Source organism: Harpia harpyja, chromosome 3 (assembly GCF_026419915.1).
Source record: "Harpia harpyja isolate bHarHar1 chromosome 3, bHarHar1 primary haplotype, whole genome shotgun sequence".
Taxonomy (NCBI): domain Eukaryota; kingdom Metazoa; phylum Chordata; class Aves; order Accipitriformes; family Accipitridae; genus Harpia; species Harpia harpyja.
Genome location: NC_068942.1, coordinates 20,767,625 through 20,839,713, shown reverse-complemented (window position 1 = coordinate 20,839,713; position 72,089 = coordinate 20,767,625). Strand labels below are relative to the sequence as shown.

At 44.4% G+C, this 72,089-nt stretch overlaps 1 protein-coding gene and 1 long non-coding RNA gene across 2 annotated transcripts; both read left to right on the top strand.

Moving 5' to 3' along the window:
• Positions 1–26,680: 26,680 nt before the first annotated feature.
• Positions 26,681–46,557, top strand: LOC128139344 (uncharacterized). Its single transcript, XR_008234332.1, has 4 exons — positions 26,681–26,784; positions 43,849–43,974; positions 44,068–44,145; positions 44,267–46,557. It is a non-coding gene; the product is annotated as an uncharacterized LOC128139344 (long non-coding RNA).
• A 17,457-nt stretch (positions 46,558–64,014) lies between these two features.
• On the top strand, positions 64,015–65,973 carry HTR1E (5-hydroxytryptamine receptor 1E). The gene has a single exon (XM_052781567.1). The coding sequence runs from the start codon at positions 64,030–64,032 to the stop codon at positions 65,122–65,124; it is 1,095 nt and encodes a 364-aa protein (XP_052637527.1). The 5' UTR covers positions 64,015–64,029; the 3' UTR covers positions 65,125–65,973.
• Positions 65,974–72,089: the final 6,116 nt, after the last annotated feature.

Below are 72,089 nucleotides of genomic sequence, written 5' to 3'. Positions count from 1 at the left end.
CAGAGCATTTGGCCTCCACCTCTGAAGCAGAGGCACATTTTTAGAAGGATGCAGAAGCATTGTTCTCATTTCCTCAACCTTGTGTTGTTGCTAAAGGACTCAGGCCTTTCTTCTGTCATCTCTGGTCACTCAGGGAATAAATGGACATGCAGAACAGAAAATTTGTTATTAAAATGGGTGTGTCACACATCCTTGTATCAATTTAATTGGGACCTAACAAATTGCATGCTAGTTAGAGCCAGGATCAGGGCAAATATTTTTCTTCAGTTACTGCATTTGTGATCCGGATGTTGTTACTAAACCAGAAATTGGGTCAATGAAATATGAGAATTAGCCAATGGAATAATTTAATGTACTGGGAAATATATGTAAATAAAGATACAAATTAAATGGTTTGTGCAGAAAATGGCATGTTTAAGAAATGAATATTTGAATTTTGCTCAAGGTTAACATCTTCTATGTTGTCTGGTTTTCTTCTCCCAGTCCAAGAAGGCGCTGAATACAAAGAGGATAAGAAACCATTTGCAAGGTTTAGCTTCCAAAGAGTTCCTTTTCCATGTGAGCGAAAAAAACATTCAAACCCTGTCCCTCAGTTTCTGCTCTGGTGAGCCTGGGACATGCTATCCTCTTAACAACAATTAGTCAAATCCAGCAAAAGTAACAATTAAGCTTTATCTAGTCTCAATCCAGTCTCCCAGTCAATGCTGGAAAGAACTAGCTCCTGACAACACAAAGTCCCTCCCAGGTTTCCATGCCCAGCACAGAGCCTGAAGCTAGCATGAAGCAGAGCAACCCAGCCAAGTAACCAGCGTATATCCCAGGAGCTCTATTAAACACAAATTGGCAAACCATTTCTCTGCCTCTATTCTGGTCACTGTTGCTCACTTCCCGAAGCACCCGAAGGTGCTGTTTGTGCGGCAGATGTCCTCTCAGCGCCTTTCCTCTGCGGAGGTGTGTGCACACATGCAGGTGCTTTACAACGAGCAAAGGACTCTGCAAGTGAAGAAGCACTGGCAATGGTGCTTAAAAATGTTAGCGGTGCTGGCTGGAAGCTCATTTTCTTCTGATAACTGGGAAGGTGCATTTAAATGTGGTTCAGAGTCAGCAGGACAAAAACCCATAATCCAAACTAGGGGGAGAAATAGCATGATGCAGGGGAGATGATGAAAGACTCCGGCATATGCAGATGAAAACCCAGAGAGGCAAAGTGCATCCAAAACACACAGTCCTGCCCTGCCCTGCCTCTCCCCCATGGGGAACGGTTTGGATGTACTCCTTCCTTTGGGCTGAAAAACATAGATATAGTAAGGAGTGCAGAGCATTTCCATCCTCGCTGCATCCCACTGTTTCTGCTGTCACATCTATTCCTCTATCATCTCTCTGAAACCGATACCACACTGAATTCACTGCAGTAATCACAACTGTTACCTTACTCTGAAAGCTGCATTCATCATGAGTCCAGAAGTTTCAGAGACAAACATTCCCATGCAGCAGCAATCAGCTTGGCAGAGGCAAATAAACCATTTGGTCTGTTTCCATGCTTTTAGATTAAAGCTCCTGCTAACGAGAATGCAGAAGCATCACTGTAATTTTCTCAATGTTGTTTCATTGCTAAAGGAGTTGGCCCTTTCTTCTGTTGTCTCTGCTCACTCGCTTCCCAGAGGGAAGAGGAAGACAAAGGCAAAGATTCCACATACTCCCTACAGTATGGGGGCCCTCCAAATAGAGAGCTGGAGGGGTCGGTGGCAGCATTTTCCAGATACTGTGGCCCACACACAGCTGGACTGTTTCCCATAGAGCTTTTTGTACTCACACCATCTAATCTGTAAGATAAAAACACAGAGTGAAAATGGTCCTGAAGATTATCACCTGTCCTCACTGGTGCACCATGAACCAGAGCTTGAAAACCACCATCTAAAGGATAAAACAAAAAAGCCTGAAGGGCTGGTGACCACATGTCTAAGCACAGCTTCTCCATTATTTGATACAAGGACTTCAGCAAACAAATCAAGCCTTTTATTTTTCATTTCTCAGGGCTTAAGCAGACTTGTACATGGGATGTCAAGCATATAGGCCAGGGTGAGAGCCAGATATCTAGTTGAGAAGGTGGAAGGTAGAAGACGGTGGTACGTGGACACATAGAGAATGAGCAACTATCAGGAAGATCAGGAATCATTCACTGATTCCTATAAGGAGAGGATACAGGAACAGATGTGATGACGGAGACAGCTGGATGCTTCCCTGTGTTTTCCATCTGTTTATGCTAGAGTCCTTCTTCCTTTCCACCACATCATTCTGTTTCTCCCAGTGGTCTGAAGTATGTGTTTCTACTCAGTATTATTATTTTCTGGCACTTTTCTCATCTGCCATTTTCTCTGTCCTACATGGCACAGCTTTCCTTTGTTTCAGCAGCTCTTCTCGTTTTTTTTTTCCCCAGCTTTGTTCCCTGTCTGTTCCTGCATTAATTTATCCTGTTGGCTGGCCATTATGTAAAATATTGTGAGAACAGGATGTTCCTTTGATACATAATTAAGGATAGAGTGCAAATGGCTGATCTGCCATTTTCACCAGGAAAAAAAAGGGAAAAAAAGATCTTCCATTGCATGTCTATTTTAGATGAAAATTGCACTGGACAGAAGCCAGGTGGTACAGTGACCCCAAGTATCCCCCAAAACCTTCATTCTTCTCAGGCTAGGATGTGGAGCATTCTCAAAGTCAGCTTCACACACTGGTATTTTCGTGGTTCCCTCAAAATTAAGACATGTAAATAAAAGGAATGAGTGAGGACAGAAATCAGTCTGGTCTTTCAGTGAAAAAGGACATGCAGTGGTGTGTCCACTGCAGAGACCTGGCTTCTTGTGGGGTTTCAGCTCCTTCTCCAACCAAACCCATAGCCTCCTGGGGTGCCTATGGTGTGGAGAGGGGAAGGTGTACGTGCACAGAAAATTTCCTATGAGCAGGACTTCGAGAAAGATGTGTGGATGGTAGTGACCAACCAGCTGAACATGAGCTCTCAGGACTAGGCAAAAACAAATGTGCGACCTTTGGATCTATAAATGGAAGAGAAGGATGAAAAATTGGACCAGGCGCACAATGAAGTATGCACACTAGCAGTTTGGAAAACGTCAAGACACTCTGGGAGTTCTCAGGTTATTAAACAGAAGTTAAGCACTAACTTCATCACAAGTTTATGTTACCTACCCGGAGAAGGGACACTGAAAATAAACAACTATTTTTAGCCTAATTACAGTCAGATAGAAAATAAAGATGTACAAATTTACTGCAAAGAGGAGCTAAGCACTGTGACGTGTTACTAGTGGTGATGGCAGCTGCTCTAGGACCAGAATTTTTAAAGAAGAAATTAAGTGCCTTTCTCAGTGCTGCCAAAAACTTCAAACAGTGATTCATCTAGGATTTTCCTCCAGCCTGTGCTGAGCAGCTCGACAGGTGAGATGATCACAGCGATCCTTTTAGGTCTTGTACCCTACCACACATGCTTAATAAAAGTCTATTATAAGGCTGCCTGGCATCAGGCTGTGTATGGTGGATGTGTCCTTACAGTGTACACAAGACGTGTGTGCTTTTCAGTGGGTGGGATCTGAATCAGAAACGATCTGAATCAGAAACAATCTGCCTCGAACTTCGTACAGCTGAGGAACAGCCTGAAAGCCCACACAGGTGTGACCATGGAAAACACAGGGAAAGGCAGGAGGCACAAGGGCTGCAGACTGAAACACACTCCTCAGATGCTTCCTCCTCCGGCACAGTAGCCGGCCCGGCATCTTGGATCCTTGCAGATTGAAGCCACGCTGCAGGTCACCGCCACTGCTTTGCACAAACATCATGTGAGCAACCTGCTCAGCTGAACACGTGTCAAAAAGCAATCAGTAAAGGCGGAGAGGTAAACCAGGCTTTCTTCTTTATCAGAGCATTCACACTCTTTGCAGTGTTTCCTCTGATTTATTAAATGTTTCATACACTATATGTTAAACAGGGATATTAGGAACCAGAAATCCTTCCGGCTATCTTTACAGAAAATGTACTAATCATGAGGGACACAAGCAATTGTCATAATCCGCTCTACTCTTGGAAGTTCACCCGTTGTGAAAATGTCAGGGTAGGCTAATTTTATGCTGCATAATGTATTTGACCTACCCCTTTCACTCAGATGCACTTGAAACTATTCAACTGATCCTAAGTAAATCTTGCAATGAGCACTAAATACCCAATGTTACTGATTTATGCTTTTATCGCCCTATATATGATTATAACTGTAGAACACTGTTCAATAGGTCAAGAACTCTCTTTGCTTAATTAATTAATTTGCCACAGCCAGTAACCTGAAAGCATCTTGGTGAAAAAACCCTAGAAATATGCAGCCTGTAAGCTTTGTGGAACTAAGAAGGTATTTACACTTCCTCTACATCCTGCATTAATCTTCCATCATATCCTGAGACACATACAGTGAGTGTTTTACTTTGGATCGGTTGGGGAAATGCACAGAATTTGAATGTTACCAAAAACTCTCTGCTTCTGTGTCACCTACAAATAACTGGATGCTTAGTCGTAAATACACGCATGCCACATGGTGTCATCCCCCCAGTGCAACCCTTCGTCCTTCACCTTCAGGTAGCTCTGTTTTGCCTGCCTGTGACACCAGTTGGTCATGCTGTGTCTAGCTATGTGCAGGCTTCCAAAACTGCAGCATCAGGCTTTAGTTTCAGGGAGGAATAGTCAAGGGATTTTGCCCTATAGCTAAATACACACCCTTTAACTTAATTTTCACAAATATTGTGGCTTTGGCCCTGCAGACAACAGATAACAGTGCTGTGCTTCACTGCCAGGGGGCCCCAGCACCACAAGAAGTGGTCCCATTCCTGAAGCACGGCATCTCTGGCAGGTTTCAGTAGGTGTCGATGTCTGTAACAGGTCCAGTGAGTCACCTAATGCACGGTAAGATGTTTCACCAAAACAGCAATACCTGCTTTGGGCAGGTCTGAGCGCGTGGGTTATGCATAGACACCTATTTTGGTGTGCTGGAGGATTTATTACCATCCTGCTGTGGTCCAGCCAGGCTGCCCCTGTGCCAATAAAGCCGCTCCATGCTCACACAGACTGGGCTCCGTCAGCAGGGAGAGCCGATCCGTGCCAACCCCCTTACACCAAACAGTAGCGTGCTGCCTGCCTCTCAGTGGGGGCAGGACAATTCACACGGTAGCCCCTGAACAGGCAGGTTAATTGTGAACTTAGAGGTCTCTGATCTTCCAGGAGACTCTCAAACACAATTTTTAGATTTTTTTGTTCTTCAAGGCTGCGGTGTTTTGGCATATGTTCAATTTCTCCATCAGTGGAAGTTGTAATAGCATCTTTCTTACACCGTGCAGCAGAACATACCTTGCCTGCTTCCTTTTATTTATTTTCATGAACAAATTCATAGTGTTTTCTATCCCTCAGGCACTATTCCTGGCAACCTTTAACTTTTCATCCACCACATTTCCAGTCACCCAGCAAATCCCACTGCTTTCTTTTCTCATTTATTCTTGTTTAGTTGTCCCTTGAATGAATGCTTTGTGGTTGGCCCTTAGGGGAATATCTGTTTTCTCACTTTCTTCCAGGAAGGGGATGGGAACTGAACAGCATGGGAGGAAGGAGAAAGGCCGAGATGTTCCTTTTTGCAGGCAGGGAGGTCGTTGTGACATTATGATTTGCCTGTTGTTTTACACCCTAGTTGGACAGATGTTTCTTGCAAATCCATAAATCTTCACCAGGTGATGTCTTTTCCTGCATTCTCCCCGGGTTGTTTCAAGCAGATACCATGGCATCGTCATAAAAAAGATATTGGTGACTTTAAACTACAGGCATCTGACTGGAGATGCAGTTTCTGCAAGTCCCTCTAACCTGGGCTGCTGTGCCTTTTCTCTCTGCCTGCCATAGCCTGTACACAGTGCTGTAGCTAGAGCTGTATTTCTCTCCCCCTTCCAGCCCTCCATGGCTTTTTTCATTTTTTGATGCATCAATACCAAATTCATATCCCGCTGCCCCTCCTTGCCCTGTCCTAGGGTATTCTGTCTCTAGTCAGAATTCTAAGCATCTTGTAATAGATTACTCCCCTAAAATGCCCAATCCTCCCAATTTTCCACTATCTCAAGTTGTGAATCTTTTTTTTCTTCCCACCTGTGCCTGGGGCATTTCTTCACTCCTGTAGGATCATCTCCTTTCTTCTCCCTTGCCCTTCTTCAGCTTGGTTCTGGTGGTCACAGTAGTAAACCCCTAGCTGGTCCTTTGCCTTTCCAGTTGTTCTGCATCTTTTCATCCTACTCAGGTGGCATCTCTGCATTTTGAATGCATGGCCCTCCACAGCTTGATTTCCAATAGATCCTAGTCTTTAGTCAGTCAACACTTTTCTATAAATGCTCAGTGCTACTTCTGAACAGGTCTCTTTACATCAACTTCATTCTGACAAATTTCTTAAGAGGATTTCCTTTAAGCAAATATTTAAAGCTTTGGGTTGTATCGTGTCTGCTCCTGGACGATTGCTGAGACAATTTACCTTCAGTGAAGTTGCTGGACTTCAGGAGATTGCATTTCTCAGCAGGCCATCAGGCTTTCTTTCCCCTTCATATTTCTACTGAATTGATATTGTTGACTGTGCTAACCCAAAAAGGACATTAATAAAACCTCCTGGGGTAACTCGTCTGCGACAAGATCCTTCTTGCCATGAGAGCAGTTTGTTGTAACCCCAGCATCTCTCTGCTCTGCTGCAAAGTGCCTGCATTACAAGGGTCCTCTAATGAACACAAGTAATTTTTTTTAACTTCATACCAAGCACTTCTTTCTTCTGCAGTTCTTGTTCTTTGTTCCTGTGAGTGACCGTGAGCCTTCATCTACCACTAACTGCGATGAGCATGTTGTGAAAATACATCTGCATGTCCCTAATAAGGCTGGAAGCAGGAGGTGGTATTTATCCCTGTACTTTCTAACAAGCCCAGAAGTCTAGCTACAAAACCAACATCACATCAGGGGAAAAAAAATAGCTCTCCTACCTGCATTGCTGGTTAAAACTTTTCAGCAAAAGGTGCAGCTGTGAACAGCCAGATAGAGAATTTTGTAAAACTGATGAAAACAAACTTTCTGAAAGTCAAATTAAAAACTGCATGAAATATCACTAATTTTTTAAGAGTTTGGAGTCAGTACTACTTGCCACGATATGTTTACTTTCAGAAAGAGAAAGGATATTAGCACCAAGGATAATAAAGTTGTTTAATATATTGTTTAACAGAATGGACAATAAGTTACAGAGAAAACACATTAGACTCAGGAAAACATTCAGAGAGAGCACAATTTTTTTCCTATGGCAGCAAAGCATATACAGGAAGTCGGCAGAGCCTGACCGAAGCGGGTATCTTAGGTTTTAGTTTACTAAATGCAGGGGTAAAGCAAGTGGAAAATGATGATTCTTAGGAAATAAATCATATTATGAGAAAGAAAAAAAAAAAAGAACTCTATTACTTGAAGTGCTTTGGACTGCCACATTATTTTACTCTGGATTTCTGTTGTCCTGAGTATTAGGAGAAAGGGGCTTGTTGCAGTGAGGTTGGATTCCTGTGCAAGCACCACTTGTGGAGAAAAAGATAGAGATCAGGCAAAACTCTCAAGCCGGGCCATGAAGAACATGAGTGGCTGGTCCATGGAGCCCATTAGCCTGCCTGAGTGCTGTCAAGAATAGATGCAAACAGAGCAGGGGAGGGGTACGGTGAAACCTAAGCCCGAGTCTGCAACTCGGGGATTTTCTGATGTTATAGTTTTGTGTTGGTGCATTGAATAAGGTAAAATTATGTATGCAAAAAATGAGAATGATTTTAATGAGTAACTCCCCAATGAATCTAGAGGCACAATTAAATCTCATATACAATATCAAAAATAAGGCATTAATCCAGTTCTGCACTAGTTAGTGGCTCCTTTCCTATTGAAACCTACATAATCCCTCTCTGTGCTGCACATACTGTGGAGCTGTTATTCTAGTAATGTCCTGTGGCCCCATAAAGAATCAGGGTCCTGGCCTTTCCACAAACACAATCAAAAGATAATACTTTCCACCTATTAATCTACACAATAGCTCTTTCACTGAAGGGAAACAGTCCAATTTTCTGGGTGGTGATTTGCTGGGAGGCCTTGTCTGATAGCAGGAATGACAAAGAATCTTTCCTTGAGTCGCAATCAAGGCTTTTCAATGCAGGCAAACAAAACTGTTGCTGAGAACAACAACCTGCTGGCCGCAGGGGAGGCCAAACCTTGGCCACTTTGTATTAAGCCTTTGAAAGTCTGATCCCACTTTCCTGAATCAGCTTTATTTTACCCTGAAGGTACTGCAGCTCCTGACAGGCTGGAACACCACCCGCAAAATGTTGCCAGTCCCCTTGATCATGGCTCCAGGCAGATTTAAGGGGATGATCACTAGAAGTAGGGCTTCAGGAGCCCAACTGGGACATGTCCCGTTGGAGAAGGATGTCCAGGAGTGATCTCCAGGAGCTGGGCTGCCCTGCACCGTGGTGCTGCTCAGCCACCCAGCACCACGCAGGGTGGTCTCCATGCAGGTGATGGCAGGTACCACCACGGCTATTTGCAGCACTGGGACGATGGAGGATTGCAATGCCTGTGAGCCTGTGGAAATCAGACATCCCTTTGAGCAAGATTAATGCAGACAACACAGCTCCACCAAAGGCTCTCGGTCATTAACATCTAATTACTGCTGTGATATGCTTGCACAGAAGCATATGCCATCTTCTGTAGTCCACTGTTAAAATCTTAAGAGTTTATTTATTGATGAATTAAAGACGTTTTAATCCTTCACCCCCTTTAAAAAAGACTTGTAATGCACAAGCAGACTGGTTTTCTCTTGGAGCACCTGGAAACACCAGCTGCCGCGTGTCCCAGATGGCAAGTGATGCTCTACCTTTGCTTCCTATCAGTATTAGTGGCGGAGAAAGGATGGCATTTGCTGGCATGGGAATTCTACAAAAAATCAACAGAATATTAAACATAGTAAGAGGAAGGGCTATGAGGATTGCCATTTTTTTACTGTTCTGTGGGGCTTATCCAGAAATATCACAGAAACCACCGAGTGAAGACGGGAACTGGTACCCCATGGCAAATCCATGGGAAGTCCATACCTTCCCTCCACTGACAGGAAAGGGGACCAGGGTGGCTAGCACAAACCCAGCAGTGGCAGCAGGCAGGGAAGCAGGGAGAAAGCCTTGGCCCCAGGTTTCCTGTAGTTCTCGCATTTGATTTTTTCCTCTCTGTTACCCTTCAGCTGGCCTCCTATTTGCTCTTCAGTTAGACCTGGGGTGGCCTGTCATTTCCAGGCTGTAATGACAAAAAAATGTACTCTACTTAATCACACTTCTAAAAGCACCTCATCGCTTTGTTGAATTGAGTACACTCAGGATGTCTCGCCATTGTAGCTAACCCCTTGCACAGCACAAACAGCTCAGGCCAGCTGGTTGGTTCTCATAACTACCGAACATTTATTCCATCTAATTCCCAAAGTGAAAACAACTTTGCAGCTAGTGCAGATCTCTACCAATTCGTTTGTAGCAGAATAGCTCATCTAAGTGCTAATAGACGTCTGTGATTACCAGTATATTAATGGAGATTTAGTCTCCAATTGAAGTAATTAATTCCTTGTCCACTATAGACAAAATGAAATGGTGCTAGAGATTGGAAATGCATGGAAGAATATTTTCATTAAAAACTGAATATAACCATTTACGAATTTTAATTAGAGTGACATCATTTGCATTGCTATAGTTAAAGGCCTATCGGTATTTCTGGTATAAATAGGCTGCTGTTTATCACAACTTCTCAGTATGCGTTTGCGCTGAGATAGAACATGACAGGATGTATTAGCCTGTTTTTAAAATGTTTTTTAAAATGTTAATTTAATACATTTTCAGTGTAGGTACAAATTTAAACCCAGCCTGAGAGGAATTAACTGTCCCTACTGTAGAGCTGTGTTGTATTAGGAAATCCTTTTAGCATTAACCAAATGAGTTTCCTGCCCTGAAAAACATTTTCTGAGTTTTCAGGTTTTTTCCTACTCTCTATATTAGGTTGAGGCCAAGACCCCGCCAAAGTTATTAACAACAACAAATACCAGCAGAAAAATAAGTCTTGCCTTAAACTACCTTGGGAATGCCAGCATTTGATGCCCATCTTTTGATAAATTCAGGCAAAAACTTATCTCTGATCTTCTACACCCGCAATGCATGGCTCACTAAGGTATTTGGGGCTCACTTCTCACAGCTTCTTGCGCTGGTGCGTCCCTTCGTTACCCTTGATGACTTCTCTAACAATCCTCCTGGGGTCTCGTCTCTAGAGTTGCACAGAAATTTTGCCTGTGAACTGAGAAATTTTCCTGGTCCGTCACCGTTTGCCACCAGCTGTAGTCCCAGCTCCTCTCTGCTTCATCACGCTCCTCTGTACAGCCCTGCAGGTGCTCATGTACACTTTTTTGGGAAACACCTCTCTCCAAGTGACCTTCCAAAGGCATAAAAAAATACTATGGTGCTGTCACTTCTGCTCCTTTTCGTCCACTCACACATACTATCTAGGCATCTATTTTAATTTGTACAAGCAGTAACAAGAAGCCATAACTATTTATGAGCCCTGTTATGCCAGATCCTGTAGGAAAGCGTCCCAGCCCTCAGTGTGCTCGTGAGCAGAGGCTATACAGCTTCCCTTATGAATTAAACACTTAGATTTTGCATAAGCATGATGTTGGGCATCCCCATCCCTGCTGCACAAAAGTACTGGCTGCCAAGGTGTAGTCAGCTGCAAGTGAAGAGTAGAGAACTGGCCTCCTTGCAGCAAAACTGCACATGCCATGTCTCTGCCTGGCTTTGAGCAGAAAAAGAGGACAAGAGCTGACAGAGTAACTGTCCCAGCGTAGAAACACTTTTGAGCTGAGGAAGGTGAAGTCCAAGGAGATGCAGCAGAGAGAGGTTGAGGAAAGACAGGCTGGTCAGGAAAAGTATCTTCTTCCTTTCACACACGTTGGCAAACAGGGTCTTTTGAGTTTTCATTTAAAGGACATCTTGTTTGAGATTTTTAAAAATATATTTATTAGGAAAAAAAAAAGACCTTAGGAATTTTGACAAAAGCTCTTATTTTATCAGGCAGCACAGAGTAAATGAAACCATTTTGTTCTGCTCTCCCTGTTTCCTTTCTTTGCAAGTAGCAATGAAGTGACTTTCCCAGGCTCACACAGGACGCCTATGCCCAACCCAGGATCTGAACCAATTCCTGAGATTTCACCTAGGGTTTTATCCAGATCCTTCCTTTTTCTTGTGGATGAGCCAAAAGGGGATTAAATACAGGTTCTGTGTGCACAGAACTCCAAAGGTAAACAAAATTCAACTACTGAGCTGTGTGCATCCCTTTCAGGCATAAGGAATATAGTCCAAAGCTGATTCTGCATTTCTGAACTCTCAAATTTACTATTATATTATACACTTGTCCACTCAGACAAGCCCATTATGATTTTTCATTTCTATTCTTGCCCCATGGCTGCAAAGATTAAGCCTTGCCACTGTAAGAGGAAACTTGAGTAGCTCCTGGACAGCATTCCAGCAGAAGGAAGCAGGAGCTCACATGGCATTGCATCTCTCCCAGCAATATCAGTGTCTTTTAGAAACAGAAATAGCAAACACCTCTATTTACTAAGTGATAAACATGTAACTCAAAGTTCAGGGCTTCTTCTACCAGCTTGCTAGAAGCTGCGAGTTATTTTTCTCACTCCAGATACAGCTGTAACACACTGCCAATGCAGAGCAGCTTTCTCTCATCCATACTGATTGTCATATAAACACCAAGCCTTCATTACCCACATCCACGCTACGCTTACCAATTCCAGCACCAGGTGCTGGGAGACGACTGGGATACATCTTGGATTCCCTAAGCTATACTGCACAGGTGACTCTAGGAAGTGCCCAACAGATCATTTTGGGACAACTTCTCTTCCATTACCGACTTCAAGTATGTAAGTTATTTTTGCCTGACACTGCTCCCAGCCTTGTCAGCCCTGGACACTGGTCTGCTCAGCTGGTGTGCTCTTGCGGTGGCAGCTGAGTCAGCACAATTTTAGGGAGCTACTGTTGATTACTGAGGATGTCAACCAGTCACACACATATCCAAATGCCTCCCAAGAACACAGCATCATGAAAGACGGCTGCATAACAAGATCCTCAAGTAGTGGCTTTGCTGAACCTCTAACTCCCTTGTGAATGAGAAAAAAATAGTGCTAGAATTTGGGTATTCCTGCTCAAGTAGGCAAAATCCTGGGGCTTGTCCTATTCAAGTTATATACCAACAATGAAGGTCATGTTCTGGCCAAGTTTCTGATCTCAAGAAGCTCATCTTGAGCTTGGCAGAGGAAAGCTTGGTTGGCAGCATGGAGCTGAAAGGGCTGCACTGGCAATTGACAGTGATTTGTAAGCAAAATGAAGGGTGAAATGCAAGAAATCCCATTATTAAGTGGATCTGCCTTCCGAACAGAAGGAGATTGTCATGAACACACAGAAAATGGGAATCTTGTTCAGGTCCTGTAAAAGTGATAGCACCAGAAAACAGCAAATTGTAGTTGAGCAAACAAGTAGCAGCAGCAAGCACCTGGAAGCTACACAGCCTGCTGAAAACATACATGGAAAATTCAGGGTGGATGGCAGAGTGGCATGAAGAAGAAAGCAAGGACAGTTTGCATGACAGACAATTCCTTCCCATCCCTCCAGATTTGTGCCTCACCTATTTTATTTGAGAGGTGAGATCTAGCAGCACTTTAATAGGAAAGATGTCTGCTTTGCTTATAACTGTGACTGCTGAATGATCAACAGCACCTTTGTAGCATCACACTAAGGCAAAGGTAAGTGAGGATCCTGCTTAAATATGAACAAATAAATAACTAAATAGGTAGACAGGTAAATAAATATTAATCTCTACACACATTCTAAGAATCTTTTTTTTTTCTTCTGACTATCATGTAGGCATCTCTAAAATACTAATTGGTACAGCTTTTAAAGCAAACTCTCCCGCTAGGCGCCTAACAATGAATGCTACTAAGGTTGTTTATACCTCTAATTACTTGTTATTATTTAGGTAGGTGTGCCAGTTAATACAGAGAGATTTGTGTCATTAACTGTGCTATGTAAAAGAGTTGGTGCTGGGTGAATTTTGGAGGTCAATTAAAAAAAAGGAAATTCCTCAGGGGATATAAAGAGTAAAGTCCAATTTTGCTTACTCTGAACTCAAACAGATATTCTTTAAACATGTGGCAAAGACCCTTATGTGGCCTGTCAGCATGGAAACACAATCCCAGAGGTCTTTCTCCACGGGCAGTGCGAAGTCCAGCGTAGTGTGAGGATCCGTGCCTTGGGCTTCCCCCGAGTGAGGACACCCCCTGCCCACCAGCTTTGGCAGCTCCTCTTCCTCAGCGGGCGACCGCTTTCTGCTGTCCTCCCAGCCACGTCCCCGCACAACGCGCCTGCCTTCCTCCGAGAGACTCTCCTCGCTCTCCGCCCCTTTGCCTTCGCAGTGCTGAACTTCATCCTCAGGCGGGCATGGGGACAAAATGGGGGACCCCCACCTGCCCCAGCGTGCAGACGAGGGGGGAGCCAGCCTTGCCGGGCTTGGGTGCTGCTCACAATTTGTGACATTCCCCTTCCTTTCTGCTTCCTGAGGACTGACTTGACGCTGCAGAGGGACCAAGGTCCACTCCAAATAGCATCTTAACCCACTGCTCACCAGTCCCCCAGAAGTGCTGTACCTGTTGTTCATGAGGCAATTGCATCTAGACAAGAAACTCCTCTCTGTTGAAAAGATCCTGCCTATGTTGCCATGGATATGATGACCTGTTTCTAAACTCCTTCTTTCCCCTTGCAGTATATGATCTCTACTATGATCTCTACATTTTGATCCATACTAAACATAATTTCTAAACAAATTACTGTTCTGCTTATATCTGTGGTCACCAAACTGCCCTGCAATACAGTCACTCATGATTCACCTTCTGCCAGTCTTTCCAACAAATCATCGCTGAAAAGGCAAGGAGAAGGAAAAGCTAATTTGGCTGAGTGGGATTTTTCCTTGTTTCTTTGAGGGACATTTTGTGCCACAACAACAGAGGTGAAATGGATGTAGTGAAAGTAATTAATTTTTAACCATGTTCCCACATACAAGCTCGAGAGATTCAGAACTTGGTCAGTAATGTTAGAGAAAACTATCCACTCTAACTCTGCAACTTATTTATTCATTAGCTGTGCTTGTTTACAAGATGTATGAAAGCAGTGAATTTTGGGAATAATAAAAAACACATTCAGGTAAGAAAATGAAGCCTGAACTTCAAGTATCTAATAAGAAGTCATTGTGGGGGGGGGGATTATTTCTACTTTTTTGCTAACTGTGATGGCCATGTACCCACAGACCTCCTTCATAGACCTCTCCTTGGCCTGAAAATGTCATTCTAAGAGCACCCTTCTGCCTCCGCTACCTGTTCTTGAGAGTGTCCTTTCTCTGAACACAGCTCCTTTCGGGGTGTGCAAAATAAAACATCTGTGGGTGGATCCAAAGGCCGAGTGCACTTGCTTTGGTGTCAGAGTGACCAAAGACAACTGCAAAGTCACACTCACTTCTTCCTCTGTTCTGCAACAGTGCTCCTTGAAAAATTCTGCTTTGCTCTCACCCAAGGACTTATTCCATTTTAAGCTCTGCCTTGGAGATGCACCACAGACACAGTGGCAAACAAACACCTTTGCCCATGATATAAGAAGCAATTTGCTCACCACTTTTCTAGAAAGGAGGGTTAAGCTGGACTCCCTAGGGTGTTCCTACGTGGTGGAGCAGGGAGAGAAGGTAAACATGGGTTTGTAATACCTCTGTCACCAACAGAGGAGATGAGATGTATTTTATTTTGGAAATAATCTGTGCTTTTGTAGCCCAGCCACTGCTGTCCGTTGCCCCTGGCCTTTGACACCAAGAGGCAGCACCCCATCAAGGCAGCCTTGCTGCTCTCCAGAGGACACCCTTTGGGAAAGGGACCGCTGGGCTGGTGGGGGTCATTTGGCTCCTCACCGACACCCAGGACATGGGAAGTCTGGGCTGAGCTGTCTGTATCCTCAGGGGATTTGAACCCCAAAGTTGGTTTTAATGGGAAATACCCCAATGTGTGGCTGCGGGCAGTGCTGAGCTGAGACCTCCTCTGGGACCATCCTCCTGAGCGAAGCTGTGCCCACACAGTGTGAATGCAGGTGCTGCAGGGACAGGGGGAAAGCAAGGACGTGATGGTCTGTACCTCCAGTCCGGTGAGGCAGCCAGTCCCACCAGAAAGAGCCACCCTCAGGGCTTTTACACTTCTCACTGAAGTATCATCAAACCAAAATACATAAATAAAACTGGGAGCAGAGGGACTGAACCTGCTTGGATCCCGGCTAACGAACGCCCCCAAAATAGCAGGTGATATTAGAGGTAAGGACTGTGAATTTGGTTTAGCTATCATGCAAATCTAAGATAATTGTAAGTGGTGTTTCTATAACAAAAATCTCAACAATGTGCAGAGAACAGGGTTTTTTACTTAAAAATGCTGCTGTAACTTAAAAGGAAGTAACTGGTTACTGTGCTTTGTGCAGTGCTATTTGCGGCATCATTAAATCTCTCCTGAAATCTCACTATTGGAAACTGGATTTAGCCAGGGCCCATTATGAGCCCAGAAAACTGTACAAAATTGCCTGCTTTATTTGTACAATGATGCCTAAAATGTTTAGACTTGGGTGCCTCAAATCAGGCATCTCTCTATTTACATTCCTAAATTAGAGTCCATTTGTTATTCATGGCTTGCTTACCTGCGACGGATAGATTGCGTTGTTCATATGACCCATCCCATCCTGTCTCAGGGGAGTTTGGTATAATAAAATATTCCTCATTTTCTAGCAGCACACTGAACTTTCTATAATGTGACCCATTCCAGAGGTTTTGGCATTTCTACTCAGCTATCTCAGCCAGCACGTAAATATGAGAAAGGCACTAGCGGGAGGTAGGTTTAAAAAAATCCTCCTAAATATTTATCCAAATTTAATCAATTGCTTTTCATGTTTCTCTAAAACCTCAATATTGGAATCTGTATGTGGTGTTAGCAGAGGGTCAAGTTATGAGTTTGCTGAGGGATTACCTCACTCTGCATGCAAAGAGGACGGTAAAGGAAAATGTAAAGTACTGAAAGTATTTAAAATATATTTCAGAGATGAGGGGAGATGATTTCTCTTACTAATTTTTCCCTGTTATAGTTAGTCACCACTGCAAACTTGGTACCTACAGCAAAATTTGACCTGCTTAGGCCCCTTTGTAGGTAAAGACATTTTTGTAATTCACCAAAGAGTGAGGAAAATTTGAGATACGATTACATTCTTTTCTGAAGGGTGAACCTACTCTATCTCCCACGGTTTCCAGGGCTGCCCACCCTCCTGCAGGCCCCTGAGAGCTCAGCTGAGCTATGGTGGTAGTCATCGGGATGCCTTTCCTCTGTGCCAGCTCCCGCATTACACACAGCTAAACAACGCACACAGCCAGGGGGAATGCACCTTGGGAGCCTCGGAGGAAGGGAGTGAAGGAAGCTTTGCAGCAAGGGATAGCTCTACAGTGCTGCTTCTGGGATCTGCAAATTCCCTCCTTTATGCCTGGCTAGAATAAAATCCTTCCCAAGGCTCAGTGTTTTCTCCCTGGCCCGTGATGTCCAGCAGTGGGACACACATATGCTGGTCATAAAGTCATTGCAAGCTGCTACTGCTAGGGGGTTCCTGGCTCTCCCCTAGGCGCTTCTCTCCCTCTCTGGGTCATGTCTGCACAAGTTCTGTTTCGCAGGACTGGAGAGGACTTCCATCTCCTCCCAGATTGACAACCCTGCCCAAATTACCTCCTCCCCACCGGTCTCAGTTTTGCAACATCCATACCCAAATCTGGTCTTTCTGATACAGTTAGGTAGGCAAGCTCAGCTTTACATGCAATTACTGATGTGGTGACTGAGGTGCTGTGCGTCTTGCAAGGCTGTGCTCCCCAAAAGTCCCCAGCTCTCCCTTTCCACTTCTCTCTGAATTTTGGCCAATTCTCGCATAACTCTATCTCAATCACCTGCAAAACCCGGCCACCCCTTGGGGCACCATCTGTGACTTTTGTCAGGTACCTGCGCTGGTATCTGTCATGTCCAGTGATGTCTCATGTCGTGCCCAGCAGTGTCCCCCGTGCTGTTCCCTCAGCCCATCCTCCGGCCAGGACCGAGCTGGAGCCCTGCGGCTCCCTGCAGCCCCAGGAGAGGGGCAGAGCAGTTCTGCCCCAGAGGAGGATCCAGCCTTACTGCCAGGGCAGGGCAGCAAAGCTTGGGGTGGGAAGGGGAAAAGAGATCGTGTAATTCCAGAAAAACACCGTTGCTCCAAAAAATGAGTGACACATGCCTTTCACTTTCACATACACAGCAGTATGCACATCGGGAGCAACTTTGGGCTGTGGCAAAAACCAAACACACAGGGCAGTCCTTTCTCTTCTTGGTCGAGAAGTTGCTACTCTCTGTGAGCTACTGGATGTGCCATAGAGGCACTGCTAGAGGAAGAAGTTTATTCTTCCTTCTTTGCAGCTGCACACCACTGAAACAGAAAGTATGGGCCTATAAATACTGTGTAATTGAATCTTAGTCTGTGTACTGTATCCTGCCAGTGGCACTGCCTTTTCTCTCAGCCACGTATCTTTCAGCACTTGCTGCCGTGATTCCATATTAATACCTCTGCCTGCTGCTGGAATGTGCACTCACATCAGCAGCTCCTTCCAGCAATAGCACTATTAAAAATAATGAAATGTCAGGTTGTGTTACTGTGCATCTATACCCATTATGGAAATGTGCTGCAGGACCATAGCAGCCTGAGTCAGTCCTCCATTCAGCCTTTGGAGGGATAAGATGCAGATAAAGACGTTTATGGTTTTAAATAGCACCTTGGTTCCTGTCCATGGCTCACCTTTGTCTGAACAGCACTTTTCCCGAAGGATGTACGGGGCAACATCTTAGTGAAAGAGGCACTGAACAAATCTTGCTTTACTGACAGTCTTTCTGTCAGTAGACAAAACCTGTTATTTTTATCCACCAGAAATGTGTACATTAAAATGAAATGAAAATACATTGGAGGCTCTAGAAGGAGCGGACCAGCACAGGATTTCAGAAGATTGGCATAAACAGATCTAGTAATGTAGGAAACAAAATGTAGCGGACACTGTACAGTAAGTTTCAAATACTGTTAGCTACACTGTCAGAGAGACCAATAATATTCTGCCATTACTGATTTCCACTGGGAATAGAGGGAGGTGCTGGGGGGGAACAGCTAAATGATGCAGAAGATGCAAGAAATGTGGAGAGTCAGGTGGAAGATACTGGTAACTGGAATTTCTCATGCAACAAATGTGCTCGAATTCTCTCAAAACAGTTTAGCCTGATTGCACAGACAAGTTCATTTCCATCTATATTATTCCTCTCACTGGGAATTCTCCACCTGCTCCCTCTAAATAATCACAGGCCAAATGAGATGAGCCTAAAGGAATACAGACTAGACAAAGAAAACACTGCTTGGTATTGATGGGGTGTGCAATACTTCTAGAATTACATGCAGAAATGCCCTACCTGACTCATTTGATTTGAGCCTGTGCTGGTGTTATGAAGAAAACAAACCTGCTTCTCCCTCTGTGATTCCATAGCATCTCTTGTCACAAGGATGCCCACGTTGTATTGCTCACCTGTGTGTTGTATTGAATACTCATAAGTGCACACACACACACACAAGTGAACAATAAGACCTAGTAATGGCATATAAGAGCATTTAGCATATAAATAGCATATAGGGTGGCACATAAAGTTGTTTCTGAGCAATTTGGGATTCCAGAGGGAACCCTCTTCAGATGCTTCTGTAGCTCCAGGACACAGCCCCCTTCCCAAGTGAGGCGGACCCATCGTCCATTTGCTCTTTCTGTGTGTGTACCAGAAAAGCGTTAGAGTTAGCATTGCTCTATACATACACTCTCTGTTTTCCCAAGCCATAGCGGTGAGTAAAGCAGAGTGATCAAATGAGGGACATGAGAAGGAAGCAAAGCTGTCAACTCGTCAGTGATTTGACTGAGCAACCACTGTCAGCAGCTGGGATGCACCTGGTAGCCCATGCAGATAATCGGGCAACCATCAGCAACAAATACTGTGCAAAGCAAATGTGCCATGCACACTTGAGAAACACATGACCCATAAAAAGCACCGTTCCTAACAGTGGCATATCTAAGCTGGGCTGTGTCGTGTCAGAAAATTTAGAGAGAGAGCGCGTCAGCTCCTCTGGATGGGGCAGTGCCGTCAAGAGGAACAGCAGGCTCCCAGCACATAAGTGACTTCTTGCCTTATCCAGTGGTGGTGAGATTACTTATCTGACCAACCCTAGCTGTAAGCTGTGAAGGATTTAATTGCTAAATTGTTTGTGGCCATTGTCCTAAAACATGATCTCAAAAACTCTGGATACCTCCTTGGCCCGTAAATTTTTCTGTATTCTTATATCCTAATGCATCTTCGATTGTTGGTGATAAAAACCTGCTATTTAGTGAACTTCTTACTGGGCATTGGCACCTTTACTATGTTCTAGGTAATGTAAAATGTTACTTAAGCATTTGTTAAAGAAAGACTAGGAATAGAACAGAAGATGTCTGAGCAGAGATGCTCTCTGCACAACTTGCTCCCAAGGGTGTGATCCATCACCCATTAGACTGGGCAAGTTTTCTTACCAATTTCAGCAGGCTTTGGGTACAAGTAAGAATTATGCCGTAAGTGACTGAAAAGACTTAAAATTAATCCAGTAGAAGCAACTATACTGAATGTCAAACTGAAACAAAATTCTAGCCATTAAGTGTCATCTTCATTTCATCTTTTAAACCCATACTGAGATACATCCTTATTAATGGATCACATTATCCCCACCTCTATTTATCACCCAGTTCAACATTACTACTTAACCATTTGACATTGGCAATGGCAGTGTTTTCAAACAACATCCCAAATCAGTGATCCATCCCCATTACAGTCAGGCTAAGAACCATACAACATCCCCAGCTAACAGCTGAAGCTACAGCAGCAATACCAGAGCATGCTGTGTCGTAAAATTTACAGTCGGCACAGGCACACCCCCAATAGGTGGGATGGAGGTAATTAAAGAACTTCTGTGGGATGTAGCCAAGATGAGTCAAAGTTTAGGGCAGTTCTTTGGGAAAAAAGTTACAGAATGCCTTTATTCTGGAGGATTTTATCCACTATAGCTTTTGCCTACAAACAACTTTAGACATGCGTTGCTTTGGGTGCTCAATGTGAAACTGATTTTGGTTTTCACCACTTCAACAACATTTTTTCTTTTCTGTGTAATTCCTGTGTGTTCACATTTTGAATCACAACAGAACACAATTATTTGCTCAATGTCTCCACAAATGTTTTTATTAAGCTGAGAAGATACAGACTTTGGAGGTTTTAAGATACTGTTTTGGCTATTCCTTATCTAGCAATATGAAAGTCATTTAAAAGCATTTCTTTGTGGTTTGTCAGAATAGCAATAAATTACAGAAAAATAAAAGCAGAAAAAAAATTATCCAGTCACTGTACAATATGGACTAAATTGCATACTTCAGCACACTCCTGTTTTAGCAGAGAAATTCTGGCCGTGCTCAGATATACTGACTGCTGTACTAGAATCTCCCCATACATACAAAGTCATGGAATACATTTGGGTTGAAATTTGAATGAATTTTTAACAAACCTGGAGTTTAAATATTGACTGTTTTCAGTTTAAGAGGAATAAATCTTCCAGCAATGGATAGTCATCCTAAGGCAAAAAGTGTGTAAGAGACATCCTGTTCAATTCACTTTATTGCAACAAAAATGAGGGCTAAGTTTCAGGTTGCATTTTCATCCATTGGTTATTTGTAGCAAAATTCAAAAACATAATGTTGTAATACTATAATTAGAGCAATTCAAGAGTTAATATTAGGTGCCATCTAAATAAGAAGTATATAGTCTTCTGTCAAGAGTACTCTGTGCTGTGTGTTTGATAGGGGCTTTTACCAAGTCCAGCAAGGGGTCCACAAAAACTCCTGCAGCAATAAGTATGCCATTGAAAATCCAAACTACAAGTGCATTTTTGTGGAGTTTTGAAACCCCTTAACTGTAATTACACATTTTTTACATCTTTTTCCAAATATACATGCCAGGGAAACATATATAATGGTTCATCAACTTCCCATCTCTTCTAGAAAGCCCTCCAAAATCCCCAGTGGATGGCCATATCAAAGTGTGCAAAAGGAGCCTGCGCTCTCCAGCACATGGGCAGTCAGCGTGAAAGGGGCTCCCTGATTCCACACAAGCCCATGTGCACGCTTTATCACTGTCCCAGCATATCCCAAACTCCTTTTCCTAGTGGTTTAGTGAGTATTGCAGATCTGCTCGACTCCATAGCTCTGCTGTATCTTGAGTCCCGATTTAACTTCTTTGTGAATACAACTTCTGCAGTCAACATGCTGCATCTTCACCCAGCACCTTCGGGTGGTCTGAGCCCACTGCTCTGTGAAAGGACAACAGGGCTCCTCAAGCACCGCGCAGTGCCCGGCAAAGCAGGCACCGCGGCATCCTTGCCCCAGTGAAGCTGGGTTCAGGCGAGATGTGACGGACACCTTGTAGAAACCGCATGTCAATAGGTGCGATTCAGGGGAGTTGAAGCTTGTATGCTGGAGAGCACAATACAACCAGGTTGGCTGTAATCAAGTCAAAAGACTGTGAGAAACATCAGCCTCGGCGGGGCATTGATCAGGATATATCATATTAAGACTTCACTAAAGCATTAACCAAAGCAGATCCCAGGCAAGCTGTGAGCAGTAAATGAACTGCATGCACAAGAATGAGCTGCTGGGGTTGGGGAGGGTGCTACAAGATAAATGAGCCTGCAAAATAACCAAGAGAGAATGATGGAGTAAGGGTGACATTTGCTGAGCGTTCACCAGTGCCACTGACAAAGGTGGAAAGAAAATACCCAGAGTAGGGCACAGGCATAAGCTAATACATAATTATTTTGACCACTGTACAAATAAACAAGCCACAAACTGGCTTTGCCTCAGCGTAGCAGAGCCAGAAGGCGCTGTGCCCGTACCGTGCCACATGCATTTACACTTTGTCTGCTAGATGCGTGTTAGGGCTGTGCCCTCTGGGCAATGCTCCCGGCCAGACCTTTGCTGCTGAGCTGACACCACGGTTGCTCCGTTTGAAGCAAGACAGCGCTGACAGCACCGGGCAGCACATCACAGCTCCAAGGCATCTGAGGCTGCAGCGCTGACATGTGGACAAGGAAGGACCACAGAACAACAGCAAACTAATGACCAATTGCCTCCTTGCTGAGGAATAAGATCCTGCCAAGTTTTGAATTTCAGCAGCTTTTATTAGGACAGCATTTTTAAAAAGGGCAGCTCTGTTTTTCCCTGCAGAAGTAGCATCTGTTTATACTTCAGGGTCCTAGAACTGCTTATGACCAGGGACCACCCACAGAAAACATAAGACTGAAAATATTTCTGAGAAGCTCAAACATAAAAATACACAGTATTTACAGTGGTATTTTTGGTATCATCTATCAACTCTTAACTGCAGAAGTTAATCCAAATAGAATGAGGATGCTGTTTTGCTAATTCGCTTATGAGGAGTAATTGCAGTGCAGTAGATTACTGGGCGCTGACAGCACAATAGATCACTTCTTCATAGAAGGCAAAAAAGTATTATCTCCTTAGGAAGGTAACAGGGTGGCATCCAGAGCTCAGGAAAGAGGCAGCTTTGAGAGAAGGACTATGGTGAGTCTGGTGAGTGCCTCGTACAGCACCTCATCACAGCCAGCACAAGGTGCTTCAGGGAGAGCTGCAAAAGCCCTTAAAATGAGATTTGAATCACTCTGAAGCTGAAGAAGAACCTGTTTTAGTGCAGGCAAGAGTGGATCTAGAGTCACCTGTTTCTGAGCACCCAGCCATGGTATAGAGATGGGTGGATGGGTGGGTGGATGGGCGGATGGGTGGGTGGATGGGTGGGTGGGAGCAGCCCACAGCAAAATGGCACCTCTGGAACCTGCTTGAAGAACATTTCTTTGCCCCTTTTTTGACTAGCATCATCCTGCTGCACTGGGATTAACCTGGCTGATCAGCACTGCTTTTATTTGCCAGAAAACTGCAAAGCAGCTCAGATTTGCCCCTAGCTAGGATTTTATAGGGTATGCAGAAAAGTCTCAAGAGGTTCTCAATCTCCACGAGGTCATGACTACCAGAATTACTCAAAAGAAGTGAGATTCATTTCTCCTCACTGTACATATCTAAACGTTAATCATATCCATCTAAGCGAGTCACCCTGGGCTCCCTTCAGACTCACTGGAGAGAAATGGACACCTCCGAAAGGCAACTCATTTCATCTTCACATAGATGCCTAAGATGGATGAGACAAGTTGCCTTCTGGAGGTGTCTATTTCTCTCCATTAACTATATAGAGAGCCTTAAGTGACGAGCTTGCACTCAGATGATTAACTTACAATGTCAAAAGCTAAAGGCAGATGAATCCCACATGCAGTGCATTAGCATTTGAGCAGTCAGCCCTGCAGACAGAAGGGAGGGGGTTACAGAGCACACTGTTGACAGCCACTCTGGCGGCTGCTTCTAGCTCTGCAGAGACGTACCCGGTGACATATCCAATGACTTCCTAGGAAAGAAGCAGCAACCTGAAGGCAAAGAAAGGATTGGGAGAGGAGAAGGGCAATACACTAAAAAAAGAAAGAGAAGAAGAAACGTTTGCAGATAACAACCAGCCAACAATTCCCTGCTGGATTTTTCCTGCCCAAAACAGCACGGCTCAGTATGACCGGTTATATCTGAACGATCTAGAAGGGAGACTGTGATAAGCCTACAACAAGATGGCCTCACACCGCCTTTCCTTTTGCATCTGCAGTTCTGCCGTGATGGAAGTGTGGCAGACTGAGCAAATGCATGCACACATGCCTGAATGCATATGAAATCTTGTCTGAAAGGCATGTTTCTTTTCACAGCAAGACATGTATGACTATCTGAAAGGAAGCAACGCAACATGCTCTGCATCATCCACCTACAAACACACCCAGGAAATCACAGATCAGGTCTGAGGAGCACTGCTGGGATTCTGTAAGAGGCGGTCCAGTTATGGCGATACGTTCCTACCATGCAAGCCGAGTACTTGTCCCCAACACCACTTTGTGGGAATGAAGAGTCCCTTTTGTCACCATTCAGAGCTGGGCAGATAAGACACAAAACTCTTAACCCACCTCTCTTGAGCACCATCCTGGTGCCATGATTACTGACTAATCCCGCCTCTGTAGCCTGTCACAAGAACAGTTTTTGGCAGTCATTTCAGCTCCTTTCACAGTCACATAAAATTAATTTAATTATTAAAAAAAAATCTAAAGAATAATGGGATTTAATTGACTTAATGTGAAGCTTTCGGGGCTGTCACTCCACCCAGCTTCCGATCAACTTGCACTCATTCAGCTGTGAATGACTGATGTTTGTGCCTTTCATTAAGAGCCCATTGTCTCAGTTTAAATCCTTCCTTCCATGCTTAATATTTGCATAATATTGCTTTTGTTTTTAAAATCTGTATTTTCATTGTCAGGTACCCTGGATGGAGGGCTCTCCATGTGTATGTGATTGATACAGTCACCTCCTGCTCCTGAAGTTTGTTTTACCTGTAGCTGCAGTATGTCAGGGAAAGATGGGTGAGATGCAGAGTCACTGTCTGGGACACACGCCAGAATGGAGTTAGATGGCAAGTTGTTTTATTCAGTCAGGCACATGTCTAAATAAATACTACCTCTTACAGTTTTTATTTGTCTGACCATCATGACGATGGCCCCACTGAAGATTATGGCCCTGTTATGGCTGACGTTGCATGAACGCATTGTGGCCTTCTCATCTCCTCTAACCCCCAAGCAAAAGTAAGAGATGTCAGAAACACTACAGAAAGTCCGAGACAGCAATTCTCTTCGGCACTGATGACCATAAAAAATGCTTGGGAATCTCATTCCTTTGTTGTTCAAAATTTGAGGAGGGTATTACCACATGATTAATGAGATCCGGAGATTTTTGCTCTTCTTGGTCTGTGCCATCTCCCACTCTCATTTTAGACCATGGGGCCCTCCAGCAGTCTTGGACATATTTCCCCAGAAAGCACCAGGACAGAAGATCTCTTTCTTTTCTCTGTTCCTTCAGTAAAGCAGGAGAGACAGGAACAGAGACTTAGTGAAGGGGTTTTTAAACCAGCAACACTCCACGTTAAAGCAAAAGTTTCTAAAGCTGTGCAAGATAATACAATTTCTGATCAGACACAACTTCCTGAGACAAAGCAGAGGTTCTTTTACTTCCACTCTTCACTTCTTGTTTTTCTTGCATCCCAGGCATACATCCTTCCTTAGAAAAGCAGAAACCTTTTAAGACTCTCCTGTGGCATTTTATCCAAATTGTTTGATATGTGGGGAAGCTTCCACCCTATCTACTTTGGCAGAAAATATAGCGTCAAAGTTGCATTTGACAAAGTAGGCATTGCTAGTAGAAATCATGTCATTTTCGGAGGGAAAAGCTACTTGATTTTGAGTCATTGATGGCATCTAAACTCTCTACGTGATACTTCCATTGAGTGTGCATCACTGTACAGGGTATACAATGCAGAACTGAGTGACTCACTCCTGTGCCTCCAGCCAGCGTGGATGCAACGTTACAATCACCAAACAAGCCCGCAAACCCACATGGCTCTCGGCACCGCCCCGCCCGGTCCAGGAGCTCATCTCCAGCACCGACCGCTTAGTCAAGGGCTGCTTAGGGTCGGGCTGCGAGGAGAAGGCGAGCCCCAGGCAGGCTCTCCCGCTTTCCCGCGAGTCCCCGCAGCCGAGACCCGCAGGTACCAGCCCCGGGGAAGGGCTCTGCCCGCGGACACACCTACTCACGGCGGCACACCTGAGCTCCCCCCCCCCCGCCGCAGCCGGGCTCCACGCCGGGCCGCAGCTTCCAGCCACCTCCCGCCCCCCCCCATCCGGGGAAGAACAGCCCCTCCAACACGGGTCCAGCCCCCGGTGCGGGTCAGCGGTGAGGGTCGTGCCTGAGCACCGGCAGCAGCCGCGCCGCGGGGGAGAGCAGGAGGAAGCAGCGGCTTGGCCCGGGCGGCGGCGGCGGGACGGGGCCGGGGCCGGGGCCGGGGCCGGGGCCGGGCCCGCTCTCCCCCGCGCTCCTCCCGGCCCTGCCGCTGCCCGGAGCCGGCGGGCGGGCGGCGGTGCCCCCTGGCGGGCGCGGCGCGCCGGGGCGGGGGCGGTGCCGTGTCCCCGCCGGAGCGGAGCGGAGCCGCCGCACCCTCCCCTCGGCCCGGCTCCTCCCGCCCGGGGGGGGGGGGGGGGGGGGGGCGGGAAAGGCAGCGGGCGCTGCCCGCAGCCGCGGCGCTGCCCGAAGTGGCTCCGCACGGCGTGGCCGCCCTCCCCCCTCTCCCCGCCCCGCTGCCGCCGATAAATCCCACTGCCGGGGGGGGGGGGCAGCGCGGCATTTGGAGGCTGCTGCGCTGCGGGGAGGCGGTGGGCTCCCACCCCGGGACCCCCCCACCCAGCAGCGACCCCCGCCCAGGGGGCAACAGGAGCCGCTGTCGCCGAAGCCCAGGTGAGCGCCCGGGGCTGGGGGCGGCGGCGGCGGGAGGAGGGAAGGGACCGTGCGGGGGGTCCCCGGGAGCCGCGGTTGACAGCCCCCCGGTGCTGCCCCGAAGGGACGGGCTGCGAGGGGAAAACCCGCTCCCGGAGCGGCGGGAGGGCGGGCAGCAGGTTGCCGCCGTTGTAGTTGCTCCTGAGTTTTCCTCCGTGAGCTCGAGTCCGTTCCCGTCGGCAACCCGGAGGGGTCCTTGCGGGCTGCGGGGCTCCCGTCGGGGTGGCGGGGGTTGTGGTGCCAGCGGACGGCGAGCATCCCGCCGAGCGCGGCTTACCCCGCGGCGCCCAGCGCTTCCGAGGTCCCGGTCAGCAACCGGCTCTCCTGGGCTGTCGGGGCATCCCCACTCACTGCTCGTGATGCTGTGAGGTCGTCTCTAAAATACCTCACCCTTTCTTGCAATGGGTACAAAGGGCAGGTCTCTGCCCTCTGCTTTCCGACACCTGGATGGGGACTGAGTGGCGGAATAATGCACAGGGTGGGAAAAGAGTTATTCTTAGCACTCTACAAGGTAGATTGTGCTCCTCGCTTCAGGACTGGACCTCCAGGGGCATGAAATACAGCTGTTGGACTGTCCATCTACCCGGTAGTCCCTGTGATCCAAAATGTGCATCAGGTGGAACAGAGACCTTTCCTTTGCCACAGATTGGAGGGGTCCCTCAATAGAGAGACAGATGGTGGGCAGAGAACCCAGCTAGTTCATTTTATTATTTATAACCAACCTTGCACCCAAAGCCCATGATTTGGGTCCACACTCCCTCTAAATAATGAGCTATTAAAAGCATAGGGCATTTCATCTGTGTTTATATATTTCCTGGTGGCTGGGAATCTTATTGAAAAACTCCTGAAATTTTCAGTTTCAAAAGAAGAAAGCTGGAATTGGCGTGCGATCATGCATTCAAAAAACTGGGGCTCTAGGTTAAAAAAACCCACCAAATCTGCAACTGACACAGAAACTGCACTACCTTCCCATAGAGAAACATGTAAGTACGGCTTCCACCCAGCAAAGTGCTTGTCTAATTCAAGTGAGGGCTTAGGTGCCATGAGCTTCAGTGGAATTACTCAGCAGCTGAAGGCAAACACGTGCTTCTGTGCTTTCCCAAACCAGGGTTTAGGTACTGCTCTGAGAAGCATTCAGTTGCATGAATCATGCTCATTCAAAAGTTCAAGGCAGACCAAATGAGGGAAATCATGGACTGAACAGCATCGCTGGCCCCCCTTGCACAAAATCTAGGAAATCACCAGTGCTGTGGATTTTTCCTGTGATTTTTAGGAGGTCTGTAAGTATGGAGCGAGCTGTTCTTGACTCCGTCTTGAAGTACAGATCACAACTTCGTAAGAGCTAGTAGCCCTCCATGATTGTGAGCTGGTTTCAGCCCACCTTTGCATTTCAGTCATCTCTCAAACTTTGGGACTCAGGAGGGCAGCTCTTACATGATCTACCCAATTTAAAAATAACTGAGAACCTCTTATTTGGTAAAACTGTGATCTGCAATTCATTTACAAGCACCAAAACCACAGATGATTGTCAGGCACCGGATACATAGATGCTTGTCAGGAACCAGAGCACTTTGCAGCATAAAAAAAGAGAACATTATGTAATTAAGATGTCCAAAGGTAGCATTTATTTCTAAATAGCTTGATTCTTCTGCAAGGTACTCTTCAATTCCTTTGGAAATTAGAGAAAATTGTACTTGACTGTTCCCTGTTTCTCCTATGCTGAAAAAGTCCTGTGCATGCTGGAATCATTTGTATCCTCGGGTATCTTCCCTTTCTTTTCAGGAAGCAGATAAGCATGCCTGCCTTAAGAGCTCCAAGAAAAGTTAAGATGCACTTTTGCTTTACTGTTTTTTAACAACTCCAGGAGTGTTCAGGCAGAGGCAGTGTTGGTTTAGCAGCTCTGAGCTTTAGCCTGTTGCTGTTGATGATGTGCCTTGAAGCTTTGTTGGTTTGGGGTTTTTTTTCCTTTTCCTGTAAAACCCACCAGCTTCACCAAGTGGCTGCCTAAAGACAACAGATGTCGGCTTTAAACCTCATGTTTCCCTGATCCTGGTATTTCTGCTGAAACCCAGGTGCCTCTTGCTGGCAATCGCATGAGTATGTAGAAGGGGAACCTGGCAGTAGCAGCTCTTCTGACTGAACCTCCTTGTAACAGTGATATGTTTAAAACATGAGGATCTCTTCCGGGACACAAAGGGAGTAGTCTTGTATATTAAAAAGGGAGAAAAAGATCTCAAAGCAAACAGTGAGAAAAGCCTTAAATCAGTTCAAAGCTATTTGAAGAGTCATTGGTCAAACACTGGGAAGACACCATGATAAAGAAAAAGGTCACCTGGCCAAACTCATCTCCATCTAATTACATTAAGTCTGTCAAACTAATCCCTGGAACAACTTGACTGAAAATATCATTCTGGTTCTCCTTAATAAAGTGACCAGTATATTAGAAAATTCTCCACACACTCAAGTATGTAAATACGGCTGCTTATGAGCAGCCCTCATAAATTCAATGGGTTTGACCTGTGTAAAGTTAACCACCTGCCCAAGGTTTTACTTCTGCAAACAGCTGGTGGATTAGCCCTTCTGAATATTTTTACATAGCTAATTTGGTGCTCTTGACAGTCCTGGCAGTAACAAATGTGGGGTCTCTGGAGGACATGGTGGTGGTAAGTTCAGCAGGTGCAGGTGAGGTCAGAATTTGAATGTAGCTGAGGTGAAGTGGAGATGTGATCTGCAGAAGTGGGTTCAGGAAGGCCAGGTAGGAAGCATCATGCTGAGCTGGGAATAATCTGCTCCACAAATATCGGATGGGAAGCAGCTTGCCTGGCAGCACTTCTGCAGAAAAAAGCAGTGCTGAGAGGAAGGCAGACATCTCGCAGGGCTGCACAAGGAGGATTGCACCCTACAAAACATGTGGAGGGATTTGGTCCTGCAGCTGAGCATCAGTGATGTCTTGGCTGGAGGACTCTGCCACTCAGGACACGGCCATTCAGTGGGTCAGCTACCTGGTGAAGGTGCAGGGGAGACCTTAAAAACATGGTCTGAGGGAGATTAATCGGGCTCTTTAACCCAAAGAGTGAACTGAAGCAGGACATGCTAATAGCCTTCAGATTTATAAAAGTCTGCTGCAAGAGGGAGTTACCTGCTCCTTGTGCAGCCAGCATGGGCTCGAGCCCTGGTGCAACCATGGCACTGGAGTGCTGAGAAACTTCCACAGGGAAAGTTTCTAAAGGCTCAGTCACATTCACAGTAGTGGCTGTACTCCCATCTGGGCAAGGAGATACCACTGAAAGAGTCATAGGGTGTTGTAGGACATCCTGGGCTTGGGTAGACTTGGCACAGGTGCTTTTGTAACAAGGAGCTCCTGCTACAACGGATATTTTTCCTTAGTCCCACGGGCAGCAAAGTCAGGTTGGGCAGAACCTTTTGAGGCTGTAAATTTAGAAACCCGAGAAGCACATTGATCAGCCCCAACATCTAACTCCTCTGCTCACTCGGAACTACCCTTTTTGTTACTGTTCCTTCACATCCAGAGTGGGAACAAGGAGCCAAAACACCGAAAGTAAGGCCACTCTCTTAAAGACAAGGCTTAGTCTTACACGTGGCGGCCACCAAGGCTGTGGCTGCTGCCCGGGGTTTTCTGAACACCAGTTCCCCCTCTGTTGCCTTTGCTGGCTGGATCCTTTTGCCCAGCTAGCAGCTGCTTGGGCTGCACAGAGTCTGCCCGCTCGCCCCAGACCCGCAGGGAAAGCTCCTCCTCACCCCACTGCTGGGGCAGGGGCACGTGTCCGCTCCTGTCTCTGCTCTGGACACCATTCCCCGCTGCCAGGGTTTCCTTCTCCATCACCCATAAGCGTCCGTTGATGGGCGCTTCCCTCCCCAAAGGGCCGGTGGGACATGGGGCACAGCCTTTCCCTGGCTAGCTCGGCTCTCGCGGGAAGACACGAAGGGACATCTCTGCTGGGAGCAGGCAAATCGAGTATTTATGGCTGTCGCAGAAGCTCGTAGCAAAATTGCCTCTGACCCATGTCCTTTCAGGGGTCTGTCTGGGATCCTAAAAATGAAGGAGTTTTTGGTAGCACCCGAACCATCATTCAGTCTCTGCAGTACTCTCAAAAAGACACGGTGGTACAATATCAGCAGCTCACCAAATATGATTTAAAAGCTAGGAAATGGCAGCATATTGCAGGTGCCCAGCATTGCCACTTGGTTTTTACCAGTGGAGGTCCTCCTCCTTCACACTTCTGGCCAAACATCACAGCTTCAGCCTGGCAGGTAACATGCTGCACCGAGACCTCCAGCATCGCCCTTGCAGAATTATCCTTTTTTGCATGCAAGACTTTCCAGGTTTGGATGTCCTGGAGCGATATGATGCTGACAGCTTCTAATTACGCTGCTAGTTGATTTACCAATTTATGCTCATTTAAGAGCCAGAAGTCACAGAAGGCCAGGAAAGATCCCCCTCCTGAACCCACATCTCAGACAAAGTGGTATCTCTTCAGCAGAGTCTTTCGGAGGAGGGGAGCGGTGCTTTCCCAGTTCCCCAGCTTGGACAGCTCAGTCCCAGAATGGGCCACCTGAGCCCTTGGCTCTTTCCCATCCCTCCAGACACCCTCTTTGTGCCTCTGGGTGTTTTTGCAACTACCTGTGCTGTGACAGCATCTCACCATTTTCCACTTGCAGTCCAGGGCTCAAACACACTGACCGGCTCTAGATCCACCATTTTTAATCTGTTTGGAAAGGAGATTTTGTTTTCTATTTATAGCATAAGCAGCAAAAGAAAAAAAGATATTTATAGAGCAAACAACCTCCACATTTATTTACTTTCAGATTAATTTATTCCTCCCCACAAGCTAAATTAGATAGGTTTTCCTATTAAGGTATTATTGGTTCTGATTTACTTTTTTTTTTTTTTTTTTTAAATCAAGCAGGCCAGGCTATCTGCTATGCCAGAGAGCAACTGCTACCTGCCCTGCTGTTTCTCTCTTTTTTTTTTTTTTTTAATTTTGAAATATCCATTTCAAACTAACATAGGAGCATGCAAATGGGTGCCTACGTAGCAAAATACTCTCTTGAACTGTGCTCCATGGGTTGTGTCCTGTGCTGCTTCTGCCTCTGAGTGTCTTTCCTGTAGGAGAGGAATTTGAAGCCAAGCACATAAATTGAAAAATGCCGTTCAGAAAGAGATTTATGATCCTGTTTCACCAGGGATGCTTATGTGGAATTATTCCCTGCCTGAAAGCACTGACTCAGAGCTTACATGTAAATTGCCAGGATAATTCCACTATTCTGTGTTTCACAGAATTGAATGTTTTGTGCCTTGCTTCAAGTGTTTTGTTGATGAAAATCCTTCTGTTTTTTCCTAGAGAGAGTTTCATAGGCAGCTGAGCTGTAACTATGTCTTCCTGACTTGCAAACATGCAATGACTGCCCATCAAATAGGTAATATCTTAATTTTTAAATGGACAGCTTCCCATCAACACCACTGTGTTCTTGCAGTAATGCTTTTGAGTAGTAGCATTTCTCATACATGTGAAGTTTCAGGTGAGGGGAAATAATTGCAGCTTAGCAAGATTGTATCTGTGCTCTGTCTTAACTTCCCATTCCAAACAATCCAAAGGTACAAAACCAAAGTTGGCTGCCCAGCGAGACCCAGTCGTGGAAGCGGGTGATGGTAATACATGGGCACAATTCACATGTTCGTACGGCCAATAACTTAGTTTTGTTCCATTTATGAAGACGCTTTATTATAGCATTGAAATAACAAAACAAAGCGCTTCTCAAATGGCTGAAATAGGTTAGGTTCAGTAGTTAGCACCCAATTTGGAAATTAAGAGTGAGGTCTGAAATGGGTCACACAAGTAGGCACACATACTTTTTCTTTACTAGATGTTTTCCAACTGATACTGCCAAACTTCTGAGGGTCAGAGCAGCATGTGCCTGCTCTGACCGGAGTGAAGTGGTCCAGCTGGGTACGGCCGTGCACCCAGTTCTCTGACGCAGCTCGCTGTGATAGCTGTCGCTATACAGCTGCTCAGATGGTTTTCTGTGCAGTTCACGTTTCCCTGAGTTCTGAAAGTCAAGTGTTCACCTTTCTCTTTCTGCTGAGACTAATGACTTTGTAGCTGTTGTATTTCATAGGCTAGCACAGACTAGCCAAGCAGTCTCACAGAGCTGTAAATATTTGATAAAGCTGCTTTGCACAGTGTGAGTGTGAATTCCACACTGTAAGAGACAGCTAAAAATCAAATTATGCTGGACGTTATCTTCTTGAATTAAAAGCCCAGATCATCACTGGGTTTGTTCCTTGGACTGAAACAAAGATCTGAAAATCCTGAATAGTTAGACAAATTATGCGTTAGGGGCTGGTATGAATAGAGCACTCACCTGGATTTCAATTGCACTTTCCTGCTGTATGTGTATGAGCCTTTCTTTGGGCTGCATTTCACACAGCATCTGCTTGCTTAGTCTTAGGAGAGCTTTCAGGGATATTAAAACACACAGTGTTCCTCTGAAAAACAGCGATCATCTTGTCCATGTTTGAATTCCTCCCATGGGTCCTTGAAAAATCTAACCCGTCAGACACAGGGAGGGGGCAGGGGGAGGTCTCGTTCGCTGTTTGAGCCTTTTGCTGTTAGGAAACCTGTGGTCTCCTTCTGTGGATGTTTTCTGGCTGTGTCAAGTAACGCATGAACACAAAAGAAAAAGTCCCCCTCTTACAGAGAACAAAACCGAAAAAAAAAAAAAGGAAGAAATAGTAGGACATTCTTATTCTAGTACAAGAAAGAGTAGTTATCCAAAATCATTACAATTTGTGCTTGGAGCCTGGTGTCAGAAGATCTCCCGTGGTCAGACTGCACTGCCTGGCTGAGCTTTGGTGGGGTCTGGGCTGTCCAAAATGCTGTGTCTTCTGTTTGGGGGCAGGGGCTACAGTCCTAATTGCTCCCACTTGTGGAGAACTTTGGAACCAGAAATGAGGGAAATTTCTACATGCGATTTTTCTTATCATTATTAAAGAAGTGAAACAAGCCCTGCGTTTAACCTGTTGGTTGTGACTGTGTCTGTTCTGAAGAGTTTGAGGCAAACACAGACTTTCTTTTCTCTCTAGTAGACACAGAAGTGTCAGCAAAAGAGGGAGAAATCTTCCATTAACAGCAATGGTGCCAAATTTGCTCTGAAACCTTCTCATATTAAATAGCAATTGAAGTTTTTAATGACTTAGTGTAGTCCAGTTCTCTCTTTGAAAAGGATACCGTATTTAGTGTCAAAACACCAGTTTTCTATAACTGTTGTTTATAGACTCTGGCGTATGATTCAGCTTATATGCTAAGCTGCTAAAAGGAAATGCATGCTAAAAAAAAGTAAAGGTTGCTTATATTGTCAAATATTTGGTAGCAGAAGAACTATTTTAAAACTCTTTGCTAAAAAAAGCAAAAGAGGAAAATACCGTATCTCATACAGGATCATAAAGAAAACCAGATCAGCCATACACAAGGGGTTTAGGCACAGCTTGCTTTGAGGCAAGTTGGATATGTGGGTGGGTGATAGATAGGTATACTGGCATTTACTGGTGAAGGTATTTGCAACCTTTTTAGCTTGCTGTCAAAAAGCACCTCATGGGTGTTTGGAAACTTACAATTGTGCCATTTCTGTTAACTGTTCTTGTTAATAAGTGCTAGCAGAGAACCCTGCCCAATGCTCGTGAAGACCAGCCAGAAGAACAAGTGAGAACAGGTGAGACCATCCTGGCCAAGCCCTAGGGACAGGCAAGCTCAGGGACGGAGCTGAGCTTGAGGCTCATGTTAAGGTACTGCTTTGCATTACCAAGAAGGCTTAAATCTAGAGTACAGGCAAGTCCAGATAACAGGTCCAGGGGAGAAGTAAGGACTTGGCCAATTGCAGCAGTATATTGGAAGAAAAAATTTACGCCAATTTTCCCGAGTCCTCGCTATCTATACAAATTCGCTGCATGTGCTTTTGGGTTTCGTCTGCATCCCTTAGGCACTGTAGATGCCCACTGAAGCCAAGAGATGTCTGGGAACTGCTGAGAACATAAATGAATTATTCATATGTAATGAGATAGGGGAGAAAATATTACTTAAATGTCTTCCACACCTTATTAAAGAGTTTAGCTTTTCGTAAGCCCAATTTCTTTATTTTCTGGTTGCTGAGGGAGTTTTCTAAGGGAAAATGCTATTATCCTGGTTCCTTTATAGTTTGGGGGACTCAGCAAATGTGAATAGATCTGAGTGCAGGCTCTTTCCCAACCTATTCAGATGTGAAGGAGTTTTTGCATACCCTGTATACAAGATCCAGGCTGTGTCACACTGAAAATGATCCTGTAGCTTTCCGTCATGGACAGGGTGCGCTGCCATTCATCACCACCTTCTTCCCACCCTCAACACCACTCTGTGAGGCTTGTGACCAGGGGACAAGTATCTCATTGCTCCCCACAGCTGTATCCACCCTGGCTGTCCCTTGCCAGTGCTTCTGCCTGGGCATCAAAGGAGGATTGGAAAAACCCAGGGATTGAAAGGGTGGTTCCTGAGCAGCCAGAGCCAGATGATGGGGAGAAAACTTCAGAGTTTGCATCCTTGACTAAAGCAGCTTCCCAAAAGTGAATGACATCAAGTTGCATCCTCCTCCCATGCTTTATGAGTGCTCCAGGGTGTGACCAGCTCCTGTGCCACCGAGCAGCCCGGTACGGGTATGGGGAGCTCATGGCTCTCCCTGCCATGCAGCTGTGCCCTGCGACCTCCGGGACCTCCAGCTGCGAGGGAGCATGGTACACAACAGCAAGGAGCAAGCAGTAGAGCTGTTAAAGTACAGTCTTGGGAGCTTGAACTTTGACTGTGAAATGAAAAAGTAGGTTACAAATGCAGAGGCTAGCATTTATCTCGTCTCTTGGTTTAATTTTTACAGTGCAGCTTAATTTGATCTTCTCTTTTTTGTTTGATACCACATAGCACATTCTAATCAACTATTTAATAAGTTGTTCCCCTAAGGTTAAGAGCTGCCGTAAAATAGTCCTTATTTACTGATAGATTTATACCTGAGAAGTTTGCAGGCAGCATGCTGTGAGCTCTGTGATGATTTTAGTGTGAGGGTGGCATTTTCATGGATAAAATTTCCATTATTTCATAACCAAGCTATTGTTTTCTAACCAGGCACACAACGGGCATTATTCAAGAGGGGGAAAAAAAAAGATACAGTTATTTAAAAAAATTATACTTTGGGTGCATGTAATAGCTCTCTTCTCTGTGTATTTAGTTCATGATACTGTTGATATCATAGTCTATTTTCAGAAAAATACGTTTTTTCTCTGGAACTGGTTTATAAAATTATGGTTTTTAAATATTATCTTCAGCAGGCAAAGCATGGAAGTAATTTTATTTTTACTATTTTTAAGCATAATACTTTTACATTGTTGATTCAACAACAAATATATTAATGGACTTTTTAAAGTAACAACCTTTAAATAATTTCACAATCTAGTACAGCAGTACCAATGCTGATCTAATTTTAGGGCATATTAAATAGAATACTTTAAGCTGTTCCATGAGGTAAGAAATCCTGCCGGTGTGGTTCAAACTGTGTGCAGTACAAGGCTGAGCAATACTGCGTGATCTTGAAATTATTCTGAAAATCGATCAGTCTGAATTTTCACTTATGCTAGAATGTTTTTTGGCAGATAGAAGTAAAAAAAAACATTGGATGTTATGGGGTCAAAAGGAGCTTGAAATGTACAATGCATGTAAAAGTAGACCTTGGACAGTGAAGCCAGATGATGGTAAGAAAATCATCAGCAAGTTATGCCCACTGATAAATGCTGCATCCTGGCCATCTACCCATGCCTAACATGATGGAGTTAAATTGCCAAAAATTCCTTGATAGTTCCTTGCATTTCTGCACTGAAGCATCAACACACAGATCTAGATAGTCACTGTAGAGATCTAACTAATTATCGTTTCTTGTGGAACCAACATTGTCTTCAGAAATGTCCCTGGACAACTGACTACTAGTAGATCTCCAAAATGGTGTCTCTCTACCTAATTCCTTTGGCCCCTCAAAATTTGTATTCGATTTCTATTACATGTCTGTGAGGTGTGCTACAAAATGGTGCCCTAAATTGCTGATTTTGATTTTGATTTTAGCCATAAATTTCCCTTGAAACCATTTCCAGGACACTTTCTATCCTTCCTTATCAATTTGGGCAGATATGTTGACGCAGTTGCCTACTTTCAGGCACCCTCCAGTGGTTAACCTTCTTGTGCCAATGATTGTCCCCAGGTGCATTATCCTTTGCGCTGAATTCACAGGGGGTGTGGATGTAGCCAGCACCTTTGGAAGGAACTGGAGCACCTCTGATCATGTAGAGATCTCTACACCTTCACCTGTAGATTCTTTCCCCAAATCAATGTCATCCAGGCAAAGATAAATGCTTCCCATAACCTCCCCAAACTTGCATTTTCCTGACATTTCATGTGCCAAACATAACCTAGCTGAGGAGAAGGCCTTGTCTTCTGGTGCTGATGGGGATCAAATGTGAGCTCTGTTCTAACGGCACCTGTGAGCTCTGTTAATGTCCTCATAAGTAGGAAGTATTTAGCATCAGCTATTTTTTAAAAAAATGGCTTCTACTCCAGTTACTAGAAAGTATTGCTCTTATATATACTGCTTCTAGGACTACACCAAGGAAGGGGTCTGGGTTTGGTTGGGAGAGGAGTCCTGCTGGTGAACTTTAGTTGGACCACCTCTCTGGTTCTTCTACTCTCGAGGTTTCTCAGACCAATGAGTCTTTCCAGGATGCCCAGATAGAGGGCAGAGATTTCGGTCAGTTCTGGTTTTCTTCCCACTATCCAGAATTCTGACTTCAGTGGGACTTTCAACCACCACAGTATTTCTCGAGCAGGATTTTTCTCATTTTCCTGAAAATGTCCTGAAAGCCCAGCCCTGGGTAAGAGGAGACACAGGCTGCACTCCCAGATTAGTAGTGCCCTGGCTAACCCTGCTTCATGGAGGAGCCAGTTCACATCATCTCCTGCAGTCCCTTCCAGCATGGTATTTCCAATGTGATTTGGCTCCTGCATTTTTACAGCATCACATAAGCGGCATCTTCATGCTCTTCAAGGAGGCTGCCAAAACTCCCACTATAATGTGGAAAATAATAAAATGTTCTTTAATATCCCTCCTCCCAACTCTCAGCAATTAAACATTTCCTCTTTGCCCATGTTAAATAGTCTGACAAAGTTCTTGCAGAGTAGCATGTTGTCTGAAAACTGTTCATCCAGCTTCTCTCTTGTTCTTTGCAACATAATCAGGGAAGATGCACACCACCATAAAGAAGCACTCGAGCAGAGTAAACACTGAATAAGTGAAGATCGCTGGAACACTGCGGAGCTGCTGTAGTTGTGTAGATGTTCTAGTCCCCATCATTTCTAGCTGATGCTTTCTCTTGAAACACGAGGTGATGCTTTCTCTTCGTGCTGTCTCTCAAACACGAGGTGGTGCTTTCTCTTGATGCTCTCTCTCAAACAACCTGAGCATGCACTTTTCTTGGAGCTTCAGAGCTAACAGGCTAAGATGCTCAAGAGAGGTTGTTACCTGCTTTCCTTCAGTCTAGGAGCCAGGATGAAATAAAACCTCTAGAGAAGCAGTATGAAAGCTGGAGGGAGAGCACATTCCCCCTGTCACAAGCTAATGACAGCGAGACAGAAGGGGAGAGACATTTCCCACTAGCAAGCACAGCCATCCTCCCTCTGAGGTCCCATTTTTAGCCCTATGCATGTCCCCACCGCCCCATGCAGGAGTGTGGGGATAGGATCCCTCGCTCCCTGTCCCAGCAGTGCATGGCCAAACCAGCATCCACCATGAGACACCCTGCTGCCTGGATGCTTACTTTCTTCTAGCTGCATGCTCCTTAAAAATGAGTGTCTGGAATGTTTTGAGATATTCTTCTGATTTCAGGACATCAAATTCAGTTACTGTAAGCTCTGGCATGGCTGGTTTTGCTATTTCCCTGAATTCCCAGCAGAAATTAAGCAGAGGAGCTGGGATTCAGACGTTTGAGATTAATGGGATTGCTCAGGTATCGAAGCAGTGACAAAATGGAAAGTTATTCCTAGCAGAAAAAGTAATTAGTCCCTTTCAGATCTTCAGTTTGACACTAGCGTTAGCATCAATTATTCTCTGTTGGGAATATTACATCTTAACAAGGTTCACTGTAATATCATCCTTTCTCAGTAGTAATCGGAAGAGAGAAGGCCTCTTCAAATCATTGTCTTGCTACCTTGAGATTTTTAACATTTAAGCCACCCACTTATCAGCTGGTACCTTGCATTGACTTCAGCACCTGAACAATTCCACTACTCTCAAGTGTCTGGAAATCAAATCTATCTTTTTTTTTTTCTTCTTTTTTTCCCCCCTTTTTTGCCCAGAGTCTGCAGAGAAAATCAACAATGTTTCCAAGCTAAAAGGTATTGTTACAAGTGAAGTTAAAATCCTCAGGGTGGAGAAAACATGTCAAAATAATCTGGCAGAGCTGTGAGAGTGGGTCTCGGGGAGAAAGGGTAGCTCCACTGTGTTGGTTTCAGCTTAATCAGGAGACCGTGTCATCTCTGGGTTTTAGCTCCTGCAGGTCACAGCAAGTCTCCTGAGCGGACCATGCCATCCATGGCTGTTTCCAAAGGTGCAAAGCTGTCAAACTCCAAACTCCTCAGGTGCAAAAGAGTATTTTTAAGAGCGGTGCTGCTGTCCTAGTGCATGCTTCTTGGGGAGTTTAATAGAGCCTGGTGCAGTCTATGCCATTTGGTTTTCTCAGGCCAAGGAGATCCTTCATCCATGCCATCATTCATAGAATCATTTAGGTTGGAAAAGACCTTTAAGATTGTCGAGTCCAACCGTCAACCATGCCCACTAAACCATATCCTGAAGTGCCTTGTCTACGCGCTTTTTGAATACCTCCAGGGATGGTGACTCCACCACTTCCCTGGGCAGCCTGTTCCAATGCTTGACACCCCTTTCAGTAAAGAATTTTTTCCTAATATCCAATCTAAACCTCCCCTGGTGCAACTTGAGGCCATTTCCTCTTGTCCTATTGCTTGTTGCTTGGGAAAAGAGACCAACCCCACCTCACTACAACCCCCCTTCAGGTAGTTGTAGAGAGCGATAAGGTCTCCCCTCAGCCTCCTCTTTTCTAGACTGAACAACCCCAGTTCCCTCAGCCGCTCCTCATTAAGACTTGAGCTCCAGGCCCCTCACGAGCTTGGTTGCCCTTCTCTGGACACGCTCCAGCCCCTCCATGTCTTTCCTGTAGTGAGGGGCCCAAAACTGAACACGGGACTCGAGGTGCGGCCTCACCAGTGCCCAGTACAGGGGAACAATTACTTCCCTGCTCCTGCTGGCCACACTGTTCCTGATACAGGCCAGGATGCCGTTGGCCTTTTTGGCCGCCCGGGCACACTGCTGGCTCATATTGAGCCGGCTGTCAGCCAGCACCCCCAGGTCCTTTTCCAGCCCCTCCTCCCCAAGCCTGCAGCGCTGCACGGGGTTGCTGTGACCCAAGTGCAGGACCCGCACTGAGCCTTGTTGAACCTCATACACTTGGCCTCGGCCCATCGACCCAGCCTGTCCAGATCCCTCTGTAGAGCCTTCCTACCCTCCAGCAGATCAACCCTCCCTCCCAACTTGGTGTAACCTGCAAACTTACTGAGGGTGCACTCGATCCCCTCATCCAGATCATTAATAAAGTTATTAAACAGAACTGGCCCCAATACTGAGCCCTGGGGAACACCACTTGTGACCAGCCACCAGCTGGATTTAACTCCATTCACCACAACTCTGGGATGGGCCATCCAGCCAGTTTTTTACCCAGCAAAGAGTACACTTGTCTAAGCCACGAGCTGCCATGGTACAACCTCATAGCCAGTTGCCCTATGCAGAAGTCACACCTTTGCTTAGTTTCTAACCCTGGTGCTCCCTCTGCCATTTCACCATCTATAATCCAAAAATCCCATCTCCAGTTTAACATCATGTGTTTGAGACTGCTGAAACACGGTTAAGGAGATTTAGATGCACAGCTGTGTGACTAAATCTCCTACATAGGTTTGAAAATCAGCCTTTATGCAGAGCTCCAAGTTATTTTGAATAGAGGACTGCCGAAAATAACCAGGAAAAAAAGTTAAACAAATTGTAAGTGACCTCCTTTCCTGTGCCTCTAGATTGGGACACTCTGTGGGTAAACACATCTGAATAAAGCTGTTCTAAATTAAATAAATCACTGGCTTTGGTGGGTGTAAGAGGAGGCTGGCAATAAAAGCTATTTAAAATCCCATCAAGATGTTGAAGACCTAATCCAGAATGCAACGGGACTGGCATGCGCTGCTGCCGGCACACCTGGCCACGGTAGCTGTCTCACAGACCACCGTACCGTGATGTGGCCCATTTCTGCCTACCTGGACTTGCCATGCAGATGTCCAGGGCAGACTGCCAGCCCCTGGCTCAAGCAACACCCTGAGAGGCAGTGGGATAAAACTGGGACACGGAGACAAAGCGTCGTAAGGGCATGACTGCCACAGCTGGACAACATCCAGCTTCAGCCTGTGGGGCCTCCAGAAGGATTACGAAGTTGGGCATTTTTGAAGAACTCCTGAAAACTGTTGGGTTCAGCAGGGAAGCTGTGCTGCCTCTGCAAAAGCAGAGGGCTCCTGTGGAGACGTTTGCTACCGGCTGCTATAGTATACAGCCAGCCCAGTTGTCATAGGGCCTTAGCTGAAAAAGAAAAGGCATATTCGAAGGCAGTTGTGCTGAATACTTTAACTTGATTATTTGAAGCATTTGTAATAATTGTATTGTAACCCTCAATTTCATTGATGTGGTTGTTTTTGCAAATTGTTAACAATTACAGGTCACCTTTGAGATGGAAGCATCTTAGCATTTGTTGTAAAAGCTTTTTAAGAGTAATCCATGTCTTATTTACTCTGTCACCAGATCATTTCATGTGCTAATGCACTGGGAATGGCAAGCTGTGCTGATAATAGCAGAGTTTTCATTCTACTCGTTTTTATTCCTGTGCAAATATAATTAAGGCAAGAAGTGTCTTAGGAGTGCCTGATCACATGCATTAAATTAGCTCCCTTTTTGCCTCCTAAGGCAAACACACCCAGAACTGCAAGGTCTCTGGGAAAGAGCCATGGCATGTATCTGTTAGGGCAACACCTTGCATGGTTGGCCTCTGAGCCCGCACCCGTGCTGGCCACATGCAAGCAATCGTCGAGGGTCATTCACCAGGAACTAAATATGTGTCTCATCTTCAGCACAGGAACAGCCCCAGCAACTGCCTCTGGAAGTATTGTCATATTACATGTTAGGCTTGTGCTTAAGACATTCTGAACTTCGGTTTATGTTGCAGCAAGACTCCAACAAACATGAAGTCACAGGAAAATTGGGATTGGGGGGATTGGGGAGTGATTCTTCCAAAATTTGGGGGAAAAGGGAAATATTTCCACTAGCTGCCAAGAGCTTTGTATTGGACCTGTGAAAGAAGGTATGGAGTGATATCAAGAGGACATGTGTCTGCATGCCTGTGAACTGGAGCCAGTGTGACAACAAAGCTTCTGTGTAGCACAGGGCAGAGTACACAAGGGCACACTGAAGACATCCAGGATACAGGGGAGGATAGTCTTTGGACAGAACTATATCTTAAGAGTAAATTTTGCAATTTGCTAATCAATCTCTAAAGTGCCACAAGGAACTAGCAGTGTTCGATGGGGCTCTGGCTGGGCCTGAGGCACTCACAGGATAACTTCATCCATCTGCGAAGGCTTCAGTGTGTCAGAGACCCGGCACTGATAAAGAGTGACTTGATCCCAGACTACCTAACAAGCAATCATTTGATGGAGTAGTTTAGGCAGTGACCCATGCATGCCGATGACCCCTGCAAACCAGACTGTTTTTGATTAAGTGCCCAAGAGTGGTTTCAGATGCCTGATATAAGACCTTTTCAGATAAGGAGCCTACAGTGACTTACTTGGCCAAACCACTCCATCGCTACATCATATAATTTGATACATATAATTTGAAGCATGTAATTTGACCCTGTGTAATCAATCAGAGTTCGTCTATCTCAACTAAAAATGACCTTGTACGTGAATGTATGAAACTAATGCTGTCCCATTTTCTAGTTCAACTGTTCCCATAAATTAAATGTGTTCAGTAGAAGACTGGGAATATGTAAGTGGAAGGAATCAGCTCTCTGCCCTTTTAGACTGACAAAAAAATTGTAGCAGACTACAGCTAAAAAGTGTTCATAACTTGTGAGTCACAAAAGACCCTAGAGTGAACACAATTAGAAAAAGAGAATTAATGGTATATTGTCTACGTACGTTGGAACTGCAGGCAGACATTGAAGTGTCAATAACTTGAAGCAAGAGTGGCTGCTGTTGTTGCTCAGTTTTTTTTCAGACTACTCCAACATCCTGTGCAAAATAATTTCAACAGCTTCCAGCTTTGAGGAAATACGTGGGCAAAATTTACTGCTATAAACATGTATTCAAGAGGAGGACAGAGTAATTCTCTGTGCTGATCACTGTCAGCATACTGTTGAATTGTCAGTGTTACTGGATGATGTACATAGTGCCTGAAAAAACATTGGTTTTCTGTTGTTGTTTACATGGCTTTTTTACAGTAGTTTCACCATCTTAGCAGAATATCAGATACAGTTGTCTTTCTTACATTGGTTTCAGCAGAGATATGGACTGGAATAACCAGTCAATATAACAATGCTGCACAGGGGTGCAGGGATGAAGATATGACAAACCATAGTAAGATTGGTAGTATAGCAGCATCATTAACCTTTTTTTTTTTTTCTGCACTAAATTTTCCACAGACAAGAGCATTAGTAATTTTAACTTTGATTGAGAACTGCTATTATCCACTCACAGCATGTGGGAGCAAACAGGCACTTGGATAAATCACAAAAAAGAAAACCACTTAGCATGCTGCTTTCCTCAATAACACCTTTTTCTGAAGGTACAAGGCTGAGTGCTGTAGGGAGAGTGTGTGTGAAGAGAAAAGCAAGGCTGCAACAGCCCGCTGAAGTGTGCTCAAGGTCAGCCCCTCTTACAGAAGACCAAGAGGTCACGTTTGACTTAGAAGGTATTCTGATATGTTTAAAAAATTTAAGTAATTAAATAATTCAGTGAATGAAAGCCATCAGGATTCTAATGCAGTGTTAATGGGGTCTTTCAGGAACCACGAAGATAAGTTTCATGAGCGACATAACTGGAGCCATTAGCAAGCTCATCCAAGAGTAATCATCCATCAAAGGTGAGTGCCTGCACATCCACATGCAGAGGAGCATGAGGAGCAGCACAAACATTCCTGCTTGCAACTGCTCCAGTGGGACACATGTGAATAACCTCTCAATTGCCTCATTTTCCTCCTGCAGGCACTCAGCCCAGGGGTGCGTTTGCCACCCGTCGGCAATGGATGAAAGCGGGCAGTGGCTCTACCAGCATCAGTATGCAGGAGGTCACTTTCTCCACAGCCAGTGCTGTTCCAGCAGATCGCTAGTTGAGAAGCGAATCAAACTGATGTGAAACATGGAGTACCTCTCACATGGTCATTGAGAGGAAGACTTGCTGGACAGTCTCCACAAAACCTCAACACTGGTTTGGATTGGTATTTCCTTCCGAGTGCGTCAGCACTGCCAACACGACAAAAGACAACTAGGAGTAAGGGCTACAGCTGCTCCTCTAACATTGCTGGGACAGCCTCCAGAATAAATTTCCAGCTCCTACTAACTCCTACTGGATGTATCTTCTGCGCCAAGGTCTCTGGAAAGGACCTGAACTGGAGGAGGTTTGGCACTTCATCTGTGCTGTGTAGAATCCAGCAATAAGTTATTCCGATAGGAAGGTTTAATACAGTTAATAGAGCATATAAAACTGTCTACTGTGTTTCATCATATTTAATTTGCTGCAGCAAACTGCAGCCACCCAATGCCGTTTCAGCCTCCCTTTTACAACCCTGCGGTGATGCTCTCCCGGCTGAGGAGTTCCTGTGTCACCAGTGCTTCTGCGTTGACAGAGCAGTGCAATGCCTCCAGAGCATTCAGCTGCTTCTCGCCCTCCAGTGTGGTCCCAAGTGAAGCAGCTCCCTCACCACTGTGGGGAGAGCCACGAGGGACCCCGTGGCCTGGCCATCCCCACAAAGAGTGGGCAAGCAGGAGGGCAACGCCAGCCTCCGGCCACCCGTAGCTATGGTCTCTTCTGGGGCATGAGCTTTGGGAGTGCTCGGGCTGTGCAGAAGGTTGGCGCACCTCTCCAGGGATTTCTCCAGACGCATCCTCCTGTCATGTTTTGTGGTTTGTGAGGGATATGATTCACTACCCCAGCAGCCTACTGTGCAGCCTGTGCCCCGTGATAGTGCTTAACGAGCGAGCAGTGACTCACCGGTCCCCCCCAGCCCACAGGATGGTGGGACTTCACTTCTCGCAGGGGCTGGGGCATCACAGGGTCCAGTCTGTGCCTCCCAGCCTTTGGTCAGATGGGCTTATGTGCCACAGCATGTGGCACGTGGCTGTGGCAAAACAGGGATGTTGGGATGAAGGGAACAGACCTACCTTAAGCTTATTTAAGAAAAGCCAATGTTATGTTAGCTGCCTGCCCAGATGAGGTGTGGTACTGATGCTACTGTCATTAAATTAAAGTTGTTCAATTTTTTCTAAAAAACTTTCCTAGGTAGACAAGGATTTCCTTTTTAAACTAGGATAGGTTGAGATGACTGGGTCACTCATGTATTTTCTTGTAATGTATGCAACAGTGGCTGTAATCATAGAGTTATGCATCACGTAGGTTAGACCTCTAGAGGTCATCTAGTCCAACCTCCTTCTCCAAGTGTAAAATACAGGTTAGTCACCTGCAAGCACCAGTCTGGAGTATGAGCAGGGAGAAGTGGGCTTACCAGCAGAAATGTCTGGGCACTGCTGCCCCAAATACTACCTCAGCTGCCCCTGTCTCTCCAGTCCTTCATGTAGCCTGTGTGGCCTCAGCCCAGCACAGTCTCCCTTGCACTTGCATGGCATCAAGCAGCTCCCTGAGTGTCTACCACCATCTCTGATGTCCCACCTCAGCTCCACAAGAAGAAGGTGCTGGGTTACAATAATGCCAGACATGAGCACACTTTGGTCTAAGGGTACAGATGAGGGAAACAGGAGTACATATAGCTAGGGATATTACCGCTAATGTGTGCAAGTCTAGCACTATTGGTGCCCATCAGAGAGACAAAAAATCTCGTATAAAGTATTTCCAAAGAACTTTTACAGTGTCCCAGCCCAGTGATCAGTACAGTGGTATGGAAAGCATCTTGTAGCACATTTATTTGCATGATGGCTGCTCTCACCTGGGCCAGGTTAAAAGGATCATATCCCAACAGTAGGTAAATGAGAGCTCTGCTCACCAAAACATGCCTCATAGCTACTCAGCTGGAAAGCAGGGATCCTACTCATGCCTTTCAATCAATATAAAGTATGCTGCTGGACCTCTTGTAGCTGCTTTTTCACTTCAATTAATTGATGACCATAATTAATATATGAAATACTTTAAAACACTTGTTTTGCGTAAGCTGTGACCTTCAGTCATTGTCATGAGAGCATGTCCTGTAGCTAGCCTTAGATGACAGGCATAATTTGTAACTATTTGTTGTCCATTCTGTGACCTAACCACGAAAGGGGACAGAATGAATACAGAAGTGTGGAAAGAAAGGATGGCAACAGTAAATGGAGAGCAATTAGTGGAATACTCACCAACAAAGTGTAGGTGGCTCATCTCTGCACTTTGCAGCCCTTGCAAGGGTGTTGCCTTTGGTTTTGGACAAAGGATTTAGCCCCCCACTGCAGTGGACAGCTGTCACTACAACCTTTCTTGCACTCATTGCATTTGCAGATACAAAGAAGGTGCATAGGCTGAAGAAATAGTTTCATTTTTCCACTTTCTGGGTGACTCTAGCACTTCTGTGCTGTGTTGTCCGAAGCGGTGGTCCCATTACGGGGCAAGAGTCAACACCTGATTAAGAAGATTATTGCTGTGGACAAGTCTGATTTCCTGTCTCGCAATTCTCACCCTCTGCAGCTACTCGTATTTCCCTTCTGGGCTGAAAATTCCCATGTTTCAGCCTCCCTGTGACTTTTTGCAAGTCTGAGAGATCATTCAGCTCAAAGTGCTTTGTAGTTATGGGCAATATTCTGCCTGCTCACATTGGATTTTTCCGCCTATGTTCTTGCAGGTTCTTGCCATAGGGCAGTCCAAGAGGGCTAAGCAAATGTGGATCCAGACACCTCATTTCAGGATTCTTCAAGGCATTTCTATTCAGTGTGTCTGGTGGGAGAGCAAGTCTAAACACCCCGTTCATTTCAGGAGGTACAATAGCAAGGTCCAAGAGGTTAAGAAGAAATGAGGCTCACTGTAAAGATACTGAGCTAAACACAAAGGGAGTATGAATGTCTGCAAGTGCTGGCTTGCTATAGTTTCAGTGATGTGTCACTCCACACGACTGAAGTGGGATGCTCATGTTTTGCCATAGTGTGGTATTCACCAATCATTTGTCGGGCAGACCAAACCTCCTCTGGGCACACCAAGAAGCTGGAATTCATCTCGTCACACATTTGCCATCTTAAAGTTGAGAGTTTTGTTTGAAATGCACACCTACGTACCTGCAAGCAATAGAGAGGGATACGCATCTCAAGCAGGTGGATCAGCTAATCCTGAAAAGGGGTTTAAGGCAGGAAGGATAAATTGCCCTCCGGAGATCTCTCTATCTTGTCTTTGACTACAGAAGGAGCCTAGGCAGCAAGTTCAGACTAGAAGCTTAAAACAGAGCTTGCTAAAAGTTGGTAGGAGGATTCCCACCAAATAGTAATGGTAGGAACTATTCTGTGTGCCCATCAATAAAGTTTGCTCCAACTTGAGTCCAGTGGCTTTAATATTCAGATGAAAACTATGCATTGCATACTTGATGCTATAGTTCTCACTGGCCAGACTTCCTGGGTGTACACGATTGTGAAGAGCAGGTAGAACAATGGATGAAGAAAACCTGGCCTTCAACCCCAGCTCTTCCAGGATGTCTTTGTGTGATTGGAGAAGACACTTCACCTCTCTGCCCCTCAGCTTGTCCATCTATAAAAAGAAACATTGGTACTGTTTTACGCTCAGTCAGGATCCTCAGAGCAGTCATTCACCGCAGTGATGTTGTGAGTGTTGAGAAGCGCTTCTGCCCCTTCATAGGCACCAGAAGACATTTTTCTCTACTGCCTCCCAAGCCTGCAGACACAGTGGTGTTTTGGACATCCTAGGAAATTACAGTAGAGCGCCAGACCCTGCAAGACTCATCTGCTACCCTAGCCTGAAGATGTTGATGCCCAGACTGACAGGCAGACTGCCGCGTTCTTCACCAGCTACCAGAAAGCATGCCTAGCCCAAGCCATCTCAAGCCTTTGTCTGAGGAGATCAAATGCAGACCACCCACTTATAAAGCTGGCAGAGGCAGGTAAACAGGTATGAGGGAAAAATCACCTTTTAGCTACCAGGCCCTATATTTTCTGCAAAGGTTTCTCTCACCTCGCACTACCTGTCTGATTATTAATTTAGGAAATGAACTCACACATACATTCTGGGGATCCAGGTCTTCTATACCTGTAGTTAAAACTATGATCAAGAGGATTTCTGCTTGGAGACAAATATTTCTGTTTATTTCCTAAGCCATTCCTTTGGATCTATTCTTTTTCATTGATTTCTGAATTCTAAATTCCTCATCATGACTGGTACCATGTCAGCCCAGAAATAAACTCATGTAGCAGTGACACAGAATCACAGCAGCTCCTTTTCTTACCCCAAGTTCTGCTCTGTTATGTTGGTATAGTGTCCTACAGACTCCACTATGTGAAGAAGGAATATTTACCTTGCACAAGTTTTGACAGAGAAAAATTTACTCAGTCTGGTAGATTTTCAGGACCATCCCATTCAGAAACTAACTCTCCATCCAGTTAATGTCACTCAGGTCGGTATGTGCTTGCTTTGGAGATAGAGAAGTGTTGCCTAGTGAGCAATGTCCATGTTTAATGGAGCAGGACGGGTGTCAGGCCTGGCAGCCTGTCTGAAAAGGATTAGTATTGTTGCCTGGGTGGATGTTGCCCATCATCTCTCACCGCAAGCAATGCTGGGCTGGGTATCAGCTGCAAAGTTCATGGGATCCAGAAAGGGAGATAGCAAAGTCTTCCCACGTGGGATGAGGAAGCCTCAAATGCCATGTAAGCATTGTTCAGCCCTTGCCGGGTTGAACAGGGGTCATGCAATGTCGGCTCCTTTCCTTTGGTCATCTCGGGGCACGTGAGTCAGCACAGTTGTGGCGTTCATGATTAGAAATCAAATCCACAAACTGTTGAGGATCTTCAGATCCACAGACTTTCAATAAGTATTTAAGGAATAGCATACTCGTTGTACAATTTCATGGTAATTGTGTATGTACAAAACATACATACACACATTTTTAGTCCCTGTATGAGTTAGAGAACGTATGCTGTTTGAATTTTATAGAACTGATGAATTTTAAAACATTTTGCTTTGCTATATTCACCTCTGTTCCCATGGTAAGTTCTTCCCAAACCTTTGTCTACCCAAGCTTCCTGAAGTAGATGTCTGGTAAAGCAAAAGAGACAGACACTCTCCATCTTCTACCCCCTCATCGTCTCCCTTATTTTCTGAGGCAGCATAAATCAAGGCTTTGCTTGTGCTGATGATTAAAGTGCTCTGGTTTTTTCCAGAAATTAATATTGTTCTTAGTGAGAAAAATATATTTGAAATGCACACAGTAGGTGTGAAATGTATCATGCCTTTAAAATCAGTCTTCTACCACTGAGACAGGCACCTGGGGGGAGCAGCGGAGGTGGGGGATTCTGGTTGATTTGGGGGTTTATTTTGGTGATCCTTTCCTTGTTAGCATGTTATTAATACCTCTTATTTGTTATGAGTATTAGCTGCTGCAGTAAAACCCAACCAAGGGCAGGATAAATGTTCACATAAGCATTTTTCTAGTTAATGAAAGGATATGATGTGCTAGTCATCATAGGATGTTATTAGCCTGAACCACAGTCTTCTGTATTCAGTATAAACAATTTACTGCAAAAAGGGAAAATAGAAACATGGTATGTATAGCATATAGCTGAAAAACATACGCCTTCCGGTGGCATTCTGCTGAGAATTAGAGCCAAATACTGTCCTTTCTCTTTCTCCAACATACACACCAACTCCTGCTATCATAACATACATTACTTCACCAGAGTTTGATTCATCATATTTTATTACACCTGTTAAAAGACAGCTCAATCTTTATAGCAGATGAACTTTTGTAATTACTCTATATTTATGTTGTATTTTTGAGTTAATTATATTGTGCTTATGGGTTTTGACAGCTAATTACCACTAATTCATATAATGACATGTCTGAAATACTTGATATTCAATTGTTTTCATAATGATATATTTTGCTTATCTTGTATTTACATGGTAATTGCTACAGACATGTAGTTACAGTGCCAGTTATGTGAGCTTAGGTGCAACTAAAAGTCTCCAAAAGCAGAGATACGGTTTAGTTATCCCAGGCAATGGACGAAATTAAATATTTTAGCTTGGTTGTGTGTATAGTAAGGGTTTCAGAGGAAAAAGTATGCCTTCATATGAAAGCTACAGCTAGAACTAGTTATCGCTAACTCCCTGAAGAATGCAGTATCACAACAGTGGCTGTATTATATGGGTAACCAAAAAATTGTCCATATGTGCTGTCAGCTCAGCGAGTGTCTGGCATTGATCTATCAGTTCCCATGGCTTCCACTACCAACAGCAAAGTTCCAGAAATAAAAGCAGTAATTCTCTTTTTCATGTGATTTTTCAGAAGCTATTGAACGAGTTTAGCTTGAGATTTTTGTTCAAGTCGTGACCCAGGGCCCAAGTCCCATGAGCATTTGCCTTAAGACTGTGATGGTACCATGAGTTCAGTTCAAATACAAACTCATGCTACCATAAATGTACTGCAGCATCCCTGGACCTTCTTCCCACGTGGCAAACTGGGGGTGCATCAGGCCACTGTGGAGGTCAGAGCTCAGCCAGTCTAATATCTGAATGTCTCTTACTCAGTGGGATTTGCACCTGGGACTTGTGTAAGAATTGTTTTCTCATACTAAATGGGAGCCTGTCCTTGACCTTTAGGGTGTTCTACACCATGTGGGCTGTCAGTAATTCACTTCTGTGCTTGCAGCAAGCACACTGGCCAGATGGAGATCCCACGCTCGCAGTCCCCAGCAGCAGTCTCATGCCACCAGCCCAGTGCTTTTCACCAACATGAGACATTTTTCAGCATGAGTAAGGACCCACAGCACCTTCTGCTACAATAAAACTATTTGTTCAGTTATACAAAATTTTCCTTTCAAAGCAAGTCTAGAGCCATTTTATGAGTCATCTGCTTTATTTTATCAGCAAGAAATTGGGCATATATTCGCGAAGGCTTAATCTGAAATCTTTTGCTCACAGTGGAACTATTTTCATTGATTTCAAAGGGTCCCAGATCAAGCTTCAAGGTCCTTAATACACTATTAAGTTTTAGTCTGTCAAATTTGTTCATTTGGGGCCTTTATGAATTGCAGAGCAGTTGTGTACAGACCCAAGTCACACGGAGGTTAAATAAACCCCATCAACATCAGTCTCCTGACACAGAATAGCAACAAGAAACAAATATTGACTGGAAAAACAATGCATGTACAGTGACATTTAGCTTGTATAAAGTAATAGTCTCTATGTAAATACAAACAGCACCATTTCCCCAGAGCTGAATAAATGATATTCATTGGTAAATATTTGTGTGTCTTTGACATGTCTCTAAGCAGCAAGATGAGAAATTGAGTTGAAAATGCATTCGCAGGTGAGAATTCAGTGCAGATTTTTCTTACAGTATTTCTGACGCATTTGGGAGACCTTGAAAAGCAGATGCTTCCTTTCCTAGTTAGTGGTTTAAATGCAAAGCAACAAAACTACAACAGACCACAGCATAATAGTTTCCTGACCCTGCAACTCATGCTGTGCTACACTGCAGGGCTCCTCAGAGCCTCACTCCTCAGAAAGAAAACCCAAAGTAGCTAATTCATTTAGGAGCCTCATACCCATATTCAGAAAGGATTTATGCACCCATGAGATAATGTTTCACTATCTTTATATAAGCGTTAGGGATTTTATTGCCCAGGGTTTCTTTTTGGTGGGAGTTAAGTGACCTAAGCATCTTTAATAATGTAGCACCTGCAGTTTTTCCTCTGTATGAGGAACAACAGCACAGTTCATCAATATGAGGAATGAGTGCACAGCCTCAGACTCTTCGGGTGGGAAAGAGAAAATCGAGGGTCTGACTGATGACAACAGAGGTCATCAAACTATGGGTAACACAGGAAAGGTGGCTGGGCAATAACTGTTCACCACAGGGAACAAGTCTTCCCTACAAGGTGCAGTCTTAGAAACATATTTAGGTTCCCTTTAGGCCATAAAACAATGAAGATAAAGTAGGATTTCAAGTGTATGCCTAGAGATAAGCCCAGTTCATTGGCAGGTTACAGTGGTGCTGAATTTCTAGTGCTGACTCTGCATTTGGGCATCAGGGGCTGCAGGACAAGTCAATCCCGTTGTCTTCACACCGTCTCCCACTCGCAAACTGCATTTCCCTCCCCAAGGCGTTAATAAGTGAGGATTTGGACCATGCCTCCTGCAGGGCCTGTGTGCAGTATGTGAAGTGTTAGGCTTGCAAACTGTGTTGGGATCTTCAACTCAGAGAGTAAAAATAAGAATTGCCAGCTGGGGAGAAAACCGAACTGTTCCTTCAGCAACTTTTTCTAGTTATATTAGACATAGTCCTCTTATTCTTCAGGGGAATTTTTAAGATGTTCCAGTGAGGTGCTTTAATAGTTGGCAAATGAAACAGATTTTTTTAGAAATACTTTTCCCACATAGGATTTTTCTCCAGCAAAAGTCTTTATTTACAACAATTTTTCCAGTTGTGCATGATTTCTGTTCCAAAAGGACCATGGGAGGAGAGTCACAATGAGGCAGTTTTGTTTCTAGTTACAAAACAAACAAAACTTTATATTAGTTCACAGGATACTAACCTTCGAAACAGCTCGTTAGCTAAGTTACCATTCCTGAAGCTCTATGGATAGTTCCTCCATTCTCCACAGAACTGCAACCTCTGGGGAAGTCAAGAATTTAAAAAAGAGTAAACATTAATCAAAATTACTTTTGAAGAATGGATTTTCTTTTCATAAGCCTATTCAAAAGGGGAAACAAAGATTTCTTACTTAGAGAGATTAAACAGTAAGTGACCAAGGGGACACTGAAACATTTTGTCCCTGGATCTATTTTTTAAAGCAAGAGAATTTTTTTCAGAAGATAATAGAGCGAACTTCTCTCCTCCCAAGTCGTCCAGCACCTTGTTGTGTCATTCTCTATTTCCCTCAAACACCAAGACGCTGTCTATGTTATTCCCAGCTAAGAAATGTGGATCACTTCAGTGTCGGTCTTTCAGTTTCGTGGCAGCATGGCCTCTACAGTTAGAATTACTGGCTTTTTTTTTTTTTTTGAAGGCAAATGTGAATGTAGTTTATTTTGCTTTGGGAAAGCGTTACTGGGACTTGTTATGGATGGATCTGCATCTTAACTGCTGCCCGGCTGACCGAGCAATGTGGCTGCAGGCAGACCCTGCGCTGGGGGTGGACTCGCCTGCTCAGGACCATTCACATGCCACCGGGAGAGCAAATGTTGCGGGGCTTCACTTTACAGTTAAACCTTACTAATCAGCTTTATGAATATCTGTCCCTGGGCCACCCATCAGTCAAGCATCATCCCAAGCGTTGTTCTTCTAAGGAGGGCTGTAAGCGCTGGAAATAGCACGCTCCTCTGCCCTCCCCCCGTATGAATTACACAGAGCAATCGTGGAGCTTAGCTGCCAATGTCTGATACGGTATCTCATTATCCAAGCTGTCCTCCCACCTGTATTTTATCTGATTGCAGGTCTTAGTCATACAGTCAATGAATAAATAGTCTGAATGGAAGTTTGAGCAGTAGGAGGAAGGGTTATGGAGGGCTCCACGGATCCGCCAATACTCAGCATCTGCGCACTTTTGTTTTGTGCCTGTGCGCGCGCCTTGCTGAACCATTCAGTAAAACAAAAGGGAAGCGCAGAGCGAAACAGCCAGGCCAAAAGCAGCAGTGGGTACTGCAGCAGCACAAAACCCAGGGCAAATATCTTCCCTTGGGACAGCCGCCTCTTCCACAACAAGAGATTTGGGTCCGTCACCAGATCTTTGAAGTTTATACGTTTTCCTGAAGCAGGTTTTGTGTTTGTCATCTTTAAAAATCCATAGCAGGGATCAGTGCCATGGTCAACCTTATAAAACAACATAGGTTAAAAAAATTAAAAGCTTTAACAATTCAGTTAAAAACACAGGGAAGGGAATGTTGGTAACACAGCATCTTGTAAAGATGCATGTACAAAGACATGTAAAACAAAATGCAGAGAAAGGGTCTTTGGTGATAAAAAGCATTTAGAAATATGAAGTTCAAGTAAGAGAGTCTTAACCACAAGTTTTCTAAAAAACAAAATAATAAAATTAATCAGAGAACAACCTCTCTATGTGAGAGTAACTGTTAAGCGTGAAGGTTGCAAGGGTCAGAAACCTGTGCAGACCATATTTTTCTTCCCAGATGAGAGGTTAAGTGTGTAGGTTACATGTCTCCTGGGTCTGGCTGTCTACTAAATTAGGAAATCACCGGGGATCAAGAGCCCCTTCTTTGCACTGAGACAAGATCTGCTGATAAGCACAGCTCTGAAGCAGTCAAGTGCTGCTATGGGGCAATCAAACAAGCTTGCCTGCCTCTGTTAACATAGATGTCCCATCTATCAGGGAAGAGCATGTCAGCCAGCTTTAATCAGGTTAACTCATGTAACAAGGCTGTCCAGCTGCAGGGACCTGGAACTCCATGGCTAAGAATTTACCCTGATTCTTGGCTGGGTGAATTAACCCATTCAGCACTCCATGCTAATGTAGCATGATGTTTCTGGAACCCAAGCTAGCTCATTTCAGCACTTATACAAATACAGTCTCCAAAAGAAATGGACATCTTTTTCTTTTCTGCACTGTCAGGCACAGGTTTATGGTGGGAGAAGGTTTCTATATCCATAACTCATCTCTGGAGAAAGAGGAGGCACAGGGAGAAGGTATCCCTGCCACAACTTGGTGGGAAAGGCAGCACTTACATGTGTTGACAGTGTGAGGTTGTACAACTGATTACTATAAATTCTGCTGCAAAAAAGGTTGCAAGATCCAGCTACCATGTCTCTTGGCTCCATCGTATGGGAAAATACAGCCTCTGGTGTTCATAGGTTAAATATCTCAGGATTTAAGGTGGGGCATGAAAAGGGGAAAGTGAAGTGAAGTGAACTACAAGGAATGAGCTGAACATTACATGGGTATTATTTTGTGTAGTGTGAAACAAAAGGGACTTTTTAAATGTACAGTGCTAAGGGTCTAAAGTGTTAAGAGAGGTGATGCATTTTAAAGTTATTTTTTCATTTGATAGTCTCTTTAAAGCAAATTATTATAAATTTAGAGTATTATTTATTACAAATTATTACAACTAGAGTAAGCACTTAGTCTAGTTGTTGATGAGAAATCTGGGTATTTTACCATTCCAGAGAATTTTATATATGTGTGACTAAAGACAGGATGAAATCTGCATTGAGTCCTAGTTTGTATCAGACTGCAGCTCAGCAGCATCTTATGAGCTTTCACTGCCTAAGATTTACTAATTTTTTTATTGAAACTAGCTAAAAATGAGTAATCATCTGTGAATGATAATTATACCACTGCTTGTGGGAGGAAGCATGGTTTGAAGATCGTCACTAATTATTGTTTCTCATTTGCATGTGCCAAGATCCACACCAGAAAAGCTTACCTCTAAAGTGTGATCCTGGATGGATTTCTTTAAAAATAGCTTTGCAAAACCACCGACTTGTGGTCTTTCATTGACTCCAGGTCAGATTGATTCAGGCCCAGGTTGCAGTGGTTAGGCAAAAGGGTGCATTTTCAAATGAGTTAGTTACACCACAGCAAAACTCATCCTGGAGATTCTTAAATGAGTTTAAAATGGGCATACATCAATTTGGCTTAAGAAGGTGCCTTACAAGTTGAAAATAAATCAATAAGCCCACCCTAAAGTGTTCGACTAACAGTGTACATTTTCTTATAACTGGAATTTCAGGTTAGAGTATAATTGTTTTCAAATATAATGATCGTGAGCATTGCCAACATAACAGAAGCATTTATGAAGTGGATGAGAAGAGTCTGCAGGAAGCTGCATACCTGTAGCAAATTGCATCACTGTATAAATTTTGTTAGACAAGACTGCAGCCAGGAATTTCAGCAATGAAAAAACAATTCCTCAATTTTGAGGGCATAAAGGCTGGGAGCTGGGATGTACTGAGGGAGATGAGTCTTAGTCCTGACCTTACCCTGAGCCAGAGCCTCTCTTGCCCCTCCAGAGAGAAGGTATTGACGGGCTGACTGCTGATAGCACCATGGCTTTTTGGGAGGCAGTACCTCCCCTCACCCATCATTTTTCTCCCGGGCTCCTAACAGGGAAGGAAATCCTCTGGGCTGGCACTGTCCACTGGCAAGGGAGGTTAAGCCATGCTGACAAGCCGGGGGAGATCCGCTTTCCGATGCTGAGAGAGTTAAAACATCATGGTCATGCTGGTGGTCGTCCTAAGCTCTTCAGCAAAAGAGCTGGAGAGCAACAAAACAGCAGATCCAGTGGCAGAAATAACAGTGCTAAAGCACCGCTTCGCAGCTTGCCATTTCTGAAACCCCATAGACAGCATTTAGTTTTCGATGGGTAGTATGCGGAGTCACTAGAGAAAGTGCACACACACAAAACTGGCCTGCATGAGCACTTGTTTTTGCTCCTGCGCAGGCAAGAGGACACAGTGACACCTCATCGCCCCGAGGAGGTGATGGGTAGCTACCAATGCCATCAGGTCTGATGCAGGCATCGACACAGCAGCACCAGGCTGCTGTCTCCCTCTGTCCCCTGGGTCCCCATGCTGGCCACCATGCGGGAAAGCACCTGTCCCCCCGGGGCTGCCAACCATGGTGGCAGGTTTGACTCATGTGCTCCAGTCTGAAAAACAGGTTGGGTTATTGCCCTGATTTCAGCTGCAGGTGAGCAATATGTACACCTTTTTATCCATGTTATCCCTTCTCCCACTTCTCATCCCTTCTTTTCACCAGCCTTGACCGTCCCTTTCTCCATTCCCCTCTCCTACCAGATGGACAACCCTGCCCAAATTACCTCCTCCCCACCGGTCTCAGTTTTGCAACATCCATACCCAAATCTGGTCTTTCTGATACAGTTATATAGGCAAGCTCAGCTTTACATGCAATTACTGATGTGGTGACTGAGGTGCTGTGGGTCTTGCAAGGCTGTGCTCCCCAAAAGTCCCCAGCTCTCCCTTTCCACTTCTCTGTGAATTTTGGCCAATTCTTGCTTAACTCTATCTCAACCACCTGCAAAACCCAGCCACGCCTTGGGGCACCATCTGTGACTTTTGTCAGGTACCTGCGCTGGTATCTGTCACGTCCAGTGATTTCTCATGTCGTGCCCAGCAGTGTTCCCCGTGCTGTTCCCTCAGCCCATCCTCCGGCCAGGACTGAGCAGGGGTCTCCCTGCAGCCCTAGCAATCTTCATTACACAAACACGCTGGAGAACAGGCTGGAGGCCATTATACCCTTGATTACAACTTACTGTGCTCTGGGTATTTATGTCAGCGTGAGTACACGTAGGAGCATTAGTCAGATGCCCACAGACACAAATACACAAGCAGCTATGCCTCCACACACCTTGCTTAGTGCTGAGTTCCTCTGACCTGTCTTTCCATCATGCTGCTCAGTTCCCCGGTGTGCACAAGGAAAATCTAACTTGAAGGTCAAATTCGTAGCTCAGTTCATACAAACTTCATAGTAATTTCATTCTCAGCCTCATTCAGTCTGTGTAGAAAAAGGTCACATCCCTAAATCTGAGGCCCCATAATGCAGCCAGGAATTTCTCAAAGACAGGTTCTTAAAAAATTTCAGATCTCACACAAAAGTAGCCATTTCATTTATTGTCCTACCCCAGTTTACGCTGTTCTAAGGCAACCTCGATCCACCTTCTGATAGTTTGCCTTCATTTTGCCTACAATATAGCTGGCATCAAAATCTCATGCTATGCGAGTATGAGCTGCCTGGTGACAGCAAGATTTTATTTTGCTGACAATCCTGCCAGAGATTGGTGTGATTCTGACCATCTCCACTTTCTCAGCTTCTGGGTACCGCTTTTCCCACTATGACATGTTAAAAACAGCATCAGTGCCTATATAAATTGCAGTCAATTAAGACTGATGCCGTAATATGACCTCTGCAGCACTGAGATCCTCAGAAGCCCAAAGCCACACCAGCATGCCAGAATACAATACAAAGTACTTGGAAACCTGTAATCTTCAATTAAACTAAGCTCTATCAGTTAGCTACCAAGGAGCCATGAAGTCCAAGAAGATCAGTTGACTTTAGAAGAGCAGGATGATCTAGAAAGTTGCAAGATCTTGCAAAATAAATTTGAAGCAAAAAGCTTGAATTTCAGTGCTTTGTATATGAACTTGGAAGAGACAACTTCTTTGAGATAACAAGGAAAAGTATTGGAAGTTTAGCATCTTTCCATAGTTTGAAATATTAACATTATCATAAATGTGCTAAGTCATATTTTCCATAAGCTAACGACCTGTCTCACAAAGCACGCCACAGATTCTTGCCCTTCACAGCTATGATCATGGAAATATTGAAAGTGAAAAGCACTCAGACCAATTCAGGGTTTAACAAAGTCAAGTTGATTTATTGCTGTCAAGGGCACAAAGCTGTATCATTTGCACAGTGCCATAATTACTCAGAGGAAACCTAAAACCGTGGATGTAAAGGAACTAACCTGCCCTGCACATACACATGTGCAATGCCCGTTCCCCTTGTTCTCTCCAAGTGATGTTATTCCATTTCTTACAAAATGGTGAAAAGTTCAGTGGCCAAGGAATGGGAGTCAGTCTGTCCACCAGAAATTCAGAATATTCTGCTACACAGTGGTCCTCTGCTGAGAAGGTGGAGATATTTTCTGGCAGGAGCAGACATGGACATTGCCATCTCACAGCTCAAAGCTGTCCGATTGCTTTTAAGGAACAATTTATCACCCTCTTCCCCCTTTCCTCCTCCCAGACAGCACTCAATGCCATTACCGATAATCAGCTAATATGAAAAGTGATTGATTCCATTCTGGAGGAATCCAGATGAGTTTCTCCCACCAAATCAGTAAAATTAGTCTGTGCATGTAAAAAATTCACTCTGTATGAAATGACTGACAGCCTAAAGGGATACAGCTGCAAAACGTAAACACGGCAGTGCTTTTAGTGAGAGTACTTGAAATAAGATAACTATGTTATTAATGTCCCTTCCAAGAAGTCACTTATAAAACCACAGTCAATTACTATAGTGATAGTAATACTGTATATAACAATAGTACGCAAGTGATAGAGGTACTGAAAACCAGCTATTATTGACTGGAGATAGTAAAATTCTTGTTAACATACATGGCTTTTTCACTGGATCCTTTGTAGCTAGTCTCCTACATGTGTTTGTCATAAATGACCTAACGCTCAGACTATAAATTTTCCAATACTGTGTTTTCATGAGACCAGATCTCAGAGTCCCCGTGCCCCTTCACCAGTGCCCCAGGACTGGTACGTGTCCCAGTCACGCCAGCCTTACCTTTCATGCAGCCTCAGCTGAGAAGCAAAGCATGGAGGTGCCCTGGCCGGACCAGAAAATGAGTGTGAAGCACATGAAGCCACACCAGTTCCCCAAGCTAATCCTAAACTAAGCAACGGGAACCCCTTACACCAGGATTACCCCAGCAGGCTTTGCCTTCCTGAATCACAGCCTGGGTTCTTTTGTTATGTTTCGGAGTAGGTGGTCCCTGACTCTGCTCAGGGGCTGCCAGGTACCACCAAAGACAGACAGTAAACAATGAATTAAAATATAAGGTCTACAAAATATATGACCACAAACACACCAGCATTTTTAAAGATTAATGATATGTAGCATTTAAATCCTGCCCTGTATTAATAACCAAGGTCAATCACTGACATCTTCTAGTAAATCACTTTGCATTTTAAAACCACATCTCTTTTCTGGGCCAAAATACTCCATATAGATGCCTTCTAATTCAAAAGCAGAGAGACGAAAGCTGGACAAGCGAAAACAGTGAGGGACAGGCTGGGGCACAGGCACTGTGGGTGGCTGGACATGAGCCCTGGCCGAGCGGCCGGAGGTAGCGGCTGAGATGGCAGCAGCAGGTCAGGGGAGGCTCAGGCTGCTCTGGCACAGGAGGTGAGCTGGGAGGTGAATGGCAAGGGCTGAGGGACCGCCTGTGCTCTGGGGAGGCAGGAGGCAGGATTAGATTGTATAGAAACAAGGATGGCTTGGAAAGGGACACAGCAAGGGAAACAGCAGGAGAAAGGAAACACAATGCCTGCAGTCAATGTTACTAATTAGAATCATAGAATCATAGAATGGTTTGGGTTGGAAGGGACCTTAAAGACCACCTAGTTCCAACCCCCTGCCATGCGCAGGGACACCTTCCACTGGACCAGGTTGCTCCAAGCCCCATCCAACCTGGCCTTGAACACTGCCAGGGATGGGGCAGCCACAACCTCTCTGGGCAACCTGTTCCAGTGCCTCACCACCCTCACAGTGAAGAATTTCTTCTTTATGTCCAATCTAAATCTACCCTCTTTCAGTTTAAAGCCATTATCCCTTGTCCTACCACTACAGGCCCTTGTAAAAAGTCCCTCCCCATCTTTCCTGCAGGCCCCCTTTAGGTACTGGCAGGCTGCTGTAAGGTCTCCCTGGAGCCTTCTCTTCTCCAGGCTCAACAAGCCCAACTCTCTCAGCCTGTCCTCACAGGAGAGGTTCTCCAGCCCTTTGATCACCTTCATGGCCCTCCTCTGGACTCACTCCAACAGGTCCATGTCTTTCTTGTACTGAGGACCCCAGAGCTGAGCACAGTACACCAGGTAGGGTCTCATGAGAGCGAAGTAGAGGGGGAGAATCACCTCCCTTGACCTCCTGGTCACGTTTCTTTTGAAGCATGGGAATTAAAGCAGTAACTCCCCAGTGATGGGTTTTGACATGAAGTGATGGGCCTGCCTGGTCTGAGGTACCTGCAGGCTGGTGTTCTGCAGGGAAGGTGCTTTTTTGATATTTTTCTCTGTCTTCAATTATTGCAGTGGTTTTCCAAGGAAAAAAATGTTGACCCTGCTGAGCAGTGAGCAGACTTAAACAACCAAAATTCCCTGCGTGATCAGGAGCATCCTTCGTCCTAATGGAAAACTGCTGCTTGGGTCTGATAAAGTGTGACAGGGTTTGTTTAAAGACAAGTTCATTAAGGAAAGGAAGAATTTATTTTTCAGAGTATCCTTGTGGTGCAGAGAGCGGATAATGCTCAGAAAGGATTTCCCTGGGGCTACGTCAGTGTGAAAGGCCATTTGGAGAGAGAACCACAGCAATTCAGTTCCTACTGGATTAAAGATGCATATAGGCAGTGGTCAGCAGAGAATATGGTGGGGACCACGCAGGATGGGGAGAAATGCTGGGGCCATGAAAATTCAGGACTCCCAGAGAAGTGAAGGACAAACAGAAAAAAATGCTGTTTACATCAAGAAGCAGCAAGAGCTCTCCTCTGCATGAACCAGATCAGTAGGCAGTTGTGGAGGACATGTGAGTCCCATAGTGTCTTCCAGTACCTTTGAGTGTGCTTGTGGACCAGGGGGTACTTGCTAAGTGATGATGCCGAGGAAAGTATATGGATTGCAATTGCTTCTGGTCCATGCTCCAGGAGTGCAGAGAGGTAGAGAAAGCCTCTTTGCTTTATCCTCTGGTCAAAGCATCGGGCATAATAAGGGTGCAAACTAGTGAAATCAAGATCTGGCTTGACAGAGAAGACTCCCGTGAGTAATTTGTGAAGAAGGTTTGAGCTGAAGTTTTGGCTTTAGGCCTAAATAACCAAATCGGCATTTCCAATGCAGTAACAACCTGAAGACTGACGGATGAATTTCCATCTGGCTTATCCAGTTTATTCTTAATAAGCAGACCTAATATTTTCTCCAAGGCTATTCATACTTCAAAGCAGTCTCTGAAGAGCAGAATCTACTTCGGGGGGGGGGGGGGGGGGCGCTTCTGCTATCCCTTGGGTAGAATTCATAACTCACATTTTGCTAACACAGTCTACAATGACACAGATCTGCTGTCCTAGGGCCTATCCGCCAAGAATGGGTTTTTTTCTAAAGTGTCTAATTTTGATTCTTCCACATTCAGCTCATTCAGAAGACAGCACTCCAATTTCTGAATAAGAGCATATGTACACAGGGCTAAGCATCTGACTAGCTTTAAATTCATAATTCCTCATTCAAATTCTTAATTCCTCATTAGCTTGCATGTGCAAACTCTCTCTCAGAGCCTAATCCAAGTCCCACTGGTGTCAGTGAGGATGGGTTTTACCTCTCAAATTTAGCCATCTAAAAATCAGGCTTGTATTCTAAATGTAACTATGGAGGAACCACTTGTAGTCAAAATAGAGAAAGATCAGCATTTCCAGGATGAGATTCACACTGTCTGCCTTAAAGACTTGTCTTGAGAGGGGACAAGTGTATTTCTGGCAGCCGCTATCTCATTCCCCTGCCTGTTGAGGGAACCTGTACACCTATCCTAGAGGACTCCTTACTCTTCTTTAAGTGAAGCCAGGGGAAGGAATCTTTCTGTTTATTTTAATGGAAAAGGATTCAGGCTTTCAGTTTTCTACATCCTTTATGCCAAGATAAATTACAAATGAGTAAGCAAGTCCCCTGAGGGTATCCCAAGTTGCATCTCACAGACTGCTAACTCTGGCTTCAGTCAACATTTGGGATATATGGAAAAGACATATGAACTCCTGAAACAAAATTAAACCTTTTTTTAAAATTATTGTTTGTACCTTGCATCATACTGGACTGCCTGATAGGGAGCACAATTTGATAGAAATCTCAAAGCAAAAACAAAAGCTTTTTGTCTGTCTCCTCTGAAGACACATGCAGTGGGATATGTGAAATATCAGGAATAATTAGCCAAAACTATATAAGCTCCTAGCAACACTGATGTGCTGTGTAAAACTAAATGTTTGCCATAAAGCTTTAAACATTGTTTGAAAGCTGCATGTTAAAGGTAACTCAAGTAATTTTTAAGTACTGTTTCCAAGATATTAATACAGACATGGATATGAAAAAGCAGAATAGAAAACTATGAAACGCTGGCATGGCTTCTCTGAGATAGGCTGCTCTGTTTCTTTTTTCCAAAGGTGATATATAGAAGTAATTGATCCCTCTCATACAGCAACTAAAATGAAAAGGCAGATTTCCTCAGCTCTTCATCTGCTGGAGCCTATTTAACAAGCAGGAAAAGGACTAGCTCCTAGTATCAATAATTCAGAGAGATCATAGAAATGTTTGTTGGAAGGGACCTCTGGAGGTCCCTTAGTCCAGCCTCCCACTTTAAGCAAGATCTCCAAAGCCAAATAAGAAACAACCAGTTCACATCAGCAGGAAATCTGGCCCAAAGGCCCCTTTGGAGAAGAAAAAGAAACAAACTATGAATGCAGAGAAAAAAGGGGAGAAAAGGCAGGAGAGGAGAAGAGAAGGAAAAACAGACCAAAATTTTTATTTGAGGTGGCAGTATTAGAAGCGTAGGACTTTTTGCCAAAAGGTGGGATTTTTCTAGGTTCACTAACAGATGTGGTTTTATCTTCTAGGAAAACAATGAACAGGAGGAAACCTGGAAGCTTTTTGCTGCTCTGTTGAATATGGGATTATAAAAAAAAAAAAAAAAAAAAAAAAAAAACCCAAAAGTTGCACCTGGAGCATCTCTGTCCCTCTTTCAAATGGGTGACTTCTGAACCTGGAACTTTTCATTACATGAAGCAGCAACTTCTTCTTTCACTGTGCATCCTGGAGGGGAAAATGAATTTCACAAATTGCACCACTGAAGCCAATGTGGCTACGAAGCCAAAAACAGTAACTGAAAAGATGCTCATTACCCTGACCTTGGCCACAATCACAACCTTGACTATGCTGCTGAATTCTGCTGTAATTGCGGCAATCTCTACAACCAAGAAGCTCCACCAGCCGGCAAATTATTTAATATGTTCACTAGCTGTGACAGATCTCCTTGTTGCTGTTCTCGTCATGCCCTTGAGCATCACTTACATAATGATAGATAAATGGACTTTGGGATACTTCATCTGTGAGATCTGGCTTAGCGTCGACATGACCTGTTGCACGTGTTCAATCCTTCATCTGTGTGTCATTGCTCTGGACAGGTACTGGGCAATCACAGACGCTATCGAATACGCCAGGAAAAGAACAGCAAAAAGGGCTGGGCTGATGATAGTCACTGTGTGGACTATCTCCATTTTCATATCAATGCCCCCTTTGTTTTGGAGAAATCACCACAGCGTCAATATTCCCAGTGAGTGTCGCATTCAGCACGATCACGTCATCTACACTATTTATTCCACATTTGGGGCATTTTACATCCCCTTGACTTTGATCCTGATCCTGTACTACAGAATTTACCACGCTGCAAAGAGCCTTTACCAAAAGCGGGGTTCCAGCCGCCACCTCAGCAACAGGAGCACTGACAGCCAAAACTCCTTCGCCAGTTGCAAACTCACACAGACATTCTGCGTCTCGGACTTCTCCACATCCGACCCAACCACAGAGTTTGATAAAATCAACGCGTCCGTGAGGATCCCTCCTTTTGAGAATGACCTGGACCTGGCCGGCGACCGGCAGCAGATCTCCACGACGCGGGAACGAAAGGCTGCTCGCATTCTGGGGCTGATTTTAGGTGCTTTCATTTTGTCCTGGTTGCCCTTTTTCATCAAGGAGTTGCTTGTGGGCCTCCACGTTTGCACTGTCTCTCCAGAAGTAGCAGACTTCTTGACCTGGCTTGGATATGTCAACTCCCTTATCAACCCTTTGCTGTACACTAGCTTTAACGAAGATTTCAAGCTGGCCTTTAGAAAGCTCATCAGGTGTCGAGAACATACTTAGAAGTAGCGGGAGATGATGACGACGTGACTCCTGGCCTTAAGAACGAGCAAAATAATTTGACTCTGTCACCATTTCCCTTGATAAAGGGGATTTTTGTGTTTGCCTACTTGCTTGACTTATCTTTAGCCTGTAATTCATTCTGCCGTTTTTTACCTCTAGTGTTATTCATGGTAAAGAGTTTGAAATAAATTTATTCTACAAAGGAACAGATTTTTAGCAATGAAACAACAAAAAGAAGAAACTATTAGATACTCATGTTTAAGACATTTTGTGTAATCAATGATTCAAGAAGCATACAACAATATTCACTTTTATACTTTTTTCATTTAAGAATCAAATGTCTAAATTATCATGCATTGTAGTAATAGAAAGGCTTATAAACTGAACCCCATAAATACGTATGCAAAAATTAATAAACACTTCATGGTCATGACAGCTAAACAGCAAATCTTTACTGCAGCATTCTGAGAAAACTGTAACAGCCATTTAGAAGGAAGATAACCACCATTTCCAGCTAGGGCTAAGGCTGAATAAACCATTCCTTTCTTCAGGAATACACTCGCAAAACAGAAAGCAAAGTTCAGTTCATTCCATCTAAAAATGGATCCCATTTTGTACTCCAAAATAGTTATGTAAGTAGCTCTTTTTGTCTAAGATTTCAGATTTATGTTCAAAGTATTGGGCAGACACCTGTGCAGTTTGTTTGGCAACTGGGAGGATGCAGCTAGCAAGTGTCACACTTGTAAGACCAGCTGCATGTCTGACTGGTGACATTTTTAATACCACTAAACATATTTGTTCAGGGCTCAGACCTTGTGCCTTGGTCAGTTCTGGGGTAGCATTATTCACTTGTGCCACACTTCACCTGGACCTTGCAGCACACAACCACATGGATCAACTGATCTTACCCCGCAGACTTAAACAACTGGATACCTTTTCAGCAGGTCAGCAATATACGGAAATTCAGAAACATCATCTAAAGCTGAATTATCTTCTGTTTGAACAGCAGCAAAAAAAAAAAAATTAGGGAAAATTATTTTTTTAAATAGCAGTCTGCAAGTCTGCCTTATTGTCATCTTACAATTCACAATGACATTCTTGACAACTTAACCTATGATGGGGTCCTCTAACAGGATTTCTTGTTCTAGGAGTCCTTCACGGAGTTACTTCCCTTGTCTTGAGAGACAGGCAGAGAGTCCTTCATATCCTGTCTTCTGTGCCTATGAAAGTTAAAATGTCCTCGTTCAGGTATTGTGGAAATCAGACTGGGAAGGGGCAAAATCAAAGCTGAGAATCTGGTATTGTCCATTAGCAACTCCTAAGCACTGTTTAAATATTGATTACTTACCTTCCACCATAATTTTCTTCCCTGTCCATTTTTCTGGACAAATTCTTTTTGAATTATACTGACATACCGTATAGAAAATACCACATACATCAACCTGACATGCAATAACAGTGAACTATAGCATGGCAGCTCCAAATCCATCAAAACAAATATTAGAGGTAGCAAAAGTGTTGTAACAGCACTGGAAGCCATCTCTGAAAAATGTTTTCAAAATTTACAAGATGACAATCATTTTTCTTATCAAGAGTCAAGGAAGTGTAAGTATCATATGAGTAATAAACTCCAGATGGAGCTGAGAAATGACATCCTTATTTCAGAGAGAAAGCGTTCAGCTGGAAAGATACAGTGCCGCAAGTTGAGTGTAAATCAAGTTTGAAGGTGACAAAAGTGTGACCTACTGCTTACCCACATGCAGTGGGATTCTGCTTTAAGGACTCCAAGTTTTCCATGCCTGAGTTAAGGAGGTTTACCTCCAGCTGCCCTTCTGAAGCTAACATTAATATCTAAAAAGAGGGAAAAAATAATCTCAGCCACTGAAAATGCCTTCTAGTGAGGAAGCCCAGAGATCCGTTATGGTTTTTCCTTTTTGCAGCTTGTTAGAGGCAGAAACTGTTGGTTAAAGCTGGGGAAGAGTGGCCTGACTCTGCCTATCTATAAAACTTCCAAAGCGGTTCCCCAGAGTACATATGCTATCAGGAAAAAAAAGAGCTGGTAATTAAAATAAAAAGTAGAATTTGTAAGAACAGCTGCAGAACAGTTTTATTTTTCCTTTCAGCAAGCTCAATAGACTTTATTAATAAAGAACAAGGATTGCACGTAATTTCCCCAAACAAGGCGACTACTGCAGGGAAGACAGGACACACAGGCAGTTGCTGCTAGAAGAGAGTAGGATTTGGTGTCCCACGAGCAGTTTGCTGCTCTGCTACAAAAGCGCCCAGCTACAGTAATGATCAGAAAGGGAAAGGTAAATGTCCGCGACTGCCCCAGCAGACAGTTTGAGTCACCCCGAGGCACTTGGCTAAGATGAGGCAGAAGCTGTGCCCCAGCCAGCTTCGTTGGGGCTGTCTCTGGGGCTCGGGTTCAGCCGCGGGGTGGGCTGCACAGGGGTCTTCGCTAGGAGAAGGGAAGAGGTGGGAGCGACAATGCTGGTGAAAGGAGTTTCAGAGGGGAAAAACCAACAAAATGAGATAGGGCGCCAGCTCTGACTGCTGCTCCTAAGGGCACAACGGCACACAGAATAATTAGGTTGGAAGGGATCTCTGGAGGCCAACTAGTCCAACCCCCACTAACAACAACCTTCAAAGTGGGACAACCCCACAGTGTGCAGTCACGTTTCTCATGCAAAAGTAACGGCTCAGTTAACTCTGTTGCCTATACTGATGCTCATTTAAAGCCAGAAGTATGGCTGAAGGACCAGAAATGATGAACGTGACCTCCACAGCAGCTGTTGTAGGTAGGTAGAAATATTTCAGACAGGTATGATAGCTGTAAAATACAGGAGCTGCATTATCTTCATTTCTACTAATGTCTTTCTTTTAGTATCTGATCTCCACTATTACCACTCAAACTACCAATCAAGTTGAAGACTGTATTCAATTTTAATATTTAGAGGTAATTAACAGGAAAAAACAGATGGAGGGCTAATTTTTGTGCTTCCCTGTTAAATAAAGACTCACCATTCACTGCCAGCTGACTACTGCTTTTCTAATTAAGTCATTAGCTAAACACAGAGCTATGTTTTCCAACAAATGTTACTAGACTGATGAAGACATCCTGTATATTTTCCCCATGCTTAGACTCAAAGCCTGGAACAATTTAAAAGGATTGTTTACTTAAAACAATTTGACTTGATCAGAAATTACCTGTCATCTCATGGAAATAGAAACTTTTGCTAGTCTGGCACCATTGTTTGGCAACTTCATTTTTTTTTTTCTGTGTTAAGTAATTTTTTTACAAAGGGCTTGGAGACATTTCCTAAACTTTGACCTCTTGTCCATGGCAACTCCCCATTCATACCTGTCCTGGATCAGGCCCAGCCACACCACACTCTGCAATGCAATCTCTTCCCAGCAAGCTCTTGATGTATCCAAGACCTTCAGCCTACATCCATCTTCCTTAGCCTCTCTAAAACATCATTCCTCCTCAAAGTCTTATTTTCCCTAATGCTCCCTTTGCATAGTTGTCTTCCTACCTTTCTTCCTATATTTCTTGAAAGGTTTTTCTTCCCCTCTCCTCCCCTCTCTACAGCAGGGTTCATACAGACCTGCCTATTCAGCCCCTCTCGTCACTTCTATGTATTTTCTCGGAGTGCTATTTCCTCCTGTCTTTACACCACCAATTCACCATCCTGCCTTTGGGTTTCTGACTCTAATTCCTAAATTTATCATGGACCTGCTGGAGCAAGCTCCCACTCTCTCCCCCTGTCCCAGTGCTGTTATCAGGATTCCCATGACTGCAGGTGTTCAAGTCTGTCAGGTTTTACTCTGTCTTACATGTGTCCAGGCCACATCCAGAAGTTTTTCATTCTGTGTAAGCAGCCAGTGCTTTGGAGTGAGTTCATACATCCCTAGCCCTGAAGACTGCACCCATCAACCTGTTGGCCTCCCCAAAAGACATACTCTTCAAATGCTGTTTTACCTGCTATTTTTATGTTGTCACCCTCTTTCTGTACCCTATCTTTGCTGTTCCCTTTCCACCACATTAAAATTGACCCTCATATTATCATTTTAAGGACCTGTGTCTTCACTTTTAGGGACCCGTACATGCACGGGTAACTCAGGTTGCACTCAGCTCCTGCTCTTCTGCCCGTGCCAACCTCAGCTCTCTTCTCTACAAGCTTTGTCTTCACCACCTCCATGCAGTGCAACATCTCTCCTGTTCCTTGCAGCTGATGTTTTTTTCATTCTCAAATCCACTTCTGACACGACTCCTGAAAGAAAAACAGTCAATGTGTGCAGTGGAGGAATTATTGTGCATGTATTGTCTGTCCTTTTTCTCTGTCTTTCCCACATAGATCACATCATCTCCCAAGGTGAGCTATCTCTCTCTAGTGCATAGCACATCCTAGACACAGCAAAAACACGTTAAGAGCTGCGTATGTCCTGAGCCAGTTAGACTTGGTTCATCCACATCCCATTAAAGCTGGGGGTTCCCTACACAGTAACATACCAAGCTGTTTGCAGCATGTGGGATTAATTTTGTTGATCTTCCTGAATGGAGATAGATGATGGGATTGAACTTTCCAAAAGGGTTTAAAACAAAGTCCCTGTTTCACCAAGTTTACGTAGAAGGCTGCCACTATTCAGACTTCACTGCCATGTACCTGAGCTGTCCGGTTTTCCATAGTCATCACTTCTTATTTCTCTGTACTGCCAGCAGACTCTGTCCTTTGCATGTACCAGGAGGGAACAAACAGAAACAACCAACAACAACAAAAGTGGCTTTATTTGGGGCAAGATATTAAAAAAATAAGGGAATCTTTTCTAAGGACTCTATTTCCACTCCTCTGTTTTGAACCCCAGTTATCAAAAAGTAAAGAGTATTGCAGTGTTGAGGAGAAATACAGGTTTCCAGCACAAGTGCAGAGATTGTCCTTGTGCCCACGTATTGTTTAACCGTTGCAAATATCAATAACAGACAGGCTGGTTTACGTTCATCTTTTACACACCCAAATGATTTGTATGAAGAATTATCTTAAATGGCTTTATTGTTTAAGTGGACACAGTAAATATTGTGATATCTTTTATTGGTCTAGCCAATATATTACAAGTTGTATTTCATAAAAGTCCCATACAGCACATACTCCCTTTGTAATTGCTATCTGTTTTTCTCTTGAGGCCAAAAAGAATAAAATTTTTAAAAATTATCTGAGTTTGGATAAATGCCAGGTTCATCAGCTGTAAAATTATTCTTTAACATTCTCTGGTTTATGCTATGTACATAATATTGCCAACATTGCTCCCTTCCCCCCGCCAAGAGATTTTTACTTTGTCATGAATCCCATGCAAGTGATCACACATAAATGATATTATATGATGAAATTACTTCTTCCCACTCAGTCTAAACTAACCATTTGCTACATTCAAATGAATGTAAACTGGAAATGATCTCCTGCCATGCCTATCAGCCCTGGAGAACAATTTACAAAATTTCTCACAGTTGAATGTGTCCCCACCCAAGTATACAATAACTCCACTGCCAATCACTGCTCGGTAAGTGTGACTGGGAAGAATTCTGCTAATTTCTGTGAGCACTGAATCAGCCCTTAAAGGTAAACTTTTAGTGTTTTAGTGGTTTACTGTAAGCAGAAGATGTAACCATGAGCAAGCTGTGGGAAAAAACATATACTAGCAAATGGTATGAACCTCTGCTCAAAGACCTAAGGAAGAATTATTCGTTTCAAATTTTTTCCTTCTTCATCACTTTTCTTTCCTCCTCATCTCATTATTTCCTGGTCCGTGGCTCCTGTTCTCTAATTTTTTCCGCCATTTCTTATCTCTCCTTCCTTTTCTTTGCAGCCTTCCTCTGCACTACAGTGGCATCTAGTAAATTGTAGCAAGAAGCAAGGCTACCTTGTGCTATGTTGATACGCACCACCTAAGCATCACTCTGCTCTTGATTTTAGGAAATCAGGTTGCAGGCTCTGTTCCATGACACTGCTCTGCACAGCCTCTGCTACTGTTTTATTGCAGTTTTACAACAAATCAGATTTCTAATATCCGTCAAGATTCTTCCAAATGAAAGATGCGGCGTAATACACCACCCATGTGTCATGATTTTTTAAGATCTCTTTTTAATAATTCCCTCTCTTCTCCTCTCCCGTGCAGCTTCTATGAGTAGAAGCTAAAGCCATAGCTAGTATGGTTCCCAGATGCAATAAGCGGTGTTGGAAATGACCCCCCCGCACCACTCCACTCCTCCCACCTCACCCCCATATTTCACCCTCTTCCAGTTGCTTGCACTGCATTCTTAAAATACATTAGCATATAGATCAGCTCTCTGAAGTTTTCGTGGATTAATTTCCTGCATGAAAAATTCTCACCCTCATTTCTATCTGGTGCAAGATCCCATGTCATTGGGGTACTCAAATCTTCTAAACCACTGTGTCTCCAATACTCGTTTCATACGCCACATGACTGCAAATGGACACATTTCTATGAGGTGAGGCAGAAAGCACTATCTCCTTTCAACTACGCTTTATAAAAGATGCACGTTTGTCGATTAAGAAACAAAATGTAACTTCTGGGAAGAGGGAGGACAGAATTCCTATTCCTTTGTAAAGTGTTGTTTTGCACATAATTTGAAATGACTCAGCTTCTGGCTATTAATTTTAAAGAAGCACTAAGAAGAAAAACACAAAATCACACGTGCATGCCTGAACTACCTGCAATGAGCAGAGTGACCTTCCGGTGGATTTTACAATAAAAAATTGTTTCTCTCCGAAGCTTTCTACAACAACCTTTTCAGGGGAATAGAAAGTTCCACACAAATGGCTTCCACTTCTGTGATGCCACTAGAAATAATATCTCAGTCCTTTATAGGAGGAACAGCCTGACAAGCTGCTGAAGTGCTGGGATAAGCCTCAACAAGCTTATTTCTCCAATAAATAAAAAAAAAA

Bases quoted from the DNA above. Each gene is read 5' to 3' on its own strand.
- HTR1E (XM_052781567.1), top strand. From the start codon at position 64,030: ATGAATTTCACAAATTGCACCACTGAAGCCAATGTGGCTACGAAGCCA.